At 41.8% G+C, this 72,089-nt stretch overlaps 2 protein-coding genes across 4 annotated transcripts in view; both read left to right on the forward strand.

Annotated features, from left to right (window-relative positions):
* Positions 1-16,532: 16,532 nt before the first annotated feature.
* On the forward strand, positions 16,533-27,682 carry LOC310859465 (voltage-dependent calcium channel gamma-5 subunit-like; the record flags this gene model as incomplete). Of its 3 annotated transcripts, none has more annotated exons than XM_083766018.1 (5): positions 16,533-16,749; positions 22,598-22,684; positions 25,451-25,591; positions 26,626-26,771; positions 27,410-27,682. In XM_083766018.1, the coding sequence occupies 5 exons, from the start codon at positions 16,554-16,556 to the stop codon at positions 27,680-27,682; spliced, it is 843 nt and encodes a 280-aa protein (XP_083622144.1). The 3 variants fall into 3 exon arrangements, with proteins under 3 accessions (XP_083622144.1, XP_083622142.1, XP_083622143.1); XM_083766016.1 differs by having other exon boundaries at positions 16,554-16,749; positions 22,544-22,684; XM_083766017.1 differs by having other exon boundaries at positions 16,554-16,749; positions 22,562-22,684.
* Positions 27,683-68,189: 40,507 nt separating this feature from the next.
* Positions 68,190-72,089, forward strand: part of cacng4b (calcium channel, voltage-dependent, gamma subunit 4b) — a gene marked incomplete at its 5' end in the record, with an annotated part of 8,127 nt that continues 4,227 nt past the window's right edge. The window contains 2 exons of the mRNA XM_083766015.1: positions 68,190-68,403; positions 71,408-71,491. Coding sequence (XP_083622141.1) covers positions 68,190-68,403; positions 71,408-71,491 — 298 coding nt within the window. The remainder of the gene's footprint in view (positions 68,404-71,407; positions 71,492-72,089) is intronic.

The raw sequence follows: 72,089 nt of genomic DNA on the forward strand, positions 1-72,089 counted from the left end.
CAACTAAATGGCCTATGTCAACTGTGGACGGTGGACCCAGCTGGTGTGTGAGCCTTTATTCAAAAATGTTTCAGTTCACGCACGCACGCGCACACACACACACACACACACACACACACAGTCACAGTCATGGTGCCTTAGCAACATAGCATCTGCAAGGCTTGGGGTGAACTTTAAGGTTAAACACCACCATATCGTTTATTATGGACCGTGTTGTAACCTCAAGTGAAACAAGAGGGAGTGGTGTTGCCAGTATACCACGTGTGTAAACATCCTTGTAACGATTTACACAAGGTCTCTGGGCAAAATGCTAAATGTTGCAGACAATTTATATAACGGACTACATAGTCATGTTGTGTAATCACGTGCACAAAGCGCTTGCCTCAATGCTTTAGAGCAGATGTTTTCATGTCACCCTTATTCTGAAAACAGTGATAACACCACACTAAATGTTAAAGTACGGTATTTAGACAATATTAGACGGATGGCCATTGGGAATGCATGCCCCTCCTTTTATGCAATACATTGTACCCATTTTTCAACTGTTAATTGTACCCGACAGAGTACTTTGTGCATCATCATAATACTTGGAGGGCGGTCTAGACCAGTACCATGGCGTTTTATTGGTAGACTATAGGCCAATGTTCACTGCTGGGATGCCCAATTTACAATTTACAATTTAGGCATTTAGCAGACGCTCTTAATCCAGAGCGACTTACATTTAGGCAAGAACAAAAGCATGGGAATACATCACATAAAAGCATTTATCATGAAACATGCGTAAGATAAGAAGGTAACAGCTTGCGATGCCCACTGGGAGCGATGCCCACTGGGAGTGATGCCCACTGGGAGCGATGCCCGTTGGGAATGCATGCCGCTCCAGTTACAGATGTGCCATTCCAACTCTTTACACTTTCCTGAAGTTTTTCTGCATGTTTTATTCACTCATTAGCCTTGCTAATTCTACTGCTTTGACACTGAAAAGAAGTGTCTAGCAGAGTAACTATATCTATTCAGAGAATCTGAATATAATTAACTTAATAACACCGTGGCAAATGCCATCCTTTCTCACTGATGGTGTTCTGTTTCTGACCATTCACTGACAATCTACTGAATTGCCAATAGCAGGACATGCAGTTCTCAAGCACATCTCTGTATTATGTAACACTCACTCACTCACTCACACACACACAAGCAGAGATTTTGTGCCTTTTTAGAGCATTATGCCTTTCATGCAGAAGGTTGAGAGTTCGAACGCCACATCAAATGGGTTCAGATCTGAGCCAAGTCCCCCAAGGGGGCACGCCTGAATCCTGTCCTGGACAGGAGTCTCCGGACTTAAAAACAAAACATAGAAGGATGCACAATATTTCAGGGCCTACGTGTTTCTAAATTGCAGCAGAAAATGTTTTATAATGCATTTTCCATTTGCAGGTGTTTGTAGAAAGGCTTACTGAATCTTAAGTGTAAACTACAAAGACATGTTTGCATGCTTTGTGCTCAACGCAATGCAAACCTGGCCCTGGTGCTTATAAGAGGTGGTACTGTACTACTGTACTGTGTGTGTGTGTGTGTGTGTGTGTGTGTGTGTGTGGGTGTGTGTGTGTGTGTGTGTGACGCTGCTCAACAGTGCCATCCAGCTGTATTGCGATGGTACTTCCATGCTCAAACCAAGCTAATTGTCATACACTGAGTTGGCAGTGCCCAGATTTGAACCCATAACCTTGTGCTCCAAAGGCGGTAGATCTACCTACTGTGCTATCCAGACACAATCAGTTGTTCTATTGTTAACTATCATTCAGGGGTGCAGTCAGACAGATATTTTGTGAAGCCACTGAGGAAATCGGGATTTCCTGAAAGTTCATAGAATGGCCTGTTGTGGCGCTGTCATTGGACCCAGAAAAACCCATAGCCCCATAGAAGTCCATGTATTTGGGCCCAACTTCACCTAGACTGTATTACCTTAATAAACATGGTCATGAATACTTTCTGCTTCCAGTCACTAGTTTAAAGTCTCATTTCTAATGTCATAATATTCTTTTTGGAAAATTATGGTCCCATTTATTAAAAAAATGACCATAAAGTCGCGCATGTTCTGAGGGGCGTGGCTACCGTTACAGTCTATGATCGGGATTCCCCTCCCACTCGAGTCAAAATAAAAACCAACGGAGAAGAAGGGGGGAGAAGTCCCGCCTCGTTGTCTGGGCCAGCCAATGGCCAGCTGGGCTAAAACGGATCTAGAAAGATGGCGACTTACAATACAAGGACTGACAGGCCTCATTTTACGTTCATGTTAGACCCGGAGAACCCTTTGTCCATATTTTATTCAGTGTTTGTGATGACAATTGTGTCTTGGTCCATTATTCATTACCACAGTGTATTCGCTGTTCATGTTTTTTTCACGTACAAACTTATCTTCAACTGGGATTTCAGATAATGGTCCATAGATTGTGCTACCATACTGTAAAGTTTCATGAGCATATGACGCTGCATGTATATTTTTTCACTTAATTTTTTTTACTATACTTTCCCATGTCCGTATAGGTTCACGTGTAGAATATCTCCGTGTATTTTGATCAAAGATCCAGGGAGGAGATGCATTTTAACTGATTTTCATATAATTCAAAATGGCGGGTGATCTAGAGGTCAGAGGTCAAAAGTAAGAGCACGAAACTTCAGTATGAGGAGACACATAATGTGTGTCGAGGTTTCATTGCCGACGGTCTGTAATATCTGTGCCCAGAGTCACATTGGTTCCATGCATTTTTTGTTTGCTACACACCATTTTTCATGTATTTTATTATTTTCTACCAATCCGCTGCGCTATGAAATGTTTCTAGTTATCTGCTGGACTATATGCCATGAGAAACCAGTTGGATACATGTGTTGCTATGGCAACAGGCAGTGATTAGGAAGCCCCGCCCACCCACAGCTCACCTGGCTGATGGAGTGAGGGGCAATCACATTGTTTGAGCCACCTGGAGAGATTGACTCTGTCAGTCCAGAGAGACAGACAGGCTACTGCCGTGAGCAAGAGGAATATTTCCAAAGTCTTGCCATTCTTTCCTTTTTGGATCATTCCCTTAATATTGGATTATACCTTTGGATTTAGAGACCTTCTTCCCATTCCTGGAGTTTGGATATTCGACCAGACTTTACAAAGGAGTTTAAGGGCGGCCAGAGGAGACTGGCCACACTCTACAGACAGGTTTGGATTTGCTTTATTTTTTGGACAACTGAGTTTAGTTTTGGACACATTGAGTTTAGTTTGGACATAGCCCTCCAAGCAGAACCCAATGGTACTGAAGTTTCTGACATTTTGTTCGACCCAGTCCATGGGGTCCTGTTGCACTACTACCATGCCACCTGGTACACAGCCATTCTTAAACATAAACAACATGTTTAGCTCCTGGCCGCGCTCTGTGACGACGTTTTTCCTTGTGAGGCTTTCTGAATATGTTTAGTATAAGTACCCATACATGCCGCTGCGAATATCTCCTGTGGCGCGGAAGCCGTTAAGTATTTTTAATCTATGTTTGCCCGATTTGGAAGCTTGGATTAATCTCTTCCTTCCTTGTTTATTGACACCTCATTGTACCGCCTATCTGGCTAGCTAGTGGCGCTATAGCTATGACAGAGCAGATCAGAGGCAGGGACGTAGCCGCACAAGCCAACCGCACACCGGGAGGCGGTACAATAAACGGTAAACAAACAAGAAGAAATAAAGCGACCAAATCGGTCAAACAAAGATTAAAAATACTTAACGGCTTCCGCGCCACAGGAGATATTCGCAGCGGGATGTATAGCTACTTAAAGTTACCGAATTCAGAATAACTCAAGGAAAATAATGCCGTCACTTGGCGCAGATCCTATTTTAGAGAGAATTTCTACATCCGCGTACTGGAATTCCCATGCGAAAATATAGTTCTGAACAGGGACCCAACATAAAACTCATCAAAATTTCAGAAAAGCTTTATGTAGGGTCCCGAAAGGGGCTAGTTTGGACAGTGCTTTAGGACACTTGGACTTCACACCCAATACCTTTTGAGGCGGTTTATTTTATTTTGATTTCATTAAGTGACCATTTTGTTATTGAAAACTATTGTTTTGAGTTTATTAAATCACAGTTAAGCTTATTTACTGATTCCGGTAGTGATTCTTATTCTGAACTGACCCACCACCTCCCTCATTTTTGCTATAATTGGTTTATTTAATTGTTATTATTGTAACCGTTATAGGTCAAACGGTCATGAGCTATGCGCGTTCAAAGTTTGAATTTTCAATTGAGTGCTATAGCGCCACCCTTTGGCCCTTTGGAATCCTCACCATTTGGCATGGCCCTCTACCATATTTTGAAGTTTCACGAAAACCGACTGCACGGTTCAGCCAGAACTGCTATTTTTGGCGGAAGGAGGAGAAGAGAAAAACTAACTAACAATAAAGGACCAAGTCCTAATGGACTGCTTCGTCCTTTTTTTCCAAAGACATTTGGAGACTATGTAAATGAGTTCATTTATTCCATCCATCCATCCATCCATCCATCCATCCATCCATCCATCCATCCATCCAATGCCCCCCCCCCCCCCCACACACACACACACACACACACACACACACACACACGCACACTCACTCACTCACTCTGCATAGTTCTACTATATGGGTGCACCACATGGTCGCACCTGGAAGCACGAGAGGTAAAGTTTGAGACTGTGCCACGTGCGCGGCGCCTCGATCGCTCTTTTGGCACAGCGCGCGCCACACACTCACACAGGCAGCTACTGGAGCCTGGAGTGGAGACACAACGCGCAGCACAAGAGCAGGACCAGGACGACAGACGAGAAGCGCGTTTCTCCACGAGAATTCTTCGTGAAGGTAAACATCACAACCTATACACGTCTTTGCTTTCCTCCTGTTTGTTTATACCAGTTCAGTTTGTTTGTTTCCTTATTTCGTTTTTGTTTGTTTAAAAGCAGTTAAAAGCAGTTATAGACTACCGCATAATTCTGGTTCGGTTGGTCGGTTGCTGTGTCAGGTTCCACAGATCACACTAGGTTTGGTCGAGACTATAGGTTTAGGCTATGTATTTATAGCCTATACTCGATCCTGGAGGGTGTGGCCAAAGAAATTGGCAGGCAACACCATACTACGGAATAAAGCTTCACGAATTATGCTCCCTAAGGTTTATTTTTATTTTTTAATGAACAGTGGCAGTGCCCACGCAGAGCCAAACTTATTTCTGTAGCTGTCATGAGAAACCGGGAGCAAAAGCTTCAATTTGTGAGGAGAAAACTATCAGGCTTTCACCTGAGTTAAAGTGAGAGATAGTGGGATAGCGTAGTAAATAAGAACATATGGTAAAGATGTAGGGTATATAGGTAGTAGTATGTGTGTAATGAGTTGTTTTCCAGCTAAGAAATTAGCACGGTCGGTTTCAGACGATCAGCACCTTGGACAGCGACTTGTGATTCATGACATTCAGATGTAGCCTGGTTAATTAGTCTGGTTTATTAACCAGGCTAATTCAGATGAGAGCCAACAACCGAGGCTATGTCTGAAGTAAAATCAGACACAAGTTGCATGTGCCTAAATTCACATTTCTGAGATGATAGAATGGTGATGGATGATGATGGAAGGGGAACCTTCTGAAAGCTTCATGGGCAAAGATAATCAACTTCAAAATCTCAAAGAAACTGTCAAAATGACCTCTCAGACACGCTAGTGTTAATTACATTAGCTACTAATCTATTTTATAATATGGGAAAGTTAAAAGATCCAATTGCTACAGAAAAAGATCGCCGGTCATAATTTAACTTGATTTATGTGAATATAAATCAAATGGAAAAGTGGGAAAGTTAATCTACTGAGCTATTTAAGCTGCATGAAGCTGTAACAAAACCTTGCAATTACTGTAAACACAGTCGGCCTAATAAACGCCAAATGTGCATGGATGGAATTCTCCCTCAAACCCAATGAAACAATAGAGTGGGCACATTTACATATAATATTTTAACCTTTCTACAACTTTTGGGACCCACTACTTTGCATGTTGTGATGTTTAATGTTTTACTTTGTACATGGGTCTTTCTCAACTACACACATATCTCAACAGAGTGAAATGCTATAGTCTCCCACTTCAACATCACAGCCAACATTGAACAACCTAATACTGTCATGTTGTCTGAGCTCCTTGTCTGTAATGTTTTGCTGACTACTCTTCAGTCTGCATACACATTTTAGACACCGGGAGTATGAATGTGCTGTGTACAGTAATACTATACTGTAGTGAAAGATTTAACCAAGGATGACTCCCTTAGTTTGTATACAAGTGATGTGTATATGTTGTATTGGAGAATCGGCCAGCCATGGTTATTGGTTATGGATATTGAATGTATTGTATTTTTTCCCACTATGCTCATAGCAAGGGATAATTTGAATGGCCTCTCTCTCTCTCTCTCTCTCTCTCTCTCTCTCTCTCTCTCTCTCTCTCTCTCTCTCTCTCTCTCTCTCTCTCCCCCCCCCCCCCTGTCTCTGTCTCTCTCTCAGTATGTGTGTATATAGTAGCTATAGTCCCCGCTTAGCAGGTGACGGTTCTTTTAAGTAGGATGGTTCAAGTTTAAATAATTGACAATGCAGAAAGGAACTACTCGTACTGTACTCTATATGTTTTGGTTTCTTTTGCAATGTATGCTTTATTTTTCTGTGTGTATGGACTCCTTGTGCTTACAGCATGCAGTAACTACCTCAGCAGGCACATCTTATATCAGTTTATTTATATCATGTTTTTGTATGAAAGTGCAGTCAAATGGAACTCCTATCCATTCCTTTATTACCTAATGATTTTCACTGTGTGCATAATGTGGGAATGTGTTGCCCCGTCAACAATAGTCTAACAATTAAACTGATGCCTTTTCATGTCCTGGATCATCTATACGTCACTTTAATCCGTATACTTTGGTGGCGGCAGTGACCTGCTAGTGTACTGCTATTTTTGAGAGTTACTAATCAGACGTTTCTGAAAAGAAACGTATGTTACTATAGCTAAAATCTAAAATGACACAGATACTTTCCCTGTTTTAATGGTTTAATCAGGGTTGTTGACTTGTTAAACCGTAATATAATGTGTGTTTCTGAACATGGTGTCATATCACCAGCAGATCCGGAAAAGTATTTTGGAGGCGGCAGTGACTCAGGGGTAGAGTGACTGGATGCTCCTGATGTGCTGGTTGGTGCCTTGCATGGTTTCCGCCGCCATCGGTGTATGAATGTGTGTGTGAATGGGTGAATGTAATGCACAATCAATGTAAAGCGCCTTGGATAAAGGCGCTATATAAATGCACCATTTACCATTTATTTGGTATTACTTTGGTGCCTAATTCAGAGACCTCTTTGCGTTGCTTCCAATTGTTGCTTGTCCTCATAACAAAGGCTAATCTATATTTTGTGGACCATCAAACAAGAAGAATTTCGGTATACTGTAATTATCAGATTCCAGACTTGATAGTGATATTTGATCCAAGTCACTGACCAGGCCATTTTTAAAGCTATTTCATACATTGTGGCAGCTGCTTTGTAAGCTCTCCACCTACACACAGCTCATGATACTCTGTGAAGGAATGCAAAGTAGAGGAGTAAGCCAACACTCATTTGCTCTGAGCACATCAGGGAAATGCCTTTGGAGCAGCATGAAAGCCTCTGGCTTAGAGCCAGAGCTGTCCCATCGCATTAAGATGATCTGACATTATGGTGCCCAGATGTATTCTGATGCAGAATGCTTCACAACTCGATGTTATAGGGGAGTGAGAAACATGCCTCCCAGACCACTGGGTTAATTTGCTTTCTTGTAATTACTTTTGAGAGAAATATGTAGCATATGACATATTCTGTAACTGTATGGCATAATTTTAATTACCATTTAGACCTGAAACTGATTCCATAAATGCCTTATAAACCACTAGTTATCAAACTTTTTCATGAAAAGGACCCTCAATACAATATTATGTATTTGGCTGCGGACCCCATCTGAAAATGGTTTGTGCCCCAGGGACCCCCAGAAGAGAAGAATTTGTGTTAAAAAAGATCAACATTTCAACACTTTCAAGATTTAAAATGAATGTTCCGTAAAGTGACGCCCTTTTAGCCTACTGCTATTTTTGAGAGTCACTGATCAGAGGTTTCTGAAAAAACCTATGTTACTATAGCTAAAATCTAAAATGACACAGATACTTCCCCTGTTTTCATGGTTTAATCAGGGTTGTAATGTGTGTTTCTGAACATGGTGCCATATCACCAGCAGATCACTTCTCAGTATTCTGAACACAAAGAGGAGATGGAGAAATCCAGAGGAGGATTGTTTCATAAAAAATTGGTTTAGCTCAAACGACGTGCGATCGTGACTTATATGCTTATCCATATTTTGCTGTCATTTTTATCTACCAAGGGAGCTCGATTCTCTATGTGTGGGTGTTTAAATTCCTCCACACACAAGCTATATAGTTCACAAAGAGCTACTGTATGTTGTTGCTACATGATGAAATAAACAGATTACAAAATAAGGTTTTCTGACCACAATTGCACCCAAAAAACCTGAACTTTGAATAATCAGTGGATTTTCTGTGGTCTGTTGTACAAAATAAGCACTCAAATCACGGCGCTATTGTTTTGGGAGACGGAACAAACGTCAGAAAATCATGCCAAACCTTTACCAACATGTCACATGTCCCGCACAGTATCTGGTGACTCATTCAGCCTTTTAGAAAATCTGATCACAGTGGCTCAGGAGGTATAGAGCAGCCGTCTTGGAATCCCGAGGTTCCAGGTTCGATTCCTGGCTCCTCTTGGCAAAAGTGTGAAAGTGTCCTTGAGAAAAGTATTTTGGAGGCGGCAGTGGCTCAGGGGTAGAGTGGCTGGATGCTCCTGATGTGCTGGTTGGTGCCTTGCATGGTTTCCGCCGCCATCGGTGTATGAATGTGTGTGTGAATGGGTGAATGTAATGCACAATCAATGTAAAGCGCCTTGGATAAAGGCGCTATATAAATGCACCATTTACCATTTATTTGGTATTACTTTGGTAAACCCATTCACGCTTGCCTAATTCAGAGACCTCTTTGAACACTGAACCCCTAACTGCTCCCGATGAGCAGGTTGGTGACTTGCATGGTTTCCTCCGTGTGTCACGTGTAAATGGACGAATGTGAAGTACATTGTAATGTAAAATGCTTTTAGTTCAGCAGCCCCTGGGGTGGCCCTGGTGGGAAATTTGGTATATACACTATATATATATATATATATATATTATATTTATTGGCCTAAAATGTCGTCTATATACATTCATGAATCCACCTGCTGACGGGCTGTCAGCATTGAGCTTTTTTAAAGGGTTTTTTTTTTTTTTTTTTTTTTTTGCGGCTTACGCCTTTTATTGATTTTTGAAGGGACAGACAGTAGGCTGACAGGAAACGGGAGAGAGATGGGGGGATGACATGCAGTAAAGGCCGTGTCGGGTCCGGGAGTCGAACCCGCGGCACACTGCGACTGGATTACCAGTCCGGTGCCCAGACCGTTACGCTACGGCCTGGGCCTTTTAAAGGGGGTTTTAAAGGGGGGACCTGTATTCGAAAAAAAACATTTATTAAGCTGAGATATGTAGTTTTCTATAACTTGTATTATTGAAATGTAATCCATAGACGTATACAATTGTTGTTGTAGTCAATGTTACGTTTGTTTTGAGAAATGTGCATAATTAGGTAATGCATTGCCTGTAAACGTTCGACAGGACTGAGTGGTATGTGGTAGTTGCTGCGGGGTATTTGGTTGTTGTAAAGGTCGCCCGGCGATTTATAGTAGTGGAGCACTTTTACAGACGGACCGGATGTTATCCCGGATGTGGCTGTAGCAGCTAAATGTAGCCAAAACACTCTAGAGCCGATCGACAACAACGGGAGGTATATAATTAAATCTACCGCGACTAGCGACGGGACTAGTGGGCCGTCTAAGTCAAGACATGATCTTTTCTTAGAATTTGACGGGATGATTTAGATCAAGAGTTATTAACGTTTTAAGATTTTCGGTCTCGTCGGTACAAAAAAGGGGGAGAACATTTTCGATGACGTCCCACTGTTACGCGACATAGAATGTTGCGCAACAGGCGCCCCCAGGCTGTGGAGCGATGCGATCGGTTTTGATATCAATAACCTCCGTCTTTTTGATAAAACCTTTTCCTGGGCGCTGGGTGTTACTAATTGAAAGGACGGTGAACTTCGTCCTGGGCGATCGGGGTGTTAATGTGTGCATGACGTTTACCCCCAGAGGTAAAAACCTTTGGCTGAATGGGTTTTGACCTGACCTGAGTCTGTGGAAAAGAAGGGACACCCTTCTTTTCAGTTAAGGACAAATCCTGTAGTAATTATACTCTGCTAGCACCCAGAGCATCCTGAGGGGGGCCATCACTGTATGATATGAAAATAGCCATTCCCGGGATCTGGCAGTTCTACAGAAGGTTTTGTGTTTGGCTAAGCACACCACATGAGCTCCATCCTGTCACTGCTGGACATTTACTACAGTAGATGCTTGAAAAGAGAAAAAACGATGACGAATGAAGGGCAACAGGCTGCAAGTGGACCGTTGACTGACAAAGCCCTTGTTTTGGTGCTCAAGAAGAGTTTTTCCCCGAGAGCTATCAGAGCAATGAACAAGGATTTGTAGTAAACAAAAATATGGGGGAAAACAATGAATGAATGAATGAATGACATTTGAAACTACAATAAACTGTAATAGAATAGATTCAAACCAATATTGCACAAAATGAATCTGTATACAGTACATTGTTGTGCCTTATTGCAAATGCAATAAATCTAGACATTAAGCTCTAAAAATACTTTTAATAGTGACACACTGCTAATGAGGAGAATGAGCCTGCACGGAGAGAAACAGGTTTTGATGTATGTTTTAATGTGTGAGCATGTGATTTGTGCACATGTGTGCATGTCTCTGTATACAAGCATGTTGTGTACGTGTATGCACATGCCCTGAGGGGCTTACTCTCAAAAGGATAAAACATTGGGTCCAGGCAGGGTGGCACAGCTGTGTCCAACACTCAACAACTTACAGTATCATGTCATTCCGGCAATGGGTTACAGCTGTCCCGAGGCAGTACCTTGTCCTAGCAGGCAACAGTCGTCAACAACAGTGACTTCCTATCCAGACAGCTTATTGCCTGTACACATTTGACAGGACATTCGCTGGTAACCCTTAGCAACCTTATGGGAACCAGCTTAAACAGCCATGCCAACAGAGATCCATGCTGTGTCTGAACCATAGAGTTATATATAAACTAGAGAGCGGACTGCCACGCCTCCAGCTAATCATTTCAATGAAAGTTGCTCTGTGGCGTTTGAAGCACCCGGAAGAACGCTCTGCTTCCGTATTTTCTCGATTTGGGCACCAAACTTTAGTGCCCAAAATGCACAAGTGATGACCTCCATGAACTTGAACCTGAATCGATTCATGAACGAGTGCTCTGTGTTAAACCCCAGCTGTACGCTCTGTGCACTCGTGCGTTTCCTTTTTCCGCCTGCAGTTCCAGCTTTAGCCAGTAGTCTACTGGAAATTCTATGAACCCATTTTACCACTTTCCTTGCAACAACAAAGCTACTGGTCTCCCAAATCTGGCTGTGACAGGCCGTCTGCCCCACAGTGCCCACACTGAATACTATCGCCATTTTCTTTCATTGTGTCAACTAAATCCTCATTAATACAAACTAGATTCAACATACTCAACCCTGCACACATTCTAAATATGCCCCCAAAATATTGTACTGAGCAATACCACCTTCAATAATAATGATAATACTAATAGTCTTTATTGTCTTGGGGGGGGGAGCAGGAGTGATGATTGACAGGCAAAGCACCATCCGCATCTGAAGAAGCTTCTGGCATAGCACACTGGAGTGGATTTTCATTTTAAAACCCTTTAATACACTTTTGAAGGACAATGACAAAGACTTTAAATGTTGTTAAAGTGTTGTTAAAATGAGCTGTCTGGTGTATATGATTACTGAAATGTTGCACACTCATCTGTTATGGATTGGGATTTATTATGTTAATATGTGGTAGTTTGCATGGTTTTAAATCAAAGAGATGTTTTCATTTATGTTGTCATCATCTTCCCTGGGCACATAATAGTGCAAACAGTGTGTGTAGCAGCTGAATGTATTGAGACTGCAATGACTTTGGTTTTGATTTGGTCATTAATTGAAAGGAGTAAATCAGACCTGTATGTTTAGGAATGACATACAGGTCTGGAATTGAATGTAAAAGTTATATTTCATTCACCGTCAAATGTTTGACAACATGTTTGTTGTTTGCACTCCTAAACTCCCATTTCAATCTCAAATGTTGATGTAATTCAGTACAGGATGGTTGAGATCACATTTCTGTTTAGAAGAACCAGTAGAGCTGCATGTGGATTGTGGAGAAGGTTGTATGAGAATTTATGACAATTCTATCACAACAGCTATCACACGCACGCACGCACGCGCACACACACACACACACACACACAGTTGTCTGCTGTTCTCTTGGAAACCAACAACTGGTTTTCATCTCTATTTTTACTGTCATGGGTCAGGGTGACTCCCTGCCTCAGAGTCCTCACCATCTTGTCACTGTAGCCCTGTCACAGAGCTGCAATAGACTATCATCCTTTCTGCAAGTCTCTTCAGTCTAAAAGCTCAAAACGGGTCCGCTGTTACACCCTCATAGAGTCACATCAACACTTTTACACTGTACATCATCACATTGACTGATTGTCATCACTCTCACTACACTGAATACATGCTTGCTTAATCACTGCATGGTGATCTGGACATGACATCTAACTGTATTGTGTGACTGAACTGTAATGAAACCCTTTTAACCAATTAAAACCTGGAAAGCATCTGTGTAATTTCATATTTTAGTGCTATAGCAGTCAGATATGGGTTGACTTCTCAAAAGATTGCAGATCTACAAGCTGGGTGAGCTTGTAATGAGTGTATGAGCTTGTAGATCTTGAAAATGTGTGCAAATCTTTGAATATATTAAAGCTAACGTTTTTAACTCAAATCTTTGCTTCTGAAACAACATATTTTGGGGTGGCCAAATACACATCATTTTGGGCACTAGCCTACTATAGCAACATGAGTTTTTCAGTGGGTTGGCTACCACCTGCCCCAGTGGACCGTTCAGTGTGGATATACATTTAGAGGCAACCGTCCTGCTGGGATACCATAAGAACATTGTAAGTCAATGCTTGTCCACAGAAAGAATAGTCACTGCTGAGGCAGTCACTAATGGGGGATCTAAAATAAACAATAAACAATGCTTAGATGCTATAGAGGCAGAGAATAGGACACTTCTGTTGAATTGTACCACAACAAGGGACTACCTGCGGTTTCATGATTTGGGCTCAGTTCTTGTTCCTCATTAATGCTGGTCCATTGCACTGAGCTGAATTCCGATTGATTGCTTATGCCTGACTTCTGACCTGGGTAATTGAAAATTGGAAACACTCGGAGTAAATGTTTACATCACTGGTAATTATGTTAGGTTATAAAGTTCAACTGGAGCCACAAACCACCAGGAAACAGGAGTTTTGTATTATCCAGTTTTATTAGGATAATAAAGGTCGACATTGATCAACTTTTGACATTGACATTGATGATGATTGCCTTGATGGTTCTATAAAATGTAATAAACAAAGAAAATAAACAAATTATAATATATTTCTATATAAACATTAAATTATAAAGTATGGCCTTTAGTTCATATTTATACATTTCCTATTGCATATTCAAATAATATTTAGCCATATATCTAGAAAGTTCACAATATAAATCAAAACATCAATACAAAAGATAATCCACATCATTGGGGATAACTTACGTTTGGCTACGTTTACATGAGCAGTTAAATCCCCTCTTCATTCCAAATAGAAGTTCAATCCTATTAAACGTTATGTAAACACCTACAAAAACTTACATCCGAATGAAAACGCTCGATGCGATTTCAAAACCATTCCGATGTCACTGGCCGGATTACTCCGATGTTCAATGCGATTGAAAGAAAATTGGACTCATGTATACACTGCTTCGGATGTAAGTTCATTCTGGTCTTTCTGAGCATGCTCATTTCCATTGCGCTCTAGCCCTGTAAACATGACTCTCGTATTCATACGAGAGTCATGACGCAACTTCACCCTGGTTTTTGCAGACGCTACATTTACAAATAATTAAAATATATAAACATTCGCATTTCAAATATAAAGTACTCACAAAGTGTCCCACGGGTGTTAGTTAGTAGCAGCGCCAGCGATTATAATTTCTGCATCCCGCGTTGTTTAATAAAAAGCATTTTTATCCGAGGTGTTATTTTGCCATTGGCTTTCAACTACGCGCCCCTATCGGTCGGGAGGAGGGTGGCACTCGGTGTGTTCGATATAGGTACGCTGACCGCCCTGCCAATACAGACTAATAGGCGAGTGCGCTCCCGGTGTGCAACTGTGGATTTCCCAAACGAACCCCGTTTGAAAAAAGTAGCCGGAGAGCTCGGACAAAAATGCTTTTTATTAAAGAACGCGGGACGCAGCAATTCTAATCGCTCGCGCTGCTACTAACTAACACCCGTGGGACACTTTGTGAGTACTTTATATTTGAAATCTGAATGTTTATATATACGGAAATCTTGTAAATGCAGCGACTGCAAAAAACAGGGCAAAGTTACTGCATGACTGTCATGATAATTATCATGGCAGTCATGTTCCAGGGCTAATTGCGCTCCAACTCCAAGGCGCTCATATCCAAGGCGCACCGAGGAGTTTGCACATAGAGTGCGTTATTCCTTGCATTTTTTCAGCTCCGAAATCCCCCCAAAAAACGGTGAGCAGGCTGCAGCATGCAGTGATGATTGATGATCCCCCTGGTCTGTGAGTGTTCAAAGATCCAACCGTCCCGAGTTGATCATGATCACTGATCATTTTCAAATTATATAGTGCATCGGGGACTCACAGAAAGACAGTGGAGAGAGGACGCAATGCCGTCAGCCCGCGCACGCACACACACACACACACACACACACACACACACACACACACACAGTCCCAAGAACACGCTATTATGTGGGGCACATTGTCAGCCTGTAGATCAGCTCTTACTTACACAATGTATGCCTATACGTGCATTGTGCAAAGACGAAGCACAAATAAATCCAATAGCCTTGTGAGGCGCGCAGCGAAAAGTTGATAAATGTGATGTTTTACTGCTTCGTGTGTGTGTGTGTGTGTGTGTGTGTGTGTGCGTTCTCTCTCTCTCTCTCTGGTCCAGTGCTTACAGCGAGCGAGAGATGAAATGATGGGATTTCAAAGTATATGGTCTTTCGTCTGTAGGCTAATGTATTGTTGAGAGTACATAGGCTACTGAATGAACTGCCTATATTTTATGTGTCCGACAGATGGCATAGTTTCACGTGAAATAACGTCCATGTAAACATTCGTTCGGAATGACCATTTCCCATGTAAACTCGCGGCAAAAAACATTACATCTGATGTATTTTATTCTGAAGTATTTATTCGGAATGATCACCCTTCATGTAAACATAGCCAGTGATATAAGATCAAAAGACGCATTGGCAAACATCTGCATGCACAGAGCAAACACAAAGGTGGCTGTGCATGTGTTTAGAGACGAGGGACAAGTGAGCATCATCCAGGCCTGCTTTATTGGGAGGAAGTGAGAGGGAGGAAGTGAGGGAGGCAGTGAGGCACTGCCACAAGTCCTTCCTGAGCCATTGTGGGGTCTCCTTGTGGAGCGGAGGGCAACTTGCCCTTTACAGTTTGTGACAATTACATTATACCATTATGTTGGGCATCCATCCCATCATAATACCCCGTGCTTTCACATTGATTATGATTCAATGAGTGAACACATGAAGTGTGCCAGAAAAGCTATAAAGTATTTCATGTGATGACATGTTACGTTACTACCTGCAAAGGTCAACCACTTTAATTACATGATTGATTGAATACTTTATTAACAGTTTGCAAAAAGGTAAAGGCACAGGAAAGTACAGTTCAATACAAGGTCTGCTAAGAGGATTTAAACCCCATGAAGCACTATGGTTTGTTTCCTTTGGCGTCTCATTGAACAAACGTCTAGGGCCTTGAGGTGGACTTGACACAAAGCCTATTAGCATATTGACTTCACACAACGCCAACGCCACGCCACAACGCCAACGCCAATCGTCAACATGTTCAATTTATAATGTTCTGCTTGGCTTTGGTTGCAAACTCTGCAGCTATTCAACTTCTGGCCTGTATACAAAGTTACAAACTGCAGAGAAACTCTTTATTCCGATGAGCACATACAGTACACATGCACGCACGCACAAGATGACCACCAATCTCATTTCCTCCATTCGCCTTAGATCTCAGAATTCAAAGTGTTCTTCTTTCTGTCTCTCTCCTTATCCTCCCAGCTCCTCTTTCTGCCACCGGCGCCCCCTGCTGTTGAGACTGTGGTATGAGCGTATGTGGCAGGAAGACGCTGACGGTGCTAAGCAGCGTATTCGCCGTGTGCGGCCTGGGCCTGCTGGGGATCGCTGTCAGCACAGACTACTGGCTCTACCTGGAGGAGGGCGTCATCCTCCCCCTCAACCAGAGCACAGAGATCCGCACGTCGCTCCACTCTGGTCTCTGGAGGGTCTGCTTCCAGGCTGGTGAGTTTGGGGGATAGAGTAGTTTGGGAGGTTTTTCGTGCCAATAGCAGATGTCATGAAACCAGAAACTGACATTCAACTCACCAAGTTGACAGTCCACTATTGTTTATCCGTATATCATTGTCACACACTGACTCTTGTTCGCTTTCCCACAAAAGTAGTAAATACACTGTGCTCAAATCGAAAACAAAACATTTTCAGGCTGACACAACTTGATTTATCCGTATATCATTGTCACACACTAACTCTTGTTCGCTTTCCCACAAAAGTAGTAAATACACTGTGCTCAAATCGAAAACAAAACATTTTCAGGCTGACTCAACTTGATTTACATCTCACTTTTCAATGGCATTATTCTTCATTACATTTGTTTTGGCCAGGATGTTCAGGTATCTGTGGCGGCAGTCATCTTTGGACCTTATATTTGACAGAGATTCTTTGACCCTCTAGTAAATCTACAGTATCTGATGCAGAAACTGGTTTTGACACAGTGGTGATTGGCCGTCTGATTGTGGGAGGAGCAGATATTTTTGCTATAGGCGAGGGCACCTTTAGGCTTATCAACCTTGACTTTTTCACTGTTTTGTATCCCTCTAGAGTGACATCAAATCGTTAATAAGTCAAAATGCCTACCTCCTCTGTTGTTGTCTTGATTCTGAAGCAGAGGTTTTTGTTTAATGTGATCGCAGATTTATTATTATGTCAGGGTTCATTCAGTCATTCCATGTGCAAGACATCTTTGTTGCAGTTGATGATTGCTCTACTTATATTATAGTTCCACCCCTGACATTATGTCCAGTCTTGGTGAGCATGGTATATTCGGTTAGGATTTGGTAGCAGCAGATATGTTCCACCATGCAGATAAGTGGAAGGACTAATGGGATAACATGTGTTGTTGGGTCAATTGAGTGACCTTATGGACCACTTAACAGTTCTGGCTCAGTGTTTGACCCAGAAAAGCCCACTGTGCACTATCATGCTATGCCGTTACATCAATGCTGACTTTGTGTTCATTGGGTGTTGGTGATGAATGGAAGTTGCTAGCTATTAGTTATAGGCTTTGACGTATGCAACATCTGTCTACGGTATATTCATGTAGGCAAACGCAAGGCATTCAGAGAATGTCGGGGAGTGACAGAAGTAATGTTTCAGAAAGGGGGTCATTGATTAAAGTGCTTGTAGGAGCCATTATGATGGTGCTATATTATTGGCATATTATTTTTGAACAATTGGTGGCAGCACTGGGTGTGTATAAGGTCACTCAGGTGCAGAAATTAGATGGAACTGGTTCCTACCAGCAGCAGACAGAAAGGACTCAGGAAAACAGAGAATTGCTAAACACAATTATATTACATGGTAAATTCATTTCAACTGCATCAAACTTTATTCAACAAATTATACCCTCAAACTGGAATCGTTGCTTGGACATCAATCTGTTTCTGTATACTGCGTAGGATCTGTGAAGCAAAGTGCCAAGACAATAGGACTATTGGATGGCATTTGTGTTTCTTCTTATTTCTTTATGCCAGTTTAATATTTTTTACTCAGCGGTTTCATTATTAGTATAAGTCTGCCCGGGCAACAAGGGCATCTTTTCCCCAAAACTATGACACAAAATGTTCGTCGACTAGCTTTTTTCACTGATGAAAACTAAATAAACACTAAATAAAAACTAAGCTATGATGACTAAAACTAAGACTAAATATATTGACAATTTTGTCAACAAATAAAAACTACACTAAAATGTTATAGGGAAGGACTAGTGGAAAATGAAATCCAGTAGAAATCCAGTAGAACTATGACATGTTTTGTTGCGCTCAGTTGTTGTGTTTTGAAAATAGCAGGTCTACAAGCTCACAACTAGATTGGCTATTTTCAGCATGCAACCATGTGTAAAATCAGGCATTACGACACCATCAAGGCCTGCCAAAAATACATTTCTAAAACTAGACTAACTAAATCAACTCAATTTGCTGTCAAATTCAACAGTGCTGTAGCTTACAAGGCCCTGGGCCAAGGAGATAGAATGAGATGTAGTGCCACACCTACCGTCAACTCAGAGTACTCACTACTCATTTCATTTGCTATGCCTTTACTAATTTGCTGAGATTGTATGGTAGTGCCCGGGATTGAACCTTGCAATTCAAAGGCAAGAACTCTTCAGACTGAACTACCCAATTACTTCAATATCTAGTGTGACAAGTGATCAAGTGAGAGGCAATTTGTGAATCCATGACCATTCGTGGTTAGTCGTGCGTCTATTCGTACAATTGGCTGTCTCGATTCATTCCCAACTTTGTGTCATGTCCTATTTTTAAGTTGAAGAGTAAAATCACACCCGTCTGAAGTGAGTGGTGCAACTCCATGTGGGGGTCTCCAGGGTGGGGGTCCCATGTGGGGGTCCCTCCCGGTTCCAGGGAGTCGCCCCGCGTCCGAAACGGTTGAGAAATGACAGTTACCCCGGAACTTCCAGACCCACAGGAACGAGGTCAGGGTGCCGGCCCGGCCCACGTCTGTGACACTTGGTGATGAAAACCAACCAAACGCTATTTTCGTGGTCGGACAGACCCAGCCAGCCAGCCAGCAAGACAGCCAGGGACGGACACAGCCAGCCAGAGACACACAAAGCTCCGTATAGGAGTGGTTGCACCACTCAAAAAAACACCTGCATGCCTGTCTTCACTTGCTCAATATACATTTCATTTTTATTAACTAGCAACATTTCAGTCAAGGACCATCTTTGAGATGCCTCCCTAGTACTATAGGGAGTGAGCAATAAGGGGGCATAAGTGAGTCAGCAATGCGGGAGCATAATATAACAGGGCTAGGGACAAGTAGGGAGTCAGTAATAAGGATCAGAGTCACCTAGAACTAGAAGCTGTTGTAGTTCACTGACTGATGATTTGGGGCAGGCAAGATCTACAATAAATGCCTAAATTATGTATATTTGATGTGATAAAGAGGAAGCATAATCAACATTATGCAACATTGTTATACTAACTTTATTTTAACAACCTTTTTCTCCTTTCAATTTAGGAAAACGTTTTTTAAGTTACATCTCATTGAGTCACTTATCAATGTGTTTGAATTTGTTCCCCTTCGAAATGTATTTGATAGACTGGGGGTAGTGGAGTTCATACTCTGTGGGAGGCTGGCAGAGTATACAGCTAAATGGATTCGGGGAAGTCATTTTCACACTGATCCTCTGACAACTTAATTTAAAAGCACAGGGATCCCAGCAAACCCCGGAGACCTAACCTTACATTAATTCAATTATGGTTGACTGGCAGCAAGGATACAATGTGTTCAGTCAATTAATTCCAAGCTGCTGCTGCCAAAGGCCACAGTGTGCAGTCTTTGTGTGAGATCAAGGGGGTTGTCGTGATAGAGAGGAGAGGAGAGAGAGAGAGAGAGCACTAAAGTGTCTTACCCTCTGCCCTTAACTCCTGTCTTACTTCTCGAACTCCCCTGTGTTAACATTTTATTTCTTATTACGTGTATCTCATCTCACAAGTCACAACTAGAATCAGGAACGTGGTATGTGCTTGTGCATTTGCGTTCCCATCAGACCAGTTAATTGTCTCCAAACTTGTCAAGGGATATGCCCTGATGAAGATTAATATTAATTTAAGATTGAAACATTGACGAGCAGCAATACACTTTAGAGGAGCTTTTTCAGCATCACCAGTGTGCAGATTTTTGATATTTCTGTTTGTCTTGCACCTGGACCTCAACATTGAGGCCAATGGGGCGGGTCCACAGAGTTATGAGCAGACGCACTAGTGTTTATAGGCGGGGCAGACGATAGAAGCATGCAGAGTAGTAGCGTTTCAAATGCAGAAGTATTGCATTCTCAGATTTGACCAGGCGATGTCTGCTTCATTGCTCTACCGTGGTTCTGGGGACAGTCTCATTTAGTATGTGGTCTAATCTTAATTGTTATACAATGAATAGTGAAAATAGCGGATCTTCCGGTTGTTTTGGCATTCAGCCATAGGCCAACCTTGACACAGTTTGAATCTGTTCAGGAGCTCCTGAGCGTGTTCCACGTGGTCGGAGAGCAGGCTGAAGTCGTCCGCGTAGTCCAGGTCTGTCAGGACTATGTGGGGTGTCGTATTGACCTCCTTGGTGTTAGAGTGAGGCCAAGATCCTGCTCTCGTCCATTGATGTAGTAGTCCATGCACTATATGACAAAGAGGAAGGGGGCTAGGGTGTCCTTGCAGTACCCCAGCCAAGATGTCAAACTCCTTACTGTTGCCATCTGGGGTCACCACCTTGGTCCTTGTTTCTGCATACATGGTCCCTATTTCCCGGAGTATAAGTTGGAGGGACGCCATAGGCCTTAAAGGGCCACTTAACCCTTTTTTCAACCAGATCTTATTTTAATGATGTTTGGGAGACAAGAAACACTTTTTGTGTGTGTGTATATATATATATATATGTGTGTGTGTGTTTTTAGATATTGTAGTATTTCAAAGTGCCAGTGATGTCATGGACACTGGTCTCACTTCCTTCCTGGACTACATGTTGTCTCAGCCCTCTCCACAAGGTGGGGTGAGTGCAGCAAAGCATTATGGTCATTGTAGTAATCCAGCAGTGAGAACAGTGTCCATGACATCACAGACACTAAAATATCTAAAAACACAAGTTACCAACAAAACATTTGTTCTCCCAAACTTCATTAAAATAAGATCTGGTTGCAAAAGGGGTGAAGTGGATCTTTAAGGATCTTCATTATCGTGGATCGTTGAAAGTTAAAAGTGGTTAAAAGGGCTAATGCTAAAGCTAATAAGATTGTGGAGCTACTAGAGTAGATTTTAGCACAATGCTTCCCACCATGGGATCATATCTGAATAGTTACCGCACAGAGTTATGTGACGAAGATCTCTATACAGATTGCAACTGCAATTAGTTACATGTGCAGACATCCCCTAATACCCCGCCTCCCCCTCTCCCACACAAAGGGACGGATTAACCCCCACGAGGGCCCCTGGGCCGGTAATTTTTGCAGGGCCCCCATAGCGTGCGTGCGCGCAACATTTTGGTGTTTTTTTATCATCTTTTTGACCTAAATTTAACAAAATCAAGGGCCAATGAAGGGAGCCCTTTTTCAGGGTGTCAAACCGAGTACCTGACGGTCCAATTTCCCTGAAGGGCCCCTGAGAGCCACGGCCCCAATGGCTAATTTGTCCCTGCCCACGCACGCACGCACGCACACACACAAAGATACAGTACAAAGTAGCCCGCTTTCACTCACATCAACACTTAATCAACCTCTGGGTCTGTGGTGTTAATTGAACACATACTGTGGACCAGTTGCTGGAATTTAACTTCTAGAGTCATGTGTGCAAGTGTGTTAACGGACAAGGTGCTAAAATCTTCTCCTGGGCTGTTTCTTGGAAATACATTGTGCTGTTGAAAGAAAAGAAAAAGTCCTTACCACCTATTCATTTCAATGCAAGTTTCTCATCCAGTGCCTTTATACGTCCTACAAAATAAGTGACAATTACACATTATTGCTTCAAAATTTATTTTAACTTACAGATAATGAAAGACAACTGGTTTACTCTTCCCACTAAAACGTATCTTGCAGTTGAGTGCATTTATCATGAACTTCTTTGACCTAGCTTGTTGTATCCTTATGAAAACACAATTTCGCACAGTAAAACAGGCAGCATCTACTTTTTCACTTGCATCCCATGAATGTTTTGTACCGAATAATGATATAAAAAGCTCTGTCAGTTTCTTCATAAGCTCTGCTGAATGCCAAGCGACGGAGGGACGGCCGAGTAAGTCCTGTACAAATTAAAAGGCTATCAATTATTTTGTTCTTCCCTTCTTGCTCCAGGGGACGAGAAAGGCCGCTGTTTCACCATAGACTATGTGATGCCAACTAACATCCAAATGACGTCAGAGCCCACCGTTAGCATCCTGAGTAAGTTCTCTCTGTGTGTGTGTGTGTGTGTGTGTGTGTGTGTGTGTGTGTGTGTGTGTGTGTGTGTGTGTGTGTGTGTGTGTGTGTGTGTGTGTGTGTGTGTGTGTGTGTGTGTGTGTGTGTGTGTGTGTGTGTGTGTGTGTGTGTGTGTGTGTGTGTGTGTGTGTGAGAATACAGTACATGCAGTACAGACTACATAGTCCCACAACGAATAGTCCGACAGCCAATAATCCGACTTCCAATAATCCGACAACGAATAGTCCGACAGCCAATAACCAGACACCCCAACAGCATCACTCAGTTCAGACGGGATACACACACACACACACACACACACACACACACACCCTTATTTATGCACAGTGTTTCCCTCCCTCTGATGTACGGGGGGAAGAGAAGACATTCATAGAACAACGTAGGCCACCCATCAAGCATGTGTGTGCTGATGCTATTTCTGTCCCAACTCCCAAGGTGAGGGCTCCATCCACCAAGCACTCACACAAGATATGGCGCATATTAAAAATGCAAGGGTGCCATTTCCATTTGGGTGAGACCCCCTCATGGTGGGTGTGTGTGTGTGTGTGTGTGTGTGGGGGGGGGGGGGGGGGGGGGGGGGGGGGATGCACAACAAAGCATTACAGTGTGAACAGACAGGCTGGCAGTATACAGGGAAAGCCACACTATAGGAGCAACAACAGCTACTTAGAGCTCTATTAGAGAGAGAGAGAGAGAGAGAGAGAAGGTGGTAGCGCTTTGTGTTTCAGTTCCCTAGTACCAGGTATAGAGGGTATGCACGTGTCGTGACATCATCATACCTGGAAGTTATGTGGGAACGCCTGCTGAGTGTCACAAAAATACTTTCTGGCCTTGACAGCCCATACATCCAAACAGAAAAGTCTTGCAAGAAAAATTGCATTAAACGACATTAAACAACGTTAAACAATTTTTTTCACTCACTTTGCCAATCGATTTGCCACTCGATTTGCAACTCACTTTATGCACTCACCCTCTATTGATCAGGAACGTAGATGGTAATCAAATTAATATATTTACTATAGGAAAGTATCCGTAACAATTGGATAGTACTAATACAAGTAAGACGCGCAAACGCGGGGAGCGAACGCAGCTCGTGTGTGTGTGGTTGTGTGTGTGTGTGTGTGTGTGTGTGTGCTACAGCTGCGCCCTGTGTGTGTGTGTGTGCTACAGCTGCGCCCTCTGGTGGCGGGTGGGTGGTGTAACAGCGGGACAGACACACACACACACACACAGACACACACACAGACAGACATTCAGCCCTTGCTGTCATAGTAAGTGGCTCACTGCGTTCGCAACTATATCTAGGCTATACCTATTGTATAGTCTTGAGTTTCTCGAGGGTGCAATTTTTAATTGTTTTTATTTCAAATGTTTTTTCCAAAAATACTGCTATTTTCACTAGTGTGGGTCCCGGGGAGACATCATATTTCTCTTTTGGGTCACGGGCTAAAACAGTTTGGGAACCACTGGTTACAAGAACACAACTCTCCTCAGGCCGCAGAATCTCTGACAGATCAGATGTCTATTATCCCATTCTGACCTGAGATCAGATTCATACGAGGTTTCCGCCGGACACACACTGGTCTGATGAACCCATTCTGACCTGAGATCAGATTCTAAAAATGTCAGTCGTTCTTCGATTTTTCAAAAAATAGCAGACCTACAAGCTCGTATCGCGCCACTCGGTGGCGCGATATGAGCTTGTAGATCTGCTATTTTTCAATAGCTAAAGCATAACATGATGCTGACACCAAAATGGGTGCCCGTTCAGAATGGGTTATTTCATCTTCTGACATGGCTGACACTCTACGCAAGTTTAGATATCCAAGCTGTAAAGTTTAGGACACAATTCCAACTTCATGAACAACCTCTGCATCCATGAGGCTTATGAAGTCAGAATGATTAAAGTGCTAGAACAACAGGAGTTTGTGGACCATGTGATGAATTGTCCTTGTAGGAGGTGTTATTCTGCCATCGGTGATATCATATTTAGCCATTGTTTGTACAGCACTGCTGCTTCCCTAAGTGCAGTATACTGTTCAGTGGAAGTAGCTGCAGCACAGAGCTCATGATGCATCTTTCAATGTGGAAGTTGGAACACACTGGCTTTAACCTATTGGAAAACATCTGTGTCATTTCAGATTTTAGCGTTGGATATTCAAAAATAGCAGATGTACAAGCTCACTTTGTGCTGCGCTGTGAGCCTGTACACAGGCCTGTACACCCCACAAAAAAACAATTTAATTAATAAATAAAATAAAATAAAATATTTCCATTCCAACCTATATAAACCTTAGAGTATATATGAATAGAGACGGCACCGGATTTCTCCTCTCATCCACTTGCATTAAGTTGCTCAAAAGCGCATGAGGCGATTTCACTCCTCCTTTCGGTTAGGAACAGAGTGCATTCTGGGATTGATTGGGCCAAATCGTGAACGCGCTGTGCCGTTGACTATTCACGTATGAAACAGCGTTCACGTGTCATCATGAACGTGCGCAATGATAGTCAACGGACCAGAACTGGCCCAGCGCTGCAATACCAAATTCGGCCACTATGTCCATTTCGCCTCAGGGTTTCCTCCGGGTGCCGTCTGTATTCATATATACTTTAAGATATAAACCTACTTTGTACCTTCTTCCTGTTTTCAAATTTCTTGTCTCCCTCACTCTTTCACCCCCCCCCCCCCCCCACACACACACACACACACATCTCTATCTCTTCCTCCAGAGATGATCCGTTCTTCCACGCCCTTCCCATTGGTCAGCCTGTTCTTCATGTTCATCGGCTTCGTCCTCAGCAACATCGGCCACATCCGACCCCACCGTACCATACTGGCCTTTGTCTCCGGAATCTTCTTCATCCTCTCAGGTGTGGTACAGTACGCTGCGACATTATATGACTGCAGCCGGCACATGTTTAAATGAGTAAAGGAATGAGTGATGGCTTTTATTTAACAAGGACATGCAGATTGCCTAGAGTTGGGAAATTTGAATCTAGTATACTGTATATACTGTACTATGATTTGAATCCTAAAACGGTATCATTCCTTATGAATCACGGCCTACTCGGGGACCACGCTATAGCCTCGACCAGTGTTAATTTTGACAGCATTTGGATGTAGTTTTAGTCATGGTCTTCACCAACTATCATACTATTTTAGTCCACTTAATAATCTACAGTTGATTTAGTCGACTGCATTTTATTTTGGCAGGCGTTGATGGCAACAGAAATAATGCCTGATTTATACCTAGCTGTGTGCAAAATTAGTTTTTATTTGTTGACACAACTGTCCACATATTTAGTCATATAGTTTTAGTCACCGTAGCTTAGTTTTTATTTTATTTAGTTTTTATTTAGTTTTCATCAGTGAAAAAAGGTAGTCGATTTTTAATCATAGTTGTAGTCGACGACATTAACACTGGTCAGGTGTGATGCAAGTCAGGAATGATACAATAACCCATTGTACTTGTTGCTATATAGTTCCCAGTGCAGTATTACAGTCAATGGGTGGTCAAGTGATGGAACGCCCCATCCATTTACGCAATACCTAGTATACCCGTTCGTATCCATTCACAGAGTACCATGAAGTGTAGTCTCGTGTTACCAGACTGTTGCCAATTTCCAAATGCTTTCATCATTCAGAGATTGTGAAATAGTTGTCTGGCTATGTGAGACTACATGAAGTGTGGTACACACGTATGAAGCATGCACGCACGCACGCACGCACGCACGCACGCACGCACGCACGCACGCACGCACAGACAGACAGGTTTCGATGGATAGATGAAAGTGTGACATGCGTTCCTCTCCGTTGAAATGGTCCTGTACATCAAGTGGAATAAACTGAAGTTAATGTGCATTTTCTTTGTCTCTCTCTTCCCCTGTCCCTCGTCCTGCCTCAGGCCTGTCTTTGGTGGTAGGATTGGTGTTGTACATCTCCAGTATTAATGATGAGATGTTGAACAGGACCAAAAGCAAAGAGGCCTATATCAGCTACAAGTACGGCTGGTCCTTTGCCTCCGCCGCCTTCTCTTTCCTGCTCACCGAGGTATTAATTCATGTTCTCATGTTTTAGGTTATTATTATTATTTTTTTTTTGTTTTACAAACTTTTACAATGATTTCTTTAATATTATTTACTATAGTCCTGCTAGACCCCTGCAGGAAAAAAGGGAAAATTGATAGATATTAGATTGTAAGTACACTTACACACATGCACTGCCACTGACATATTGAGCTCATTATCTATGCTATACTGTTTACAGTACAGTATCATACAAATACATAAATGATCATCTTTCTGTCACATGGCTGAGTAATAGTTCCTAAAAACTATTACTCAGCCATATGACAGAAAGATGATTATAGTCTTAATGGATTCCTTCCTTGGGGAATGTAGACAAACATAGGTCTATTAGACATCATTATGGAGGTTTATAGGACCCATTAGTGTTATCTAACAGGACATGGAAATAATCAGGGTTAACAGAGACACGTGACATGATGGAGCTGTTTTTTATTTTGACAGTGTAATTCAGGAATAAATGAGCAGAACTCGAATGACAAAAGTGTTGAATATGTGTGTGTGTGTGTGTGTGTGTGTGTGTGTGTGTGTGTGTGTGTGCGCGCGCGCGCGTTCATCCTTGGTGTTGTGCATGTTGGCTGCACGTCTACAACATCCGGCCAGACTGCAGGCGTCATGTCGGTGTACCTGTTCATGAAGCGCTACACGGCCGAGGAGATGTACCGCCCCCATCACCAGGGCTACTACCGGCCACGCCTCAGCAACTGCTCCGACTACTCTGCCCAGTTCCTCCATCCGGACGCCGTGGCCGGTGCCGGACGCGGGCGCAGCCCCTCGGCCATCTCCTCCTCCTCCGTCCAGATGAACTCCACCTCCACGTACCCCGCCCTCCTCAAATGTCCCGAGGACGAACAGATGTCCTCGTCGCCATGCTGAGCGGGCTTTGATTACGTTAACGTATCGGCAGATAGACGGAGGCTTCTTTTGGTCTCAAAGTTGTCTGACAGTTATCTCTCCTGTAAGCGCACCCTCCTCTATTAGTAACCGCTGCAGACTTATTTTGTCTCTGGGTCTGTGGGGAAATCCTAGCTCGATATGTTGACTCTGTCTCATCTCTTATCTTCGGTGCCTAGCAGTCTGATGAGCCAAATCTACGGTGAGTAGGGTGATGTTGCCATAGAGGCTGAGCTGGAGTCACTTAAGCCTGTTTCTCAGTCAAGTAGGAAAAAGAAGGTGTACATGTACAAACCTGGAGCACAAAACTGCACCCTGGCAGTGAAACGGTGACCCATTTCCCTTTAGAAGAGCCAATATCCTGTTAGCCTGGTTAATAGTAAAGACATCTAATCTCCAGGAAAAAGAGTCTGGGTTGGTTGAGGGGGGTTGACTGGGGGAGTGATTGCACTATAGGGTCTTGTGAAACAAATTGGATTTGACTTGGCTTTATACAACAATTTCAACTTGAGATAGTTTTTCTTTTCCAAATTGTGTTAATTTAGTGTCTGGATTGTCTGGGTCCGTTTTGAGATAAAGTAAGATTGTACTCAAGATCTGGCCCATGTGCTTGTGCTATACACATCCATAATAACCAGTCATTATCAATCAAGAAAACATTGTTTTGCAATGCACTGGGGTGCATGCGTGCGGAATACACTTTTTGTATTGCTCTTATGTACCTCGCAACCCAGGTTTTCATTTGTTTATGTCCAACCAACTCATTCTCATTCCCAACCTGTCTAATGCAGCCACTTGGTCACATCCTCACGCAACACATTTTATCGCCTGCGATGCCCTCTAGTGTATAATAGGTTCATATGTTTCAGCCCTGCAAACATGACTAAGATCATGTTTGACCAACATACCATTCTGTGAGTTAGGCCTTTGGTCTTGTGGAGTTGTTATGGGCACCATGAGAGATGGCATTAAACTCGCCAATTATTCCCTGCTTTTCTGCCCTATTAGCCTTTATTTTCTTTTTTTGGCTTTTGCCTTTTATTTTTATATTTTTTATGGAGGGACAGACAGTAGGCTGACAGAAAATGGGGAGAGAGATGGGGGGAAGACATGCAGTGAGGGCCGTAGGGATCGGGAGTCGAACCCGCAGCACACTGCCAGACTGGAATGCCAGCCAAGGTGCCTGGACCACTGAGCCATGGCCCAGGACCCTATTAGCATGTCTGTGTCTGTGTCTGTGTCTGTTTTCTTTTTCTTTTTTTTGCTCAATGTACAGGTAGCAGCTCTTAAAAAGAGATGAGCATTCCTTTGCTACAGAGACTTCTTGGACATAGTGCTACTGCTATTCAACATCTAGATTCATTGGGTTGAAGCCATCCTCTCTCTTAAAGCCATAACAGGATTTCGCTAGTATTGAAATTCCTGTTTTGTTGATTTCCTTTTCATTGCTCTGTCACTCTCAGCACTTTACTACTATTGTCGATACACACTAGTAAAACTTTTTAGTTTTTGTACAATCGACAAAAAACTGCTTGCCCATTATAACTAAACAAACAGAGATTAGCTCATAATGAAGCCCCTGTCGAGAATTGTTTGGCCATATAAAATATTTATATTACAATGTTTTTTTTTTTTCCCCTAAATGTTAACAAACTATGGAAAATCAGCTTTCATAAACCATCATAGTCCAAAGCATTTGTTGTATGCAATGATTTTTACAGTACAGTACAGTAAACAAAGAAATGGGAACATTTGTACCATTTAGTTACACCAATGGATTCTGGGTTTAACTGACACAGCTTTGAATAATATTCAAAAGTGGACAAAATGAAAAGAGAAAATGTTGGCTGTGTTATATGGATAAGATGATGAATGCATAATATGATGATGGAATGTGATGGAAAGTGTCTGATAGGCTTGATATGGTGCGCTATGTTGAATGTAAGGTTTACTGAAGGAAACAAAGGTGACCCAACCTAAACTACATTTCACTGCGCACAGTGAAATACCTCTCATACAGTCTACAGATACAGTATATTACCTCAGAATTATAAAGTATTATAGTCCCTTGAGTGATGCAGTCGTTACACACCTCTGGCACACTGGCATACTCACAGACTCAACGTAAAACAAAAAATATGAATTAAACCTATAGTATAGACTAAAACACAAATGCCAAAGGAGATTTACTGTGGTACATTTTGGACTGAATATAGACATTTCAGGTTGTGTTAAGTATGAATAAACATATTATGGGACTATATTTTGTCTTGTGCTAGATTGTTTATATTGCATGCAGTAGTTTGATATGTTACTAACAGCATAATTATTGTTCATAATGTTGCATGGTGTAAACTGGCATGCAGTGAATTTCCATAACATTAAGATGTATATGTACTGTACAGACCAAGTCGTTTTTCTTTTTCTTTCTTTCTTTCTTATTTTGGCTTTTGTATACTTACAGTTGGGAGGTATATTTAGAATTGTGTTGATTTTAAAGACTGTAAATAGGAAATTAGGCATGTACATAGTTTAACTTTTGTATAGGTTCCAGTTCCATTGTTGAGTAGAGTCAGGCATATTTATGACTACTGCATCCTGTTCAGAATGTGAGCTTTTACATAATGCTATAACGAATATAGGCTACTGTATTAAAAAGTGATATTACAGGTGGAAATGTTATCTGTTTGTTTGTATTGTCAAAGGGAGTAATTTGTGTGTTCTCAATAAAATAAAATGTAATGGGATTTGATAAAGAAATTACTCCTATTTCACACTTTCTTGGTGGTTTTCTCAAATTGCGTGTCAAATTACATGATGGAATCATTTTATATAATAACCTTCAGTATAACCTGGTTTACAGTAGCACAATAATCCAGTCTTTCTCAATTAAGATTGTAAAATACTGTAGATCCATATGTTAAAGCCAGTGATGTTTAAAAGTGAGTAACTGCACTGGACTTGTGTAGCACAATGTCTCCCTCTATTGAGAGACAGAGAATCAACATAAATGGAGATGTGCCTGTGGGTGTGGAGTTCACTTTTTATACTCAGTATTTCATTGTTGAAGAGTGGTACTAGGATGGTAATTATCATCAGTTGGCTGCAACATACAAGTATCAATGTATTTTAATAGTTGACCTTGATACTGACCATGATACTGATGATACTGACCATGATACTGATGATACTGACCATGATACTGACCATGATACTGACTATGATACTGACCATAATACTGACCAGATACTGACTATGATACTGACCATGATACTGACTATGATACTGACATGATACTGATGATACTGACATGATACTGAAGATACTGACCATGATACTCACTATGGTACTGACCATGATACTGACCATGATACTGACTATGATACTGATATATACTGACCATGATACTGACCTGATACTGACTATGATACTGACCATGAATCTTTGAAATGTTTCATATAGTTTTAGAAATATAGTGCTTTCAAATTTGAGAAATGTATAATGAGGCTCAATGGCAGCTTCCCAGCTAACATGTCCACCTCGGCCCAATTGGGTTTTGACATGGGCTATGGGCTTGGGTTCCAAGTGGGCCGTGCACCCAGTATTCACAAAGGGCCCACCCGTGTTAGCCCATATGGGCTTATGTGGGTTTCTAACTGGGTCTTAGGTGGTATCCAAATGGGCCATTTTATTTCAGAACCATGTGTGCCAACTGTGTTTGCCTATATGGGTTTGAACTGGGATCTGATTGGGCCTTAAGTGGGTACCAGCTGGGCAAATTATCAGGCCACACTTGTGTCCGCCCTCATTGTCTTCCGTCCTGTTTCTGTTGTCACCTGCTGTCGATTGTTCATTCCTACGGATAGGATGCAGTGCGCCACATTGGCGGTGTTTCCAGTTTTCTGTAGTAGTTTCTTCATCATCATTTCATCATTTTTGAGGACGAAAATCACTCCGACACCATGGACTATAGCCCATGGTCTGGAAGTGATTTTGTCTTTTTTTCAAATCCTCGTTTTTCATCGTTTTTGACCATGGATTATAGCCGGGTTAGGGTTAGGTTCCACGGGCTAATAAAGTGTAAATGTGGGGGTCCTTGACAAGAAAAGGTTTGGGAACCACTGTTGTAGAGGGACTATAGAATAGATAGATGTTGATAGTATTAATTTAGTTACTTTGACAGTGTACAAATGGAACCAGTTTTCAGCAGGTCAAATGAGGTACAGAAAACCGTATGACTCCCAGGCTGATCTCACTGGGGGAAAACTGTATGAGTTTATTTGTTTAAGAACTAACAATCAATTGAAAAATATATTCTGGATGTGACACTTAGAAGCCGAATTAGAGCAGTTGGTAGAGCATTAGACTGAAGATCTAAAGGTCCCTGGTTCAATCCAGGCTTTCGGCAGTTGAAATGAGGTACAGAAAATCCTATGACTCTTAGGCTGATCTTACTGGGTGAAAAACTTTATGAGTTTTTTTGTTTAAGAAGTAACAAGTAACAGTCAATGTAAAAATAAATACTGGATTTGTTACTTGCAAGCCGTAATAGCTCAGTGGGGAGAGCGTTAGACTGTAGATCTGAAGATTCCTGGTTCAAACCTGAGATTCGGCACGTATGACTCTCAAGCTGATCTCACTGTGGGATGAACTGTATGAGTTTATGTTTAAGAACTAACAATACATTGAAAAATACATTCTGGATGTGTCACTTACAAGCAAACAAATAAAAAAGCAGTGTGAATTGTCTGGAGCTAGTGGCTCAGTGTGTTAGAACACTGTCCACATGTTTGCGAGATGGTAAGTTCAAACCCCAAATAAGACTTTATTTTCAAGACCAAATTCAGAAGAAGAAAACAAACAAGCAAACAAACAAAAAAGCAGCGTGAATTATCTGGAGCCAGTGGCTCAGTGTGTTAGAACGCTGCCACATGATCGGGAGATGGTGAGTCGGCAGTAGAAATGAGGTACAGACAACCGTATGACTCTCAAGCTAATCTCACTGCGGGATGAACTGTATGAGTTTATGTTTAAGAACTAACAATGCATTGGAAAATACATTCTGGATGTGTCACTTGCAAGCCGTAATAGCTCAGTTGGGAGAGCGTTAGACTGAAGATCTAAACGTCCCTAGTTCAATCCTGCGTTTCGGCAGTTGAAATTAGTTACAGAAAACTGTATATAGTTTCGGAAGACTTACTATAATATGTTGTTTTTCATGATTTTGAAGGATAAAAAAAATACATACTATAGTTCATGGGTTTGGAAGACATACATGTGTACTTCATGATTTGGAGGATTAAAAATTATCAGCCAAAATCCAACTCCAAACTCTAACTCACAGGCAAAGGAAGACTGTTGTTGCAGATATCAATTGGTAACTGAGTTAGGGTGCTGTCGTCATTGTCTGGAGATTGAAGGTTCAAACCCCACTGGCCCATTCAACTATTTACTGTGAAGTTTTCCTTTCCACACTGACATCAAGTGTCCTGGAAATTCCAGCTGAACTGTGTGCCGCTAAGTGGCCCAGCGGATAAATCACAAGTTATCTGTAGAGTACCTTGTAGAATTGTGCTAGTTCAAACCCAACACACTCAGTAGGAAGGTGCTGGTTTTTGACGTGCCAATCATTCTGATTGACAGATTCCTTGGCCAATCAGATCAGTCTGCCTTCAGCCAAATCATAGGGCTACTTACATTGTCTCCTCCAATCAAATGGTCGCAGACCCGGACCACTTCCTTGTTTATAACTGGATGAAATACTCTGACCTGTTTTAGATTTATAGTGATTCTTCAACTTCATTTTCTTCATTTTCACAGTTTTTGACGTTTTATTAATATAATTGATCATTCTAGATCACTGCTAGATCTGTAACAATCTTCTCTTATGGGGTTAGGGTTAGGGTTAGGGTTAGGTTCAGGTTCAGGTTCAGGTTCCACGGGTTAATAAAGTGTAAATGTGGGGGTCCTTGACAAGAAAAGGTTTGGGAACCATTGTTGTAGAGGGACTAGAATAGATAGATGTTGATAGTATTAAGTTAGTTACTTTGACAGTGTACAAATGGAACCGGTTTTCAGCAGGTCAAATGAGGTACAGAAAACCGTATGACTCCCAGGCTGATCTCACTGGGGGGAAACTGTATGTTTTTGTTTAAGAACTAACAATACATTGAAAAATATATTGTGGATGTGACACTTACAAGCCGAAATAGCTCAGTTGGTAGAGCATTAGACTGAATATCCAAAGGTCCCTGGTTCAATCCAGGCTTTCGGCACTTGAAATGCTGTACAGAAAATCCTTTGACTCTTAGGCTGATCTCACTGGGTGAAAAACTTTATGAGTTTTTTTGTTTAAGAAGTAACAAGTAACAGTCAATGTAAAAATAAATACTGGATGTGTTACTTGCAAGCCGTAATAGCTCAGCTGGGAGAGCGTTAGGCTGTAGATCTGAAGGTTCCTGGTTCAAACCTGAGATTCGGCAGTTGAAATGAGGTACAGACAACCGTATGACTCACTGTGGGATGAACTGTATGAGTTTTTGTTTAAGAACTAACAATACATTGAAAAATATATTCTGGATGTGACACTTACAAGCCGAAATAGCTCAGTTGGTAGAGCATTAGACTGAATATCCAAAGGTCCCTGGTTCAATCCAGGCTTTCTGCACTTGAAATGCTGTACAGAAAATCCTTTGACTCTTAGGCTGATCTCACTGGGTGAAAAACGTTATGAGTTTTTTTGTTTAAGAAGTAACAAGTAACAGTCAATGTAAAAATAAATACTGGATGTGTTACTTGCAAGCTGTAATAGCTCAGTTGGGAGAGCGTTAGACTGAAGATCTAAACGTCCCTAGTTCAATCCTGGGTTTCGGCAGTTGAAATGAGTTACAGAAAACTGTTTATAGTTTCGGAAGACTTACTATAATATGTTGTTTTTCATGATTTTGAAGGATAAAAAAAATACATACTATAGTTCATGGGTTTGGAAGACATACATGTGTACTTCATGATTTGGAGGATTAAAAATTATCAGCCAAAATCCAACTCCAAACTCTAACTCACAGGCAAAGGAAGACTGTTGTTGCAGATATCAATTGGTAACTGAGTTAGGGTGCTGTCGTCATTGTCTGGAGATTGAAGGTTCAAACCCCACTGGCCCATTCAACTATTTACTGTGAAGTTTTCCTTTCCACACTGACATCAAGTGTCCTGGAAATTCCAGCTGAACTGTGTGCCGCTAAGTGGCCCAGCAGATAAATCACAAGTTATCTGTAGAGTACCTTGTAGAATTGTGCTAGTTCAAACCCAACACACTCAGTAGGAAGGTGCTGGTTTTTGACGTGCCAATCATTCTGATTGACAGATTCCTTGGCCAATCAGATCAGTCTGCCTTCAGCCAAATCCTAGGGCTACTTACATTGTCTCCTCCAATCAAATGGTCGCAGACCCGGACCACTTCCTTGTTTATAACTGGATGAAATACTCTGACCTGTTTTAGATTTATAGTGATTCTTCAACTTCATTTTCTTCATTTTCACAGTTTTTGACGTTTTATTAATATAATTGATCATTCTAGATCACTGCTAGATCTGTAACAATCTTCTCTTATGGGGTTAGGGTTAGGGTTAGGGTTAGGGTTAGGGTTAGGGTTAGGTTCAGGTTCAGGTTCAGGTTCAGGTTCCACGGGTTAATAAAGTGTAAATGTGGGGGTCCTTGACAAGAAAAGGTTTGGGAACCATTGTTGTAGAGGGACTAGAATAGATAGATGTTGATAGTATTAAGTTAGTTACTTTGACAGTGTACAAATGGAACCGGTTTTCAGCAGGTCAAATGAGGTACAGAAAACCGTATGACTCCCAGGCTGATCTCACTGGGGGAAAACTGTATGAGTTTTTGTTTAAGAACTAACAATACATTGAAAAATATATTGTGGATGTGACACTTACAAGCCGAAATAGCTCAGTTGGTAGAGCATTAGACTGAATATCCAAAGGTCCCTGGTTCAATCCAGGCTTTCTGCACTTGAAATGCTGTACAGAAAATCCTTTGACTCTTAGGCTGATCTCACTGGGTGAAAAACGTTATGAGTTTTTTTGTTTAAGAAGTAACAAGTAACAGTCAATGTAAAAATAAATACTGGATGTGTTACTTGCAAGCCGTAATAGCTCAGTTGGGAGAGCGTTAGACTGAAGATCTAAAGGTCCCTAGTTCAATCCTGGGTTTCGGCAGTTGAAATGAGTTACAGAAAACTGTTTATAGTTTCGGAAGACTTACTATAATATGTTGTTTTTCATGATTTTGAAGGATAAAAAAAATACATACTATAGTTCATGGGTTTGGAAGACATACATGTGTACTTCATGATTTGGAGGATTAAAAATTATCAGCCAAAATCCAACTCCAAACTCTAACTCACAGGCAAAGGAAGACTGTTGTTGCAGATATCAATTGGTAACTGAGTTAGGTTGCTGTCGTCATTGTCTGGAGATTGAAGGTTCAAACCCCACTGGCCCATTCAACTATTTACTGTGAAGTTTTCCTTTCCACACTGACATCAAGTGTCCTGGAAATTCCAGCTGAACTGTGTGCCGCTAAGTGGCCCAGCAGATAAATCACAAGTTATCTGTGGAGTACCTTGTAGAATTGTGCTAGTTCAAACCCAACACACTCAGTAGGAAGGTGCTGGTTTTTGACGTGCCAATCATTCTGATTGACAGATTCCTTGGCCAATCAGATCAGTCTGCCTTCAGCCAAATCATAGGGCTACTTACATTGTCTCCTCCAATCAAATGGTCGCAGACCCGGACCACTTCCTTGTTTATAACTGGATGAAATACTCTGACCTGTTTTAGATTTATAGTGATTCTTCAACTTCATTTTCTTCATTTTCACAGTTTTTGACGTTTTATTAATATAATTGATCATTCTAGATCACTGCTAGATCTGTAACAATCTTCTCTTATGGGGTTAGGGTTAGGGTTAGGGTTAGGTTCAGGTTCAGGTTCAGGTTCCACGGGTTAATAAAGTGTAAATGTGGGGGTCCTTGACAAGAAAAGGTTTGGGAACCATTGTTGTAGAGGGACTAGAATAGATAGATGTTGATAGTATTAATTTAGTTACTTTGACAGTGTACAAATGGAACCGGTTTTCAGCAGGTCAAATGAGGTACAGAAAACCGTATGACTCCCAGGCTGATCTCACTGGGGGAAAACTGTATGAGTTTTTGTTTAAGAACTAACAATACATTGAAAAATATATTGTGGATGTGACACTTACAAGCCGAAATAGCTCAGTTGGTAGAGCATTAGACTGAATATCCAAAGGTCCCTGGTTCAATCCAGGCTTTTGGCACTTGAAATGCTGTACAGAAAATCCTTTGACTCTTAGGCTGATCTCACTGGGTGAAAAACTTTATGAGTTTTTTTGTTTAAGAAGTAACAAGTAACAGTCAATGTAAAAATAAATACTGGATGTGTTACTTGCAAGCCGTAATAGCTCAGCTGGGAGAGCGTTAGGCTGTAGATCTGAAGGTTCCTGGTTCAAACCTGAGATTCGGCAGTTGAAATGAGGTACAGACAACCGTATGACTCACTGTGGGATGAACTGTATGAGTTTTTGTTTAAGAACTAACAATACATTGAAAAATATATTCTGGATGTGACACTTACAAGCCGAAATAGCTCAGTTGGTAGAGCATTAGACTGAATATCCAAAGGTCCCTGGTTCAATCCAGGCTTTCGGCACTTGAAATGCTGTACAGAAAATCCTTTGACTCTTAGGCTGATCTCACTGGGTGAAAAACTTTATGAGTTTTTTTGTTTAAGAAGTAACAAGTAACAGTCAATGTAAAAATAAATACTGGATGTGTTACTTGCAAGCCGTAATAGCTCAGCTGGGAGAGCGTTAGGCTGTAGATCTGAAGGTTCCTGGTTCAAACCTGAGATTCGGCAGTTGAAATGAGGTACAGACAACCGTATGACTCACTGTGGGATGAACTGTATGAGTTTTTGTTTAAGAACTAACAATACATTGAAAAATATATTCTGGATGTGACACTTACAAGCCGAAATAGCTCAGTTGGTAGAGCATTAGACTGAATATCCAAAGGTCCCTGGTTCAATCCAGGCTTTCTGCACTTGAAATGCTGTACAGAAAATCCTTTGACTCTTAGGCTGATCTCACTGGGTGAAAAACGTTATGAGTTTTTTTGTTTAAGAAGTAACAAGTAACAGTCAATGTAAAAATAAATACTGGATGTGTTACTTGCAAGCCGTAATAGCTCAGTTGGGAGAGCGTTAGACTGAAGATCTAAACGTCCCTAGTTCAATCCTGGGTTTCGGCAGTTGAAATGAGTTACAGAAAACTGTTTATAGTTTCGGAAGACTTACTATAATATGTTGTTTTTCATGATTTTGAAGGATAAAAAAAATACATACTATAGTTCATGGGTTTGGAAGACATACATGTGTACTTCATGATTTGGAGGATTAAAAATTATCAGCCAAAATCCAACTCCAAACTCTAACTCACAGGCAAAGGAAGACTGTTGTTGCAGATATCAATTGGTAACTGAGTTAGGGTGCTGTCGTCATTGTCTGGAGATTAAAGGTTCAAACCCCACTGGCCCATTCAACTATTTACTGTGAAGTTTTCCTTTCCACACTGACATCAAGTGTCCTGGAAATTCCAGCTGAACTGTGTGCCGCTAAGTGGCCCAGCAGATAAATCACAAGTTATCTGTAGAGTACCTTGTAGAATTGTGCTAGTTCAAACCCAACACACTCAGTAGGAAGGTGCTGGTTTTTGACGTGCCAATCATTCTGATTGACAGATTCCTTGGCCAATCAGATCAGTCTGCCTTCAGCCAAATCCTAGGGCTACTTACATTGTCTCCTCCAATCAAATGGTCGCAGACCCGGACCACTTCCTTGTTTATAACTGGATGAAATACTCTGACCTGTTTTAGATTTATAGTGATTCTTCAACTTCATTTTCTTCATTTTCACAGTTTTTGACGTTTTATTAATATAATTGATCATTCTAGATCACTGCTAGATCTGTAACAATCTTCTCTTATGGGGTTAGGGTTAGGGTTAGGGTTAGGGTTAGGGTTAGGGTTAGGTTCAGGTTCAGGTTCAGGTTCCACGGGTTAATAAAGTGTAAATGTGGGGGTCCTTGACAAGAAAAGGTTTGGGAACCATTGTTGTAGAGGGACTAGAATAGATAGATGTTGATAGTATTAAGTTAGTTACTTTGACAGTGTACAAATGGAACCGGTTTTCAGCAGGTCAAATGAGGTACAGAAAACCGTATGACTCCCAGGCTGATCTCACTGGGGGAAAACTGTATGAGTTTTTGTTTAAGAACTAACAATACATTGAAAAATATATTGTGGATGTGACACTTACAAGCCGAAATAGCTCAGTTGGTAGAGCATTAGACTGAATATCCAAAGGTCCCTGGTTCAATCCAGGCTTTCTGCACTTGAAATGCTGTACAGAAAATCCTTTGACTCTTAGGCTGATCTCACTGGGTGAAAAACGTTATGAGTTTTTTTGTTTAAGAAGTAACAAGTAACAGTCAATGTAAAAATAAATACTGGATGTGTTACTTGCAAGCCGTAATAGCTCAGTTGGGAGAGCGTTAGACTGAAGATCTAAAGGTCCCTAGTTCAATCCTGGGTTTCGGCAGTTGAAATGAGTTACAGAAAACTGTTTATAGTTTCGGAAGACTTACTATAATATGTTGTTTTTCATGATTTTGAAGGATAAAAAAAATACATACTATAGTTCATGGGTTTGGAAGACATACATGTGTACTTCATGATTTGGAGGATTAAAAATTATCAGCCAAAATCCAACTCCAAACTCTAACTCACAGGCAAAGGAAGACTGTTGTTGCAGATATCAATTGGTAACTGAGTTAGGTTGCTGTCGTCATTGTCTGGAGATTGAAGGTTCAAACCCCACTGGCCCATTCAACTATTTACTGTGAAGTTTTCCTTTCCACACTGACATCAAGTGTCCTGGAAATTCCAGCTGAACTGTGTGCCGCTAAGTGGCCCAGCAGATAAATCACAAGTTATCTGTGGAGTACCTTGTAGAATTGTGCTAGTTCAAACCCAACACACTCAGTAGGAAGGTGCTGGTTTTTGACGTGCCAATCATTCTGATTGACAGATTCCTTGGCCAATCAGATCAGTCTGCCTTCAGCCAAATCATAGGGCTACTTACATTGTCTCCTCCAATCAAATGGTCGCAGACCCGGACCACTTCCTTGTTTATAACTGGATGAAATACTCTGACCTGTTTTAGATTTATAGTGATTCTTCAACTTCATTTTCTTCATTTTCACAGTTTTTGACGTTTTATTAATATAATTGATCATTCTAGATCACTGCTAGATCTGTAACAATCTTCTCTTATGGGGTTAGGGTTAGGGTTAGGGTTAGGTTCAGGTTCAGGTTCAGGTTCCACGGGTTAATAAAGTGTAAATGTGGGGGTCCTTGACAAGAAAAGGTTTGGGAACCATTGTTGTAGAGGGACTAGAATAGATAGATGTTGATAGTATTAAGTTAGTTACTTTGACAGTGTACAAATGGAACCGGTTTTCAGCAGGTCAAATGAGGTACAGAAAACCGTATGACTCCCAGGCTGATCTCACTGGGGGAAAACTGTATGAGTTTTTGTTTAAGAACTAACAATACATTGAAAAATATATTGTGGATGTGACACTTACAAGCCGAAATAGCTCAGTTGGTAGAGCATTAGACTGAATATCCAAAGGTCCCTGGTTCAATCCAGGCTTTTGGCACTTGAAATGCTGTACAGAAAATCCTTTGACTCTTAGGCTGATCTCACTGGGTGAAAAACTTTATGAGTTTTTTTGTTTAAGAAGTAACAAGTAACAGTCAATGTAAAAATAAATACTGGATGTGTTACTTGCAAGCCGTAATAGCTCAGCTGGGAGAGCGTTAGGCTGTAGATCTGAAGGTTCCTGGTTCAAACCTGAGATTCGGCAGTTGAAATGAGGTACAGACAACCGTATGACTCACTGTGGGATGAACTGTATGAGTTTTTGTTTAAGAACTAACAATACATTGAAAAATATATTCTGGATGTGACACTTACAAGCCGAAATAGCTCAGTTGGTAGAGCATTAGACTGAATATCCAAAGGTCCCTGGTTCAATCCAGGCTTTCGGCACTTGAAATGCTGTACAGAAAATCCTTTGACTCTTAGGCTGATCTCACTGGGTGAAAAACTTTATGAGTTTTTTTGTTTAAGAAGTAACAAGTAACAGTCAATGTAAAAATAAATACTGGATGTGTTACTTGCAAGCCGTAATAGCTCAGCTGGGAGAGCGTTAGGCTGTAGATCTGAAGGTTCCTGGTTCAAACCTGAGATTCGGCAGTTGAAATGAGGTACAGACAACCGTATGACTCACTGTGGGATGAACTGTATGAGTTTTTGTTTAAGAACTAACAATACATTGAAAAATATATTCTGGATGTGACACTTACAAGCCGAAATAGCTCAGTTGGTAGAGCATTAGACTGAATATCCAAAGGTCCCTGGTTCAATCCAGGCTTTCTGCACTTGAAATGCTGTACAGAAAATCCTTTGACTCTTAGGCTGATCTCACTGGGTGAAAAACGTTATGAGTTTTTTTGTTTAAGAAGTAACAAGTAACAGTCAATGTAAAAATAAATACTGGATGTGTTACTTGCAAGCCGTAATAGCTCAGTTGGGAGAGCGTTAGACTGAAGATCTAAACGTCCCTAGTTCAATCCTGGGTTTCGGCAGTTGAAATGAGTTACAGAAAACTGTTTATAGTTTCGGAAGACTTACTATAATATGTTGTTTTTCATGATTTTGAAGGATAAAAAAAATACATACTATAGTTCATGGGTTTGGAAGACATACATGTGTACTTCATGATTTGGAGGATTAAAAATTATCAGCCAAAATCCAACTCCAAACTCTAACTCACAGGCAAAGGAAGACTGTTGTTGCAGATATCAATTGGTAACTGAGTTAGGGTGCTGTCGTCATTGTCTGGAGATTAAAGGTTCAAACCCCACTGGCCCATTCAACTATTTACTGTGAAGTTTTCCTTTCCACACTGACATCAAGTGTCCTGGAAATTCCAGCTGAACTGTGTGCCGCTAAGTGGCCCAGCAGATAAATCACAAGTTATCTGTAGAGTACCTTGTAGAATTGTGCTAGTTCAAACCCAACACACTCAGTAGGAAGGTGCTGGTTTTTGACGTGCCAATCATTCTGATTGACAGATTCCTTGGCCAATCAGATCAGTCTGCCTTCAGCCAAATCCTAGGGCTACTTACATTGTCTCCTCCAATCAAATGGTCGCAGACCCGGACCACTTCCTTGTTTATAACTGGATGAAATACTCTGACCTGTTTTAGATTTATAGTGATTCTTCAACTTCATTTTCTTCATTTTCACAGTTTTTGACGTTTTATTAATATAATTGATCATTCTAGATCACTGCTAGATCTGTAACAATCTTCTCTTATGGGGTTAGGGTTAGGGTTAGGGTTAGGGTTAGGGTTAGGGTTAGGTTCAGGTTCAGGTTCAGGTTCCACGGGTTAATAAAGTGTAAATGTGGGGGTCCTTGACAAGAAAAGGTTTGGGAACCATTGTTGTAGAGGGACTAGAATAGATAGATGTTGATAGTATTAAGTTAGTTACTTTGACAGTGTACAAATGGAACCGGTTTTCAGCAGGTCAAATGAGGTACAGAAAACCGTATGACTCCCAGGCTGATCTCACTGGGGGAAAACTGTATGAGTTTTTGTTTAAGAACTAACAATACATTGAAAAATATATTGTGGATGTGACACTTACAAGCCGAAATAGCTCAGTTGGTAGAGCATTAGACTGAATATCCAAAGGTCCCTGGTTCAATCCAGGCTTTCTGCACTTGAAATGCTGTACAGAAAATCCTTTGACTCTTAGGCTGATCTCACTGGGTGAAAAACGTTATGAGTTTTTTTGTTTAAGAAGTAACAAGTAACAGTCAATGTAAAAATAAATACTGGATGTGTTACTTGCAAGCCGTAATAGCTCAGTTGGGAGAGCGTTAGACTGAAGATCTAAAGGTCCCTAGTTCAATCCTGGGTTTCGGCAGTTGAAATGAGTTACAGAAAACTGTTTATAGTTTCGGAAGACTTACTATAATATGTTGTTTTTCATGATTTTGAAGGATAAAAAAAATACATACTATAGTTCATGGGTTTGGAAGACATACATGTGTACTTCATGATTTGGAGGATTAAAAATTATCAGCCAAAATCCAACTCCAAACTCTAACTCACAGGCAAAGGAAGACTGTTGTTGCAGATATCAATTGGTAACTGAGTTAGGTTGCTGTCGTCATTGTCTGGAGATTGAAGGTTCAAACCCCACTGGCCCATTCAACTATTTACTGTGAAGTTTTCCTTTCCACACTGACATCAAGTGTCCTGGAAATTCCAGCTGAACTGTGTGCCGCTAAGTGGCCCAGCAGATAAATCACAAGTTATCTGTGGAGTACCTTGTAGAATTGTGCTAGTTCAAACCCAACACACTCAGTAGGAAGGTGCTGGTTTTTGACGTGCCAATCATTCTGATTGACAGATTCCTTGGCCAATCAGATCAGTCTGCCTTCAGCCAAATCATAGGGCTACTTACATTGTCTCCTCCAATCAAATGGTCGCAGACCCGGACCACTTCCTTGTTTATAACTGGATGAAATACTCTGACCTGTTTTAGATTTATAGTGATTCTTCAACTTCATTTTCTTCATTTTCACAGTTTTTGACGTTTTATTAATATAATTGATCATTCTAGATCACTGCTAGATCTGTAACAATCTTCTCTTATGGGGTTAGGGTTAGGGTTAGGGTTAGGTTCAGGTTCAGGTTCAGGTTCCACGGGTTAATAAAGTGTAAATGTGGGGGTCCTTGACAAGAAAAGGTTTGGGAACCATTGTTGTAGAGGGACTAGAATAGATAGATGTTGATAGTATTAAGTTAGTTACTTTGACAGTGTACAAATGGAACCGGTTTTCAGCAGGTCAAATGAGGTACAGAAAACCGTATGACTCCCAGGCTGATCTCACTGGGGGAAAACTGTATGAGTTTTTGTTTAAGAACTAACAATACATTGAAAAATATATTGTGGATGTGACACTTACAAGCCGAAATAGCTCAGTTGGTAGAGCATTAGACTGAATATCCAAAGGTCCCTGGTTCAATCCAGGCTTTTGGCACTTGAAATGCTGTACAGAAAATCCTTTGACTCTTAGGCTGATCTCACTGGGTGAAAAACTTTATGAGTTTTTTTGTTTAAGAAGTAACAAGTAACAGTCAATGTAAAAATAAATACTGGATGTGTTACTTGCAAGCCGTAATAGCTCAGCTGGGAGAGCGTTAGGCTGTAGATCTGAAGGTTCCTGGTTCAAACCTGAGATTCGGCAGTTGAAATGAGGTACAGACAACCGTATGACTCACTGTGGGATGAACTGTATGAGTTTTTGTTTAAGAACTAACAATACATTGAAAAATATATTCTGGATGTGACACTTACAAGCCGAAATAGCTCAGTTGGTAGAGCATTAGACTGAATATCCAAAGGTCCCTGGTTCAATCCAGGCTTTTGGCACTTGAAATGCTGTACAGAAAATCCTTTGACTCTTAGGCTGATCTCACTGGGTGAAAAACGTTATGAGTTTTTTTGTTTAAGAAGTAACAAGTAACAGTCAATGTAAAAATAAATACTGGATGTGTTACTTGCAAGCCGTAATAGCTCAGTTGGGAGAGCGTTAGACTGAAGATCTAAACGTCCCTAGTTCAATCCTGGGTTTCGGCAGTTGAAATGAGTTACAGAAAACTGTTTATAGTTTCGGAAGACTTACTATAATATGTTGTTTTTCATGATTTTGAAGGATAAAAAAAATACATACTATAGTTCATGGGTTTGGAAGACATACATGTGTACTTCATGATTTGGAAGATTACAAAATATCAGCCAAAATCCAACTCCAAACTCTAACTCACAGGCAAAGGAAGACTGTTGTTGCAGATAGCAATAGGTAACTGAGTTAGGGTGCTGTCATGGTTTTTGACGTGCCAATCATTCTGATTGACAGATTCCTTGGCCAATCAGATCGGTCTGCCTTTCAGCCAATCCTAGGGCTCCTTACATTGTCTCCTCCAATCAAATGGTCGCAGACCCGGACCACTTCCTTGTTTATAACTGGATGAAATACTCTGACCTGTTTTAGATTTATAGTGATTCTTCAACTTCATTTTCTTCATTTTCACAGTTTTTGACGTTTTATTAATATAATTGATCATTCTAGATCACTGCTAGATCTGTAACAATCTTCTCTTATGGGGTTAGGGTTAGGGTTAGGGTTAGGGTTAGGGTTAGGGTTAGGGTTAGGGTTAGGTTCAGGTTCAGGTTCAGGTTCCACAGGTTAATAAAGTGTAAATGTGGGGGTCCTTGACAAGAAAAGGTTTGGGAACCACTGTTGTAGAGGGACTATAGAATAGATAGATGTTGATAGTATTAAGTTAGTTACTTTGACAGTGTACAAATGGAACCGGTTTTCAGCAGGTCAAATGAGGTACAGAAAACCGTATGACTCCCAGGCTGATCTCACTGGGGGAAAACTGTATGAGTTTTTGTTTAAGAACTAACAATACATTGAAAAATATATTCTGGATGTGACACTTACAAGCCGAAATAGCTCAGTTGGTAGAGCATTAGACTGAATATCCAAAGGTCCCTGGTTCAATCCAGGCTTTCGGCACTTGAAATGCTGTACAGAAAATCCTATGACTCTTAGGCTGATCTCACTGGGTGAAAAACTTTATGAGTTTTTTTGTTTAAGAAGTAACAAGTAACAGTCAATGTAAAAATAAATACTGGATATGTTGCTTGCAAGCCTTAATAGCTCAGTTGGGAGAGCGTTAGACTGCAGATCTGAAGGTTCCTGGTTCAAACCTCAGATTCGGCAGTTGAAATGAGGTACAGACAACCGTATGACTCTCAAGCTGATCTCACTGCGGGATGAACTTTATGAGTTTATGTTTAAGAAATAACAATTCATTGAAAAATACATTCTGGATTTGTCACTTACAAACAAAAAAGCACTTTGCTTTCCACACTTACATAAAATAGCACAAACAAGCTGTGTAATAGTATCCAGCAGTTAGCTCAGTGTGTTGAGAGGCTGTCCTTGGGAGCCACAGGTCCAGGGTTCAAATCCCACATTAGGCATAACTGTGACACTTTGCTTTGCACACTGATTTCCAGAAGGACAACTTTAAAGCAGCCCAGAAATTCACCATGTTTTTGTGCCTCAGTGGCCCAACGGATAAATCACAAGTTATCTGTAGAGTACCTTGTAGAATTGTGCTAGTTCAAACCCAACACACTCAGTAGGAAGGTGCTGGTTTTTGACGTGCCAATCATTCTGATTGACAGATTCCTTGGCCAATCAGATCGGTCTGCCTTCAGCCAATCCTAGGGCTCCTTACATTGTCTCCTCCAATCAAATGGTCGCAGACCCGGACCACTTCCTTGTTTATAACTGGATGAAATACTCTGACCTGTTTTAGATTTATAGTGATTATTCAACTTCATTTTCTTCATTTTCACAGTTTTTGACGTTTTATTAATATAATTGATCATTCTAGATCACTGCTAGATCTGTAACAATCTTCTCTTATGGGGTTAGGGTTAGGGTTAGGGTTAGGGTTAGGTTCAGGTTCCACAGGTTAATAAAGTGTAAATGTGGGGGTCCTTGACAAGAAAAGGTTTGGGAACCACTGTTGTAGAGGGACTATAGAATAGATAGATGTTGATAGTATTAAGTTAGTTACTTTGATAGTGTACAAATGGAACCGGTTTTCAGCAGGTCAAATGAGGTACAGAAAACCGTATGACTCCCAGGCTGATCTCACTGGGGGAAAACTCTGAGTGTATTTGTTTAAGAACTAACAATCAATTGAAAAATATATTCTGGATGTGACACTTACAAGCCAAATTAGCGCAGTTGGTAGAGCATTAGACTGAAGATCTAAAGGTCCCTGGTTCAATCCAGGCTTTTGGCAGTTGAAATGAGGTACAGAAAATCCTATGACTCTTAGGCTGATATCACTGGGTGAAAAACGTTATGAGTTTTTTTGTTTAAGAAGTAACAAGTAACAGTCAATGTAAAAATAAATACTGGATGTGTTACTTTCAAGCCGTAATAGCTCAGCTGGGAGAGCGTTAAGCTGTAGTTCTGAAGGTTCCTGGTTCAAACCTGAGATTCGGCAGTTGAAATGAGGTACAGACAACCGTATGACCCTCAAGCTGATCTCACTGTGGGATGAACTGTATGAGTTTATGTTTAAGAACTAACAATACATTGAAAAATACATTCTGGATTTGTCACTTACAAGCAAACAAACAAAAAAGCACTTTGCTTTCCACACTTACATCAAATAGCACAAAAAAGCTGTGTAGTACTATCCAGCAGTTAGCTCAGTGTGATGAGAGGCTGTCCTTGGGAGCCACAGGTCCAGGGTTCCAATCCCAAATTAGTCATAACTGTGACACTTTGCTTTGCACACTGATTTCCAGAAGGACAACTTTAAAGCAGCCCAGAAATTCACCATGTTTGTGTGCCTCAGTGGCACAACGGATAAGTCAGATGATATCCGTAGTATACCTAGTAGAAGTGTGCCGGTTCAAACCCGACATAAGACATGCGGTGTTCAAATCACCAACACCTAGACTAGGTGTGTCCCAGCGGTCTTTCTTTACTGTGACACTTTGCTTTCCACACTTACATCAAATAGCACAAAAAAGCTGTGTAGTACTATCCAGCAGTTAGCTCAGTGTGATGAGAGGCTGTCCTTGGGAGCCACAGGTCCAGGGTTCCAATCCCACATTAGTCATAACTGTGACACTTTGCTTTGCACACTGATTTCCAGAAGGACAACTTTAAAGCAGCCCAGAAATTAACCATGTTTGTGTGCCTCAGTGGCACAACGGATAAGTCAGATGATATCTGTAGTATACCTAGTAGAAGTGTGCCGGTTCAAACCCGACATACGACATGCGGTGTTCAAATCACCAACACCTAGACTAGGCGTGTCCCAGCGGTCTTTCTTTACTGTGACACTTTGCTTTCCACACTTACATCAAATAGCACAAAAAAGCTGCGTAGTAGTATCCAGCAGTTAGCTCAGTGTGATGAGAGGCTGTCCTTGGGAGCCACAGGTCCAGGGTTCAAATCTCACATTAGTCATAACTGTGACACTTTGCTTTGCACACTGATTTCCAGAAGGACAACTTTAAAGCAGCCCAGAAATTAACCATGTTTGTGTGCCTCAGTGGCCCAACGGATAAGTCAGATGATATCAGTAGTATACCTAGTAGAAGTGTGCCGGTTCAAACCCGACATAAGACATGCGGTGTTCAAATCACCAACACCTAGAGTAGGCGTCTCCCAGCGGTCTTTCTTTACTGTGACACTTTGCTTTCCACACTTACATCAAATAGCACAAAAAAGCTGTGTAGTAGTATCCAGCAGTTAGCTCAGTGTGATGAGAGGCTGTCCTTGGGAGCCACAGGTCCAGGGTTCAAATCCCACATTAGTCATAACTGTGACACTTTGCTTTGCACACTGATTTCCAGAAGGACAACTTTAAAGCAGCCCAGAAATTGTTTCTGTTTGTGTGCCTCAATGGCCCAACGGATAAGTCAGATGATATCCGTAGTATACCTAGTATAAGTATAAGTGTGCCGGTTCAAACCCGACATGCGGTGTTGGTTCAAATCACCAACACCTAGAGATAAATCAGATAATATCCATAGGATGGTGCTGTTTCAAATCAGGTAGGAGGAGATTAGTGTGGTCAGGTAGGAGGAGATTAGTCGGGTCAGGTAGGATGTGAGTAGTGGCTCAGGTAGGAGGAAATTAGTGGTGTCTGGTAGGAGGAGAGTAGTGGGTCAGGTAGGAGGAGAGTGGTGGGGTCAGGTAGGAGGAGAGTAGTGGGTTCAGGTAGGAGGAGAGTAGGAGGAGTTCAGTCCAGGCTGTGTAGGAGGAGAGTAGGAAGGGGAGAGGCCAGGCAGGAGGAGAGTAGGAAGGGGAGGGGCCAGGCAGGTGGAGAGTAGGAAGGGGAGGGGGAGAGTAGGAAGGGGAGGGGCCTGGCAGGAGGAGAGTAGGAAGTGGAGGGGCCAGGCAGGAGGAGAGTAGGAAGGGGAGGGGCCAGGCAGGAGGAGAGTAGGAAGGGGAGGGGCCAGGCAGGGGGAGAGTAGGAAGGGGATTGGGAGAGTAGGAAGGGGAGGGGCCAGGCAGGAGGAGAGTAGGAAGGGGAGGGGCCAGGCAGGAAGAGAGTAGGAAGGGGAGGGGCCAGGCAGGGGGAGAGTAGGAAGGGGAGTGGGAGAGTAGGAAGGGGAGGGGCCAGGCAGGAGCAGAGGGGGAGGGGCCAGGCAGGGGGAGGGGCCAGGCAGGGGGAGGGGCCAGGCAGGGGGAGGGGCCGAGTAGGAGGGGCCAGGCAGGGGGAGAGTAGGAGGGGGAGGGGCCAGGAAGGGGGAGAGTAGGAAGGGGAGGGGCCAGGCAGGGGGAGAGTAGGAAGGGGAGGGGCCAGGCAGGGGGAGAGTAGGAGGGGGAGGGGCCAGGCAGGGGGAGAGTAGGAGGGGCCAGGCAGGGGGGCCAGGCAGGGGCAGAGTAGGAGGTGCCAGGCAGGGGGAGAGTAGGAAGGGGAGGGGCCAGGCTACCCTCCCTACTCTGCCCGGCCCCTCCCCTTCCTACTCTCCCCCTTCCTAGCCACTCCCCCTCCTACTCTGCCCCTGCCTGGCCCCTCCCCCTCCTACTCTGCCCCTGCCTGGCCCCTCCCCCTCCTACTCTGCCCCTGCCTGGCCCCTCCCCCTCCTAGACACTCCCCCTGCCTGGCCCCTCCCCCTCCTACTCTCCCCCTGCCTGGCCCCTCCCCCTCCTACTCTCCCCCTGACTGGCCCCTCCCCTTCCTACTCTCCCCCTTCCTAGCCACTCCCCCTCCTACTCTCCCCCTGCCTGGCCCCTCCTACTCTGCCCCTGCCTGGCCCCTCCCCCTGCCTGGCCCCTCCCCCTGCCTGGCCCCTCCCCCTGCCTGGCCCCTCCCCTTCCTACTCTCCTCCTGCCTGGCCCCTCCCCCTGCCTGGCCCCTCCCCTTCCTACTCTCCTCCTGCCTGGCCCCTCCCCCTGCCTGGCCCCTCCCCTTCCTACTCTCCTCCTGCCAGGCCCCTCCCCTTCCTACTCTCCCACTCCCCTTCCTACTCTCCCCCTGCCTGGCCCCTCCCCTTCCTACTCTCCCCCTGCCTGGCCCCTCCCCTTCCTACTCTCCCCCTCCCCTTCCTACTCTCCCCCTGCCTGGCCCCTCCCCTTCCTACTCTCCTCCTGCCTGGCCCCTCCCCTTCCTACTCTCCTCCTGCCTGGGCCCTCCCCTTCCTACTCTCCTCCTGCCAGGCCCCTCCCCTTCCTACTCTCCCACTCCCCTTCCTACTCTCCACCTGCCTGGCCCCTCCCCTTCCTACTCTCCTCCTGCCTGGCCTATCCCCTTCCTACTCTCCACCTGCCTGCCCACCCTACTCTCCTCCTACACAGCCCGGACTGAACTCCTCCTACTCTCCTCCTACCTGAACCCACTACTCTCCTCCTACCTGACCCCGCCACTCTCCTCCTACCTGACCCACTACTCTCCTCCTACCAGACACCACTAATTTCCTCCTACCTGAGCCACTACTCACATCCTACCTGACCCGACTAATCTCATCCTACCTGACCACACTAATCTCCTCCTACCTGATTTGAAACAGCACCATCCTATGGATATTATCTGATTTATCTCTAGGTGTTGGTGATTTGAACCAACACCGCATGTCGGGTTTGAACCGGCACACTTATACTTATACTAGGTATACTACGGATATCATCTGACTTATCCGTTGGGCCATTGAGGCACACAAACAGAAACAATTTCTGGGCTGCTTTAAAGTTGTCCTTCTGGAAATCAGTGTGCAAAGCAAAGTGTCACAGTTATGACTAATGTGGGATTTGAACCCTGGACCTGTGGCTCCCAAGGACAGCCTCTCATCACACTGAGCTAACTGCTGGATACTACTACACAGCTTTTTTGTGCTATTTGATGTAAGTGTGGAAAGCAAAGTGTCACAGTAAAGAAAGATCGCTGGGACACGCCTACTCTAGGTGTTGGTGATTTGAACACTGCATGTCGTATGTCAGGTTTGAACCGGCACACTTCTACTAGGTATACTACGGATATCATCTGACTTATCCGTTGGGCCACTGAGGCACACAAACATGGTGAATTTCTGGGCTGCTTTAAAGTTGTCCTTCTGGAAATCAGTGTGCAAAGCAAAGTGTCACAGTTATGACTAATGTGGGATTTGAACCCTGGACCTGTGGCTCCCAAGGACAGCCTCTCATCACACTGAGCTAACTGCTGGATACTACTAAACAGCTTTTTTGTGCTATTTGATGTAAGTGTGGAAAGCAAAGTGTCACAGTAAAGAAAGACCGCTGGGAGACGCCTACTCTAGGTGTTGGTGATTTGAACACCGCATGTCTTATGTCGGGTTTGAACCGGCACACTTCTACTAGGTATACTACGGATATCATCTGACTTATCCGTTGGGCCACTGAGGCACACAAACATGGTTAATTTCTGGGCTGCTTTAAAGTTGTCCTTCTGGAAATCAGTGTGCAAAGCAAAGTGTCACAGTTATGACTAATGTGGGATTTGAACCCTGGACCTGTGGCTCCCAAGGACAGCCTCTCATCACACTGAGCTAATTGCTGGATAGTACTAAAGAGCTTTTTTTTGCTATTTGATGTAAGTGTGGAAAGCAAAGTGCTTTTTTGTTTGTTTGCTTGTAAGTGACAAATCCAGAATGTATTTTTCAATGTATTGTTAGTTCTTAAACATAAACTCATACAGTTCATCCCACAGTGAGATCAGCTTGAGGGTCATACGGTTGTCTGTACCTCATTTCAACTGCCGAATCTCAGGTTTGAACCAGGAACCTTCAGAACTACAGCCTAACGCTCTCCCAGCTGAGCTATTACGGCTTGAAAGTAACACATCCAGTATTTATTTTTACATTGACTGTTACTTGTTACTTCTTAAACAAAAAAACTCATAAAGTTTTTCACCCAGTGAGATCAGCCTAAGAGTCATAGGATTTTCTGTACAGCATTTCAACTGCCAAAAGCCTGGATTGAACCAGGGACCTTTAGATCTTCAGTCTAATGCTCTACCAACTGCGCTAATTTGGCTTGTAAGTGTCACATCCAGAATATATTTTTCAATTGATTGTTAGTTCTTAAACAAAAACTCATACAGTTTTCCCCCAGTGAGATCAGCCTGGGAGTTATACGGTTTTCTGTACCTCATTTGACCTGCTGAATTGAAAACCGGTTCCATTTGTACACTGTCAAAGTAACTAACTTAATACTATCAACGTCTATCTATTCTATAGTCCCTCTACAACAGTGGTTCCCAAACCTTTTCTTGTCAAGGACCCCCACATTTACACTTTATTAACCTGTGGAACCTGAACCTGAACCTGAACCTAACCCTAACCCTAACCCTAACCCTAACCCTAACCCTAACCCCATAAGAGAAGATTGTTACAGATCTAGCAGTGATCTAGAATGATCAATTATATTAATAAAACGTCAAAAACTGTGAAAATGAAGAAAATGAAGTTGAAGAATCACTATAAATCTAAAACAGGTCAGAGTATTTCATCCAGTTATAAACAAGGAAGTGGTCCGGGTCTGCGACCATTTGATTGGAGGAGACAATGTAAGGAGCCCTAGGATTGGCTGAAGGCAGACTGATCTGATTGGCCAAGGAATCTGTCAATCAGAATGATTGGCACGTCAAAAACCAGCACCTTCCTACTGAGTGTGTTGGGTTTGAACTAGCATAATTCTACAAGGTACTCTACAGATAACTTGTGATTTATCCGCTGGGCCACTTAGCGGCACACAGTTCAGCTGGAATTTCCAGGCCACTTGATGTCAGTGTGGAAAGGAAAACTTCACAGTAAATAGTTGAATGGGCCAGTGGGGTTTGAACCTTCAATCTCCAGACAATGACGACAGCACCCTAACTCAGTTACCAATTGATATCTGCAACAACAGTCTTCCTTTGCCTGTGAGTTAGAGTTTGGAGTTGGATTTTGGCTGATAATTTTTAATCCTCCAAATCATGAAGTACACATGTATGTCTTCCAAACCCATGAACTATAGTATGTATTTTTTTTATCCTTCAAAATCATGAAAAACAACATATTATAGTAAGTCTTCCGAAACTATAAACAGTTTTCTGTAACTCATTTCAACTGCCGAAACCCAGGATTGAACTAGGGACGTTTAGATCTTCAGTCTAACGCTCTCCCAACTGAGCTATTACGGCTTGCAAGTAACACATCCAGTATTTATTTTTACATTGACTGTTACTTGTTACTTCTTAAACAAAAAAACTCATAACGTTTTTCACCCAGTGAGATCAGCCTAAGAGTCAAAGGATTTTCTGTACAGCATTTCAAGTGCAGAAAGCCTGGATTGAACCAGGGACCTTTGGATATTCAGTCTAATGCTCTACCAACTGAGCTATTTCGGCTTGTAAGTGTCACATCCAGAATATATTTTTCAATGTATTGTTAGTTCTTAAACAAAAACTCATATAGTTCATCCCACAGTGAGTCATACGGTTGTCTGTACCTCATTTCAACTGCCGAATCTCAGGTTTGAACCAGGAACCTTCAGATCTACAGCCTAACGCTCTCCCAGCTGAGCTATTACGGCTTGCAAGTAACACATCCAGTATTTATTTTTACATTGACTGTTACTTGTTACTTCTTAAACAAAAAAACTCATAAAGTTTTTCACCCAGTGAGATCAGCCTAAGAGTCAAAGGATTTTCTGTACAGCATTTCAAGTGCCGAAAGCCTGGATTGAACCAGGGACCTTTGGATATTCAGTCTAATGCTCTACCAACTGAGCTATTTCGGCTTGTAAGTGTCACATCCACAATATATTTTTCAATGTATTGTTAGTTCTTAAACAAAAACTCATACAGTTTTCCCCCAGTGAGATCAGCCTGGGAGTCATACGGTTTTCTGTACCTCATTTGACCTGCTGAAAACCGGTTCCATTTGTACACTGTCAAAGTAACTAACTTAATACTATCAACATCTATCTATTCTATAGTCCCTCTACAACAATGGTTCCCAAACCTTTTCTTGTCAAGGACCCCCACATTTACACTTTATTAACCCGTGGAACCTGAACCTGAACCTAACCCTAACCCTAACCCCATAAGAGAAGATTGTTACAGATCTAGCAGTGATCTAGAATGATCAATTATATTAATAAAACGTCAAAAACTGTGAAAATGAAGAAAATGAAGTTGAAGAATCACTATAAATCTAAAACAGGTCAGAGTATTTCATCCAGTTATAAACAAGGAAGTGGTCCGGGTCTGCGACCATTTGATTGGAGGAGACAATGTAAGGAGCCCTAGGATTGGCTGAAGGCAGACTGATCTGATTGGCCAAGGAATCTGTCAATCAGAATGATTGGCACGTCAAAAACCAGCACCTTCCTACTGAGTGTGTTGGGTTTGAACTAGCATAATTCTACAAGGTACTCTACAGATAACTTGTGATTTATCCGCTGGGCCACTTAGCGGCACACAGTTCAGCTGGAATTTCCAGGCCACTTGATGTCAGTGTGGAAAGGAAAACTTCACAGTAAATAGTTGAGTGGGCCAGTGGGGTTTGAACCTTCAATCTCCAGACAATGACGACAGCACCCTAACTCAGTTACCTATTGATATCTGCAACAACAGTCTTCCTTTGCCTGTGAGTTAGAGTTTGGAGTTGGATTTTGGCTGATATTGTTTAATCCTCCAAATCATGAAGTACACATGTATGTCTTCCAAACCCATGAACTATAGTATGTATTTTTTTTATCCTTCAAAATCATGAAAAACAACATATTATAGTAAGTCTTCCGAAACTATATACAGTTTTCTGTAACTCATTTCAACTGCCGAAACCCAGGATTGAACTAGGGACGTTTAGATCTTCAGTCTAACGCTCTCCCAACTGAGCTATTACGGCTTGCAAGTCACACATCCAGTATTTATTTTTACATTGACTGTTACTTGTTACTTCTTAAACAAAAAAACTCATAAAGTTTTTCACCCAGTGAGATCAGCCTAAGAGTCAAAGGATTTTCTGTACAGCATTTCAAGTGCCGAAAGCCTGGATTGAACCAGGGACCTTTGGATATTCAGTCTAATGCTCTACCAACTGAGCTATTTCGGCTTGTAAGTGTCACATCCAGAATATATTTTTCAATGTATTGTTAGTTCTTAAACAAAAACTCATACAGTTTTCCCCCAGTGAGATCAGCCTGGGAGTCATACGGTTTTCTGTACCTCATTTGACCTGCTGAAAACCGGTTCCATTTGTACACTGTCAAAGTAACTAACTTAATACTATCAACATCTATCTATTCTATAGTCCCTCTACAACAATGGTTCCCAAACCTTTTCTTGTCAAGGACCCCCACATTTACACTTTATTAACCCGTGGAACCTGAACCTGAACCTGAACCTAACCCTAACCCTAACCCTAACCCTAACCCTAACCCTAACCCTAACCCTAACCCTAACCCCATAAGAGAAGATTGTTACAGATCTAGCAGTGATCTAGAATGATCAATTATATTAATAAAACGTCAAAAACTGTGAAAATGAAGAAAATGAAGTTGAAGAATCACTATAAATCTAAAACAGGTCAGAGTATTTCATCCAGTTATAAACAAGGAAGTGGTCCGGGTCTGCGACCATTTGATTGGAGGAGACAATGTAAGTAGCCCTAGGATTTGGCTGAAGGCAGACTGATCTGATTGGCCAAGGAATCTGTCAATCAGAATGATTGGCACGTCAAAAACCAGCATCTTCCTACTGAGTGTGTTGGGTTTGAACTAGCACAATTCTACAAGGTACTCTACAGATAACTTGTGATTTAACCGCTGGGCCACTTAGCGGCACACAGTTCAGCTGGAATTTCCAGGACACTTGATGTCAGTGTGGAAAGGAAAACTTCACAGTAAATAGTTGAATGGGCCAGTGGGGTTTGAACCTTCAATCTCCAGACAATGACGACAGCACCCTAACTCAGTTACCAATTGATATCTGCAACAACAGTCTTCCTTTGCCTGTGAGTTAGAGTTTGGAGTTGGATTTTGGCTGATAATTTTTAATCCTCCAAATCATGAAGTACACATGTATGTCTTCCAAACCCATGAACTATAGTATGTATTTTTTTTATCCTTCAAAATCATGAAAAACAACATATTATAGTAAGTCTTCCGAAACTATAAACAGTTTTCTGTAACTCATTTCAACTGCCGAAACCCAGGATTGAACTAGGGACGTTTAGATCTTCAGTCTAACGCTCTCCCAACTGAGCTATTACGGCTTGCAAGTAACACATCCAGTATTTATTTTTACATTGACTGTTACTTGTTACTTCTTAAACAAAAAAACTCATAACGTTTTTCACCCAGTGAGATCAGCCTAAGAGTCAAAGGATTTTCTGTACAGCATTTCAAGTGCAGAAAGCCTGGATTGAACCAGGGACCTTTGGATATTCAGTCTAATGCTCTACCAACTGAGCTATTTCGGCTTGTAAGTGTCACATCCAGAATATATTTTTCAATGTATTGTTAGTTCTTAAACAAAAACTCATACAGTTCATCCCACAGTGAGTCATACGGTTGTCTGTACCTCATTTCAACTGCCGAATCTCAGGTTTGAACCAGGAACCTTCAGATCTACAGCCTAACGCTCTCCCAGCTGAGCTATTACGGCTTGCAAGTAACACATCCAGTATTTATTTTTACATTGACTGTTACTTGTTACTTCTTAAACAAAAAAACTCATAAAGTTTTTCACCCAGTGAGATCAGCCTAAGAGTCAAAGGATTTTCTGTACAGCATTTCAAGTGCCGAAAGCCTGGATTGAACCAGGGACCTTTGGATATTCAGTCTAATGCTCTACCAACTGAGCTATTTCGGCTTGTAAGTGTCACATCCACAATATATTTTTCAATGTATTGTTAGTTCTTAAACAAAAACTCATACAGTTTTCCCCCAGTGAGATCAGCCTGGGAGTCATACGGTTTTCTGTACCTCATTTGACCTGCTGAAAACCGGTTCCATTTGTACACTGTCAAAGTAACTAACTTAATACTATCAACATCTATCTATTCTATAGTCCCTCTACAACAATGGTTCCCAAACCTTTTCTTGTCAAGGACCCCCACATTTACACTTTATTAACCCGTGGAACCTGAACCTGAACCTGAACCTAACCCTAACCCTAACCCTAACCCTAACCCCATAAGAGAAGATTGTTACAGATCTAGCAGTGATCTAGAATGATCAATTATATTAATAAAACGTCAAAAACTGTGAAAATGAAGAAAATGAAGTTGAAGAATCACTATAAATCTAAAACAGGTCAGAGTATTTCATCCAGTTATAAACAAGGAAGTGGTCCGGGTCTGCGACCATTTGATTGGAGGAGACAATGTAAGTAGCCCTAGGATTTGGCTGAAGGCAGACTGATCTGATTGGCCAAGGAATCTGTCAATCAGAATGATTGGCACGTCAAAAACCAGCACCTTCCTACTGAGTGTGTTGGGTTTGAACTAGCACAATTCTACAAGGTACTCTACAGATAACTTGTGATTTATCCGCTGGGCCACTTAGCGGCACACAGTTCAGCTGGAATTTCCAGGACACTTGATGTCAGTGTGGAAAGGAAAACTTCACAGTAAATAGTTGAATGGGCCAGTGTGGTTTGAACCTTCAATCTCCAGACAATGACGACAGCACCCTAACTCAGTTACCAATTGATATCTGCAACAACAGTCTTCCTTTGCCTGTGAGTTAGAGTTTGGAGTTGGATTTTGGCTGATAATTTTTAATCCTCCAAATCATGAAGTACACATGTATGTCTTCCAAACCCATGAACTATAGTATGTATTTTTTTTATCCTTCAAAATCATGAAAAACAACATATTATAGTAAGTCTTCCGAAACTATAAACAGTTTTCTGTAACTCATTTCAACTGCCGAAACCCAGGATTGAACTAGGGACGTTTAGATCTTCAGTCTAACGCTCTCCCAACTGAGCTATTACGGCTTGCAAGTAACACATCCAGTATTTATTTTTACATTGACTGTTACTTGTTACTTCTTAAACAAAAAAACTCATAAAGTTTTTCACCCAGTGAGATCAGCCTAAGAGTCAAAGGATTTTCTGTACAGCATTTCAAGTGCAGAAAGCCTGGATTGAACCAGGGACCTTTGGATATTCAGTCTAATGCTCTACCAACTGAGCTATTTCGGCTTGTAAGAGTCACATCCAGAATATATTTTTCAATGTATTGTTAGTTCTTAAACAAAAACTCATACAGTTCATCCCACAGTGAGTCATACGGTTGTCTGTACCTCATTTCAACTGCCGAATCTCAGGTTTGAACCAGGAACCTTCAGATCTACAGCCTAACGCTCTCCCAGCTGAGCTATTACGGCTTGCAAGTAACACATCCAGTATTTATTTTTACATTGACTGTTACTTGTTACTTCTTAAACAAAAAAACTCATAAAGTTTTTCACCCAGTGAGATCAGCCTAAGAGTCAAAGGATTTTCTGTACAGCATTTCAAGTGCCGAAAGCCTGGATTGAACCAGGGACCTTTGGATATTCAGTCTAATGCTCTACCAACTGAGCTATTTCGGCTTGTAAGTGTCACATCCACAATATATTTTTCAATGTATTGTTAGTTCTTAAACAAAAACTCATACAGTTTTCCCCCAGTGAGATCAGCCTGGGAGTCATACGGTTTTCTGTACCTCATTTGACCTGCTGAAAACCGGTTCCATTTGTACACTGTCAAAGTAACTAACTTAATACTATCAACATCTATCTATTCTATAGTCCCTCTACAACAATGGTTCCCAAACCTTTTCTTGTCAAGGACCCCCACATTTACACTTTATTAACCCGTGGAACCTGAACCTGAACCTGAACCTAACCCTAACCCTAACCCTAACCCTAACCCCATAAGAGAAGATTGTTACAGATCTAGCAGTGATCTAGAATGATCAATTATATTAATAAAACGTCAAAAACTGTGAAAATGAAGAAAATGAAGTTGAAGAATCACTATAAATCTAAAACAGGTCAGAGTATTTCATCCAGTTATAAACAAGGAAGTGGTCCGGGTCTGCGACCATTTGATTGGAGGAGACAATGTAAGGAGCCCTAGGATTGGCTGAAGGCAGACTGATCTGATTGGCCAAGGAATCTGTCAATCAGAATGATTGGCACGTCAAAAACCAGCACCTTCCTACTGAGTGTGTTGGGTTTGAACTAGCATAATTCTACAAGGTACTCTACAGATAACTTGTGATTTATCCGCTGGGCCACTTAGCGGCACACAGTTCAGCTGGAATTTCCAGGCCACTTGATGTCAGTGTGGAAAGGAAAACTTCACAGTAAATAGTTGAGTGGGCCAGTGGGGTTTGAACCTTCAATCTCCAGACAATGACGACAGCACCCTAACTCAGTTACCTATTGATATCTGCAACAACAGTCTTCCTTTGCCTGTGAGTTAGAGTTTGGAGTTGGATTTTGGCTGATATTGTTTAATCCTCCAAATCATGAAGTACACATGTATGTCTTCCAAACCCATGAACTATAGTATGTATTTTTTTTATCCTTCAAAATCATGAAAAACAACATATTATAGTAAGTCTTCCGAAACTATATACAGTTTTCTGTAACTCACTTCAACTGCTGAAACCCAGGATTGAACTAGGGACGTTTAGATCTTCAGTCTAACGCTCTCCCAACTGAGCTATTACGGCTTGCAAGTCACACATCCAGTATTTATTTTTACATTGACTGTTACTTGTTACTTCTTAAACAAAAAAACTCATAAAGTTTTTCACCCAGTGAGATCAGCCTAAGAGTCAAAGGATTTTCTGTACAGCATTTCAAGTGCCGAAAGCCTGGATTGAACCAGGGACCTTTGGATATTCAGTCTAATGCTCTACCAACTGAGCTATTTCAGCTTGTAAGTGTCACATCCAGAATATATTTTTCAATGTATTGTTAGTTCTTAAACAAAAACATACAGTTTTCCCCCAGTGAGATCAGCCTGGGAGTCATACGGTTTTCTGTACCTCATTTGACCTGCTGAAAACCGGTTCCATTTGTACACTGTCAAAGTAACTAACTTAATACTATCAACATCTATCTATTCTATAGTCCCTCTACAACAATGGTTCCCAAACCTTTTCTTGTCAAGGACCCCCACATTTACACTTTATTAATCCGTGGAACCTGAACCTGAACCTGAACCTGAACCTGAACCTGAACCTAACCCTAACCCTAACCCTAACCCTAACCCTAACCCCATAAGAGAAGATTGTTACAGATCTAGCAGTGATCTAGAATGATCAATTATATTAATAAAACGTCAAAAACTGTGAAAATGAAGAAAATGAAGTTGAAGAATCACTATAAATCTAAAACAGGTCAGAGTATTTCATCCAGTTATAAACAAGGAAGTGGTCCGGGTCTGCGACCATTTGATTGGAGGAGACAATGTAAGGAGCCCTAGGATTGGCTGGCAGACTGATCTGATTGGCCAAGGAATCTGTCAATCAGAATGATTGGCACGTCAAAAACCAGCATCTTCCTACTGAGTGTGTTGGGTTTGAACTAGCACAATTCTACAAGGTACTCTACAGATAACTTGTGATTTATCCGCTGGGCCACTTAGCGGCACACAGCTCAGCTGGAATTTCCAGGCCACTTGATGTCAGTGTGGAAAGGAAAACTTCACAGTAAATAGTTGAGTGGGCCAGTGGGGTTTGAACCTTCAATCTCCAGAACAATGACGACAGCACCCTAACTCAGTTACCTATTGATATCTGCAACAACAGTCTTCCTTTGCCTGTGAGTTAGAGTTTGGAGTTGGATTTTGGCTGATATTTTTTAATCCTCCAAATCATGAAGTACACATGTATGTCTTCCAAACCCATGAACTATAGTATGTCTTTTTTTTATCCTTCAAAATCATGAAAAACAACATATTATAGTAAGTCTTCCGAAACTATATACAGTTTTCTGTAACTAATTTCAACTGCCGAAACCCAGGATGGAACTAGGGACGTTTAGATCTTCAGTCTAACGCTCTCCCAACTGAGCTATTACGGCTTGCAAGAAACACATCCAGTATTTATTTTTACATTGACTGTTACTTGTTACTTCTTAAACAAAAAAACTCATAAAGTTTTTCACCCAGTGAGATCAGCCTAAGAGTCAAAGGATTTTCTGTACAGCATTTCAAGTGCCGAAAGCCTGGCCTGAACCAGGGACCTTTGGATATTCAGTCTAATGCTCTACCAACTGAGCTATTTCGGCTTGTAAGTGTCACATCCAGAATATATTGTTCAATGTATTGTTAGTTCTTAAACAAAAACTCATACAGTTTTCCCCCAGTGAGATCAGCCTGGGAGTCATACGGTTTTCTGTACCTCATTTGACCTGCTGAAAACCGGTTCCATTTGTACACTGTCAAAGTAACTAACTTAATACTATCAACATCTATCTATTCTAGTCCCTCTACAACAATGGTTCCCAAACCTTTTCTTGTCAAGGACCCCCACATTTACACTTTATTAACCCGTGGAACCTGAACCTGAACCTGAACCTAACCCTAACCCTAACCCTAACCCTAACCCTAACCCTAACCCTAACCCTAACCCCATAAGAGAAGATTGTTACAGATCTAGCAGTGATCTAGAATGATCAATTATATTAATAAAACGTCAAAAACTGTGAAAATGAAGAAAATGAAGTTGAAGAATCACTATAAATCTAAAACAGGTCAGAGTATTTCATCCAGTTATAAACAAGGAAGTGGTCCGGGTCTGCGACCATTTGATTGGAGGAGACAATGTAAGTAGCCCTAGGATTTGGCTGAAGGCAGACTGATCTGATTGGCCAAGGAATCTGTCAATCAGAATGATTGGCACGTCAAAAACCAGCACCTTCCTACTGAGTGTGTTGGGTTTGAACTAGCACAATTCTACAAGGTACTCTACAGATAACTTGTGATTTATCCGCTGGGCCACTTAGCGGCACACAGTTCAGCTGGAATTTCCAGGACACTTGATGTCAGTGTGGAAAGGAAAACTTCACAGTAAATAGTTGAATGGGCCAGTGGGGTTTGAACCTTCAATCTCCAGACAATGACGACAGCACCCTAACTCAGTTACCTATTGATATCTGCAACAACAGTCTTCCTTTGCCTGTGAGTTAGAGTTTGGAGTTGGATTTTGGCTGATATTGTTTAATCCTCCAAATCATGAAGTACACATGTATGTCTTCCAAACCCATGAACTATAGTATGTATTTTTTTTATCCTTCAAAATCATGAAAAACAACATATTATAGTAAGTCTTCCGAAACTATATACAGTTTTCTGTAACTCATTTCAACTGCCGAAACCCAGGATGGAACTAGGGACGTTTAGATCTTCAGTCTAACGCTCTCCCAACTGAGCTATTACGGCTTGCAAGTAACACATCCAGTATTTATTTTTACATTGACTGTTACTTGTTACTTCTTAAACAAAAAAACTCATAAAGTTTTTCACCCAGTGAGATCAGCCTAAGAGTCAAAGGATTTTCTGTACAGCATTTCAAGTGCCGAAAGCCTGGATTGAACCAGGGACCTTTGGATATTCAGTCTAATGCTCTACCAACTGAGCTATTTCGGCTTGTAAGTGTCACATCCAGAATATATTTTTCAATGTATTGTTAGTTCTTAAACAAAAACTCATACAGTTTTCCCCCAGTGAGATCAGCCTGGGAGTCATACGGTTTTCTGTACCTCATTTGACCTGCTGAAAACCGGTTCCATTTGTACACTGTCAAAGTAACTAACTTAATACTATCAACATCTATCTATTCTATAGTCCCTCTACAACAATGGTTCCCAAACCTTTTCTTGTCAAGGACCCCCACATTTACACTTTATTAACCCGTGGAACCTGAACCTGAACCTGAACCTGAACCTAACCCTAACCCTAACCCTAACCCTAACCCCATAAGAGAAGATTGTTACAGATCTAGCAGTGATCTAGAATGATCAATTATATTAATAAAACGTGAAAAACTGTGAAAATGAAGAAAATGAAGTTGAAGAATCACTATAAATCTAAAACAGGTCAGAGTATTTCATCCAGTTATAAACAAGGAAGTGGTCCGGGTCTGCGACCATTTGATTGGAGGAGACAATGTAAGGAGCCCTAGGATTGGCTGGCAGACTGATCTGATTGGCCAAGGAATCTGTCAATCAGAATGATTGGCACGTCAAAAACCAGCATCTTCCTACTGAGTGTGTTGGGTTTGAACTAGCACAATTCTACAAGGTACTCTACAGATAACTTGTGATTTATCCGCTGGGCCACTTAGCGGCACACAGCTCAGCTGGAATTTCCAGGCCACTTGATGTCAGTGTGGAAAGGAAAACTTCACAGTAAATAGTTGAGTGGGCCAGTGGGGTTTGAACCTTCAATCTCCAGAACAATGACGACAGCACCCTAACTCAGTTACCTATTGATATCTGCAACAACAGTCTTCCTTTGCCTGTGAGTTAGAGTTTGGGGTTGGATTTTGGCTGATATTTTTTAATCCTCCAAATCATGAAGTACACATGTATGTCTTCCAAACCCATGAACTATAGTATGTATTTTTTTTATCCTTCAAAATCATGAAAAACAACATATTATAGTAAGTCTTCCGAAACTATATACAGTTTTCTGTAACTAATTTCAACTGCCGAAACCCAGGATGGAACTAGGGACGTTTAGATCTTCAGTCTAACGCTCTCCCAACTGAGCTATTACGGCTTGCAAGTAACACATCCAGTATTTATTTTTACATTGACTGTTACTTGTTACTTCTTAAACAAAAAAACTCATAAAGTTTTTCACCCAGTGAGATCAGCCTAAGAGTCAAAGGATTTTCTGTACAGCATTTCAAGTGCCGAAAGCCTGGCCTGAACCAGGGACCTTTGGATATTCAGTCTAATGCTCTACCAACTGAGCTATTTCGGCTTGTAAGTGTCACATCCACAATATATTTTTCAATGTATTGTTAGTTCTTAAACAAAAACTCATAAAGTTTTCCCCCAGTGAGATCAGCCTGGGAGTCATACGGTTTTCTGTACCTCATTTGACCTGCTGAAAACCGGTTCCATTTGTACACTGTCAAAGTAACTAACTTAATACTATCAACATCTATCTATTCTATAGTCCCTCTACAACAATGGTTCCCAAACCTTTTCTTGTCAAGGACCCCCACATTTACACTTTATTAACCCGTGGAACCTGAACCTGAACCTGAACCTAACCCTAACCCTAACCCTAACCCTAACCCTAACCCTAACCCCATAAGAGAAGATTGTTACAGATCTAGCAGTGATCTAGAATGATCAATTATATTAATAAAACGTCAAAAACTGTGAAAATGAAGAAAATGAAGTTGAAGAATCACTATAAATCTAAAACAGGTCAGAGTATTTCATCCAGTTATAAACAAGGAAGTGGTCCGGGTCTGCGACCATTTGATTGGAGGAGACAATGTAAGGAGCCCTAGGATTGGCTGGCAGACTGATCTGATTGGCCAAGGAATCTGTCAATCAGAATGATTGGCACGTCAAAAACCAGTCTAATGCTCTACCAACTGAGCTATTTCAGCTTGTAAGTGTCACATCCAGAATATATTTTTCAATTTATTGTTAGTTCTTAAACAAAAACTCATACAGTTTTCCCCCAGTGAGATCAGCCTGGGAGTCATACGGTTTTCTGTACCTCATTTGACCTGCTGAAAACCGGTTCCATTTGTACACTGTCAAAGTAACTAACTTAATACTATCAACATCTATCTATTCTATAGTCCCTCTACAACAATGGTTCCCAAACCTTTTCTTGTCAAGGACCCCCACATTTACACTTTATTAACCCGTGGAACCTGAACCTAACCCTAACCCTAACCCCATAAGAGAAGATTGTTACAGATCTAGCTGTTAGGTTATAAAGTTCAACTGGAGCCACAAACCACCAGGAAACAGGATTTTTGTATTATCCAGTTTTATTAGGATAATAAAGGTTGACATTGATCAACTGTTGACATGGACATTGATGATGATTGCCTTGATGGTTCTATAAATAAACAAAGGAAATAAAATAGTTATAGTATCTTTCTACATAAACATTAAATTATAAAGTATGGCCTTTAGTTCATATTTATACATTTCCTATTGCATATTCAAATAATAATTAGCCACATATCTAGTATAAGTTCATAATATAAATCAGAATATAAGTATAAATCAAATGCATCAGTCTTAAATATAACCCACATCATGGTGACTTACATTGAAACAAGTTCAAAGACGCATAGGGAATCATCTGGTCATGCACACAGCAAACAAGGGTGTGGCTGTGTGGTTGGGGATAAGGGGACAAGTGAGCATCCAGGCCTGCTTTATTGAGAGGAAGTGAGGGGGAGGAAGTGAGGGAGGCAGTGGGGCACTGCCACAAGTCCTTCCTGATCCATTGTGGGGTCTCCTTGTGGAGCGGAGGGGAACTTGCCCTTTACAGTTTGTGACACAGAGTATACTCTTCATTAGCAAACTGTAAATAAAGTACCACCCACCGCCGTTATAGGAACCTGACGCCTCTGGTCTAATGCTTTACCAACTGCGCTATTTCGGCTTGTAAGTGTCACATCCAGAATATATTTTTCAATGTATTGTTAGTTCTTAAACAAATAAACTCATACAGTTTTCCCCCAGTGACATCAGCGGTTTTCTGTACCGCATTTGACTTGCTGAAAACCAGTTCCATTTGTACACTGTTAAAGTCATTAACTTAATAGGCTACTATCAACATCTATCTATTCTATAGACCCTCTACAACAGTGGTTCCCAAACCTTTTCTTGTCAAGGACCCCCAAATTTACACTTTATTAGCCCGTGGAACCTAACCCTAACCCGGCTATAATCCATGGTTAAAAACGATGAAAAACAAGGATTTGAAAAAAGACAAAATCACTTCCAGACCATGGGCTATAGTCCATGGTGTCGGAGTGATTTTCATCCTCAAAAATGAAAAACGGCATGCTACAGTACCCTAATCCTAACCCTTGATCGTAGGAGATAGTAATGTAGGACTCTACAGATCGAGTGCTATCCAGTCATAAAGTTTGAACACTTGAAGAAACTAGGCCTATACAGAAAACCATATGGGCTAACACGGGTGGGCCCTTTGTGAAAACTGTGTGTGTGTGTGTGTGTGTGTGTGTGTGTGTGTGTGTGTGTGTGTGTGTGTGTGTGTGTGTGTGTGTGTGTGTGTGTGTGTGTGTGTGTGTGTGTGTGTGTGTGTGTGTGTGTGTGTGTGTGCCTTCCTGCATGTGTGCGTGTGTGCGTGCGTGTGTGCGTGCGTGCATGTGCATGTGGGTGCGTGAGTGCATGTGTGTCGTCAGGACATGAATTCAGGTAGTGTTGTACTTTCATTTGTGCTTAATTTGAATATAAATACATTCCTTATCATGCCATGCCTGCATGTGCTATCACTTGCCAACAACCCCCTCTAGTGGTTTCACACAGATAGACTGGTCCTCCCATAAAACATGGATAGCGTCATAGCGAATGCTCTCTCTCTCTCTCTCTCTCTCTCTCTCTCTCTCTCTCTCTCAAAAGCCTTATTATGTGGCAATGCATGCGCCTGGACCACAGCGGGTGCCCCTGTGATTGCATTCTCAATCATTGATTTGCATTAAAGCACAGTTGTGAGTTGAGTATATGTATGCCTACTTAGTTGCTTTCTCACTGGATACACAATGTCCAGCTGGGCCCTATGGCACATATGTAGTGTCTCTTCTTTGCCTCAGGATGAACTCTATCTAGTACATAGTACATGGACTATGAACCCTGACTTGAGGCTGTCAGATAGATTTATCCAAGAATTTGCACATCCTGCCATCACATCACATCTGCTTAACTATAACTAACAAGTTATTTCAATATCACATGCAGATATATTCCTATTCACATTTTACCCATGGAGAGAGAGAGAGAGAGAGAGTGTGTGTGTGTGTGTGTGTGTGTGTGTGTGTGTGTGTGTGTGTGTGTGTGTGTGTGTGTGTGTGTGTGTGTGTGTGTGTGTGTGTGTGTGTGTGTGTGTGTGCATGTGTGTGTGTGTGTGTGTGTGTGTGTGTGTGTGTGTGTGTGTGTGTGTGTGTGTGTGTGTGTGTGTGTGTGTGTGTGTGTGTGTGTGTGTGTGTGTGTGTGTGTGTGTGAAAACGGAATGTTTATATATACACGTTTGGACTGTAAATGTAGTGATCGCGTAAAACAGGCTGCAGTTGCGCCATGACTGTCATGATAATCATCATGACACTAGTCATGTTTCAGGGCTATAAGGGCCAGTCCAATTGCGGCTCTTCTACAGACTTCTATTGGCGAAGTGCGAAGTCCTGGACCGGAAGTTGCACTGGACTTAAAAATGTGATTGTTTTTTAGTATACAACATAAACATTACTCTGTGCAATACTTTAATAAAACAGTTGTCATGTTGGATGTTGCACTGGATTTAGGCGGTGGCATAATATAGCCAATTTAACGGGGAACGCCTGTTGCTCTTGCATACACTTTCTAAACCCCCAAATTAAGGAAAAAGTGCCCCTGATGCAAGATAGGGCCCGTGACTGCAACCCGAGATTTGAACCCACCAGACAGAAACATGTCGTCACTTTGTGTGTTTTTTCATGGGTAAACTGCCGTTTCCCATTGGCTGTAGCCTTGGAAGGTGTGGTCTGGTCGTCTGGACTCTGATGCTGCGCTCTTGTCAGTCAATCAAATCACATACAATATTGAAAACAAACTACACAAAGGGGAAGTCGATCAATTAACTAGGCTGCACTATATTTTTCATTCAACCCCGCAATAGGCTATAGCTAGGCTTCTGCTCATATTTCCACCTGTAGCCGAATCGAATGCATGCGGATGAACTTCGTTGAATGGGCAGCGGGCTACAATAATCCTGAAATCAGCCCGTCATGCAACTTGATCTCAGTCGAGACATGTTGAACTTCGATTTAAGTTAATGAAAGTGGAATGCATTGACTTGGAAATATATCGTGGACAGATCGGAAGGAAGTATGCGAATGCAATATTGTAATGTTTAGAATGCGCCCGCTGGAGTCTCGCTTTGAGAGTACAGGCTAGAAGGCTATTATTATGAGACGCCATGGCGTGGAGTAGAGGAGTTCAGACTTTGCTGACCATTGTTGGCGCCTTTGCCGCTTTCAGCCTCATGACCATTGCCATTGGCACCGATTACTGGCTTTACAACCGGGCATACGTTTGCAACACCACTAATGTCACCACCGACGACACGCAAACCAAGAAAGTTAAAGGCGACATGACGCACTCCGGACTGTGGAGAGTCTGCTGCATCGAAGGTACGTTCCAATAGGCTATTAGTTCACGTGTGTTATATTCCTCACGTTATATAGATATAATATAATAGAATTATATATCATATAGCTTATCCTCTTTGTAAACTATAAAGCGGAATTGTACAGCCCAGTGTTTTTTATTGTTTTTGATGAATTGAACATGGTGGACCCTCTTGTAAACAAGAGTAATGCTTAATTGGGGTCGTCCACTCACAGTTAACTGATCATGGTGGTGTGCAAAACGATGCTAAAATATACTATTATGTGCGTGCGTAATTATTATATTATTATTATTATTAATAATAATAGTATGCAGGCCTACTATTATTATTATTATTATTATTATTATTAGACTATTGTCATCAATCCATGGTCTATTAACTCGCTCAAGTATGAATTAGGCTATATACTTATCCATGCAAAACCCAGTTGAAACGATTTGAGGGAGACTATATTTAACTTTCATTGCGCGGCTTGTTCATTGTGTGGAAAACCTGAAATGAAACAGAAAACTATTAGGAGACACTGGAACGATATGCATCTCGGCTCATTTGGCGAGGAATGTTATTGTCAACAGTTAAAAGTAGCCTAAACCATTTGGAAACGAATAAACAACCCGAGGGGGGAAAAAACACGCCACTCAAAATGCAGACCAGGCTAGTGAATGTCGCTGTCCATCGATTCTAGTGCTGAAATGTCACATGAGTAGGCCTATATGACAGTTGTCTAATCGCTAGGACGTAATAGTCATATATTAGTTGACTACGTAGACTGTGAGGTGTCTCTGTGAAAGACAGAGGTCTCAGTCGTTCCAGAATCCCACAGGTGGAATTCTGGAAGGTCTAAAGGTGAATATTGTCCATTTGGTATTTTGGTATGCATGTGTAACAATCCCAACATTGAGAATCAGTGGTCTATCTACAGTATGCCCTTTCATCTCCCAACAACCTCTCTCTCTCCCCGCCTCTTTTCCCATCCCATCCAAAATATGTCTATACTTATAGTACAGTATGTGCAGGACAGGAGATTTGAGCTGTTGTCTAAATACCTCTGTCAGACTGTCAGTCAATCAGTCAGTCGGTCAGTGAGGGATGACCATTTCGTCAAAGGGTTCATCTGGTCAAGCCTCTTTCAGGGCAAGATCAGGTGGGTCTATAATATGATGCGCTTTCAACCATCAAATGTGTTAATGTCTGTAAAGTTGCACTGGGGGAAAGTGGCGGTAGCAGAGTGCTATAGTCTGTCTCTGTAAGTGTGTGAATGTGATTGCGAGGTGTCTGTGTACACATGCTTTGCGCTGCATGTAAAAACAAGAACGCGCCGCACTGACGATGGCGGATCGTCTTTTAAAGGAAAGCAAAGTCGTGTTATGTATAGCCACTCATGACATAATGTATACAAGGACTCCCACTTAAGCACCTCGTCTCAGACTGCATGTGGATCCGGTGGAGCAGAGAGAGCTTGGTGTGCTCTGAGGACAAGGCCTCATCTCACCGACATCACAAGTGGCAGACACACCTGTTGATTTACTGCCAGACACTTTCTGTGCTGTCCCGTGTTGATTTGATTCGGGCCGCAGACTGACAGGGCTTCCCTGAATTGAAAAGGTAGCTTCGGTGACTGTGCGTGCGTGCGTGCGTGCGTGCGTACTTTGTATACATAATCATCTGTGTGTGTGTTTCTGTGCAGTCTTTCAGAATCTGTGTATGTGTGTTTCAGCAAATGTCAGTGTGTGTGTGTGTGTGTGTGTGTGTGTGTGTGTGTGTGTGTGTGTGTGTGTGTGTGTGTGTGTGTGTGTGTGTGTGTGTGTGTGTGTGTGTGTGTGCCTGGTGAATGCATTAGTAAGATGTCAAAGGCATACTCTGAGGAATATGAAGCAAGCGAGGTGACTGTGGGGTGCCAGGGGTAGGTTGCCATGGTGAATCTATGTTGAGTAATAAAAGATGAGCTCTGGTCTCTCAACAGATGGAGTCTAGGGACCCCCACCCCCTGTTCCCATACCCCAGTTATCTCCTCTCCCTCTCTCCCCCCTCTCTCTCTCTCTCTCTCTCTCTCTCTAAGTTCTTTGTTTCTCGTTATTTCTTTCTTTCAACCTGTTCTATAATGTCTTTGTCTTTTCATTGATTTCTTCCTTTCATTTTACTCTTTCATTCCCTGTGGGTGAGACACAGGCAGTCAAATGGAGCCCACCCTTTAAGCAGCAAACTGGTGCTTTAATCACATTAGACAACACAAGGGCTGTGTTGTTTATCCACTATTTTCACAAAGGGCATCAAATGAGAGCGGAAACCAAAGCGATGAAGAGAGTCACAGAGAGAAAGAGAGACAGTCTCCAGAAAGAGTTTGTGTGTGTTTGTGTGTGTGCGTGCGTGCGTGCGTGCGTGCGTGCGTGCGTGCGTGCGTGCGTGCGTGCATGCTTGTTGTATGGTATATTTGTTTAGTAAATATAGTATACCGTGTATATAGACTGTAGTTGTTGAGTGATTTCAAAAATCTGTACGTACATATTATACGTACGTACAAATGCATGAACAAATGCATGAATCTCATGGTGAAGGCTAGTGCATCACTCAAATGCAACAGACTCGGACAAACCTTTCAATGTTCATGCCCTGGCAATGTTTTATTCTCTTAAAAGTGAAGGGAAATTTTCAGACAAAAGCATAGACAGTGCCTCGAGGGCTCGGGAACTTCAGCGCAAAGCAGCTTGTCCTCAAGTGGCTTCTTACAGTGTTACTGGTTCCACAGGCACGGTGTGGGCTCAGATATTCCTTAGTCATAAAACATGAATTAATGTATCGAATTCCTTGGTTTGAGTGGTACAGCAAATGATAAAAAGGAAAAGAAACAACACACCATTAAAAACATCTAATAGAACAGGAACATTTTAGGATGTTTCGCAGAAGTGAGTAAGGAGGGTCAAGGTGTGTACTATTGTCTTGTGTTATGAATTGAGCCCTATGCTTGTTTTAGTTTTGCTCAAAGCGTATCCTTTTCCTCCCCTCAGGGATCAACAAAGGCAGCTGTTTCCGGATCAATCATTTCCCAGAGGACAATGACTATGACACGGACAGCTCAGAGTACATCTTGCGTAAGTCCCTGCTACTGTACCTCTTCACCTTCACAAAGAGGAAGAAAATAAATAAATAAATAATTAAAACATTAAAACAAAAGGGAGAGTATATATAAAACATGATGTGCATTGAGTTACTTCCCTGGACTTCTTCCAATATGCTCAACAAATCTGGCACTGCTCAATCTAATTGTGAGATTAGCCCCAGACGGACAAATAAACAGTGGCAAAATCATAATAGCTGGGGGCGAACTCGTAAGAAATCACCAAGAATTGGCTTTTGGCGACTAGTTTTTGAATTTTGGTGTGGTGTTCGGTAAGGGTATAAGGTTTTCAAAAAGCTGTGCAAACGCGTTGGGCGCGCACCCTAGTGGTCTGTTTGCACAGACTCAAATATTTAATATTACAATTGTAAACTTCAGGCGCACACAAGGTCAAGGAACCCAAAGTCAATAGCTACGTCATGCCTATAGCCCGCCGTCCTAACCACTGCACTCACACAGCAGTGACGTCACAGACTTACCCTCAGCGTCGTTCCAACGCTATCTACTTGGCCGCCGAGCCTTAACAGCACTCGCAAACCAATGCTCATTGCACACACACACACACACACACA

This window comes from Protomyctophum parallelum (assembly GCF_964188405.1).
Source record: "Protomyctophum parallelum genome assembly, chromosome: 5".
NCBI lineage: Eukaryota > Metazoa > Chordata > Actinopteri > Myctophiformes > Myctophidae > Protomyctophum > Protomyctophum parallelum.